The 59,935-nt window shown below is 34.0% G+C and overlaps 6 protein-coding genes across 6 annotated transcripts; 3 read left to right on the forward strand and 3 right to left on the reverse strand.

The window, feature by feature from the left end:
* Positions 1-353: 353 nt before the first annotated feature.
* Positions 354-10,116, forward strand: LOC133192888 (uncharacterized). The gene is made up of 6 exons (XM_061328894.1): positions 354-401; positions 6,008-6,046; positions 7,118-7,690; positions 7,921-8,323; positions 8,579-8,608; positions 10,074-10,116. The coding sequence occupies exons 1-6, from the start codon at positions 362-364 to the stop codon at positions 10,114-10,116; spliced, it is 1,128 nt and encodes a 375-aa protein (XP_061184878.1). The 5' UTR covers positions 354-361.
* A 4,168-nt stretch (positions 10,117-14,284) lies between these two features.
* Positions 14,285-18,871, reverse strand: LOC133192608 (G protein pathway suppressor 2-like). The gene is made up of 10 exons (XM_061328603.1): positions 18,749-18,871; positions 18,476-18,582; positions 18,180-18,304; positions 17,885-17,984; positions 17,473-17,596; positions 16,932-17,156; positions 16,554-16,657; positions 16,272-16,367; positions 15,996-16,076; positions 14,285-15,400 (listed from the first exon to the last, which is right to left on the reverse strand). Exons 1-10 carry the CDS (start codon positions 18,843-18,845, stop codon positions 15,332-15,334), a joined length of 1,128 nt encoding a protein of 375 aa, XP_061184587.1. The 5' UTR covers positions 18,846-18,871; the 3' UTR covers positions 14,285-15,331.
* A 562-nt stretch (positions 18,872-19,433) lies between these two features.
* Positions 19,434-30,240, forward strand: LOC133192889 (centrosomal AT-AC splicing factor-like). The gene is made up of 10 exons (XM_061328895.1): positions 19,434-19,438; positions 19,611-19,896; positions 21,978-22,141; positions 22,489-22,593; positions 23,307-23,373; positions 25,424-25,498; positions 26,950-27,078; positions 27,279-27,399; positions 27,810-27,942; positions 29,432-30,240. Exons 1-10 carry the CDS (start codon positions 19,434-19,436, stop codon positions 30,042-30,044), a joined length of 1,698 nt encoding a protein of 565 aa, XP_061184879.1. The 3' UTR covers positions 30,045-30,240.
* Positions 30,205-33,114, reverse strand: LOC133191973 (IgGFc-binding protein-like). Its single transcript, XM_061327772.1, has 3 exons — positions 32,557-33,114; positions 31,942-31,980; positions 30,205-31,710 (listed from the first exon to the last, which is right to left on the reverse strand). Exons 1-3 carry the CDS (start codon positions 32,786-32,788, stop codon positions 30,509-30,511), a joined length of 1,473 nt encoding a protein of 490 aa, XP_061183756.1. The 5' UTR covers positions 32,789-33,114; the 3' UTR covers positions 30,205-30,508.
* A 2,455-nt stretch (positions 33,115-35,569) lies between these two features.
* On the reverse strand, positions 35,570-36,972 carry LOC133192890 (uncharacterized). The gene is made up of 3 exons (XM_061328896.1): positions 36,956-36,972; positions 36,668-36,768; positions 35,570-36,401 (listed from the first exon to the last, which is right to left on the reverse strand). Exons 1-3 carry the CDS (start codon positions 36,970-36,972, stop codon positions 35,611-35,613), a joined length of 909 nt encoding a protein of 302 aa, XP_061184880.1. The 3' UTR covers positions 35,570-35,610.
* A 1,780-nt stretch (positions 36,973-38,752) lies between these two features.
* Positions 38,753-39,956, forward strand: LOC133192610 (complement C1q and tumor necrosis factor-related protein 9A-like). Its single transcript, XM_061328606.1, has 2 exons — positions 38,753-39,127; positions 39,527-39,956. The coding sequence occupies exons 1-2, from the start codon at positions 38,851-38,853 to the stop codon at positions 39,943-39,945; spliced, it is 696 nt and encodes a 231-aa protein (XP_061184590.1). The 5' UTR covers positions 38,753-38,850; the 3' UTR covers positions 39,946-39,956.
* Positions 39,957-59,935: the final 19,979 nt, after the last annotated feature.

Raw genomic sequence — 59,935 nt, forward strand, 5'->3', positions numbered from 1 at the left:
TACAATAAACAAAAGAATTCATGAAAAATTCTTTCTTCTTTTTTTTTCTTCTCTAAGAATAAATGACCAAAAACATTTTTTATATAAGCCAATTGTGTATTCAGTAATAAACGGAAATCGTAGAGATCAGATGACAGTTATATTGGACGTTTATACATGGTTATTTTGATGGTGACATCTGACATGGTATCGTAGCACTGTCATTGCCACCGCGTGCGAAGGGACGTGTAGTCGTTCCCAACGAAAAAGTAAGTCCAGCAGCGGTTGACAATCCGGAAATTTCAAAATTTCTGTTATAGGTTTTATTTTCGCCGTAAACGCACTGCATGCTGGAACATTAAATGAACATATTTCGACGAAAATGAGGAATATCACAAAAGGACTTTTATTATTATTTTTTGGTGAGTTTTTATTTTTCATTTTAAATAATTTTTTTTCATTTGCGTTACCTTTATTTGCTGAAATCATGATTTATTTTCAGATAGGTAAATCGAAAATCTTTGATTTCTTACATTAGATACAGCTTAGAAGGAAATCTTATTATTTTGTGTAAATTCAAAACATTTATTAATAATGTCATTTTGATTGTCAACACACATTTCTTTAAATAAGATATTCAATTTATCATTCTGTTTTAGCAAAAAAATTATTCGTTTTCATTGTTAACTGTCAGTGAAGTTACATAATTACAAATGAAACAAGTCTAAAAAAAAAAAATAATAATAGTAATAACGAAAACTAAAAAGCTTATTCTTAAATGAAAAAAAAATCACTATAGGATATTTATTTTATTCAGAAACATTATGTATACACCAAGAACATTTTCTACTTATAATTTTGAGAACTTTCATTGTAAGCAATATCAGATTAGTAGGTCTGACATGAAAGGAATCATTTCTAAGAAATATTCTAGAATTTGTTCATTTTATCTAAACTTAGAAATGACATAGATAATTCAAGGAAATTAAATTTCAAGAATACTAAAACTAAAGATATTGTTTTTCAAACATGTCGCTGTAAATGTGAAAGGAAAAATTTTCAAAAATGATTTTTAAATTTTTAAACTATATATGTATCTTGGATGAAAATCCATAACCTACATGTGTGGACTTCTGGAACTAGTTCATTAACTGAACAAGAGGATTTAATATTCGAGGTTTTAGGTAAAATAAGCTATAATTGCACTTATGATGTGAATATGTACATATATAATACATATTTGTAATTCTGTTTTCTAGTAAAAATAGCAAGTTCGTATGTCGATGTTTTTGTTTGTACCTTTTAATTGTATTTGTTTTTGCCGAAAGTTATGTAACCTCTTTTATCTTATGATACACATTAACACTAATTAATTATTCTTACATGGTATATTTTCTGCATTATCTATTAATGGTGTGCAGAGCGGGCGGACATCTAATTTATTGTCTCTCATTTATGGGGTTTTGACCATAAAAGTAAGGTGTTAATTGTCAGGAAATGGTAAATAGATAAGTCAACGTGTCATCAAATAATTTCCCGTAGAAGGGAATTCGTTTTCAAATCGTTTACATTTTTTAAACGTTGTTTATAAATCAAGTATGTGATATATCTTTCTTAATCGAATTTTTACGACTTTTGTCCAAATGTCAAGATAGGTTCTATTTTTAGACTCTGATTAATGGAAAACTTGTGCAGGTAAAACGTACGTGTGTCGTTTATTAATTTTTAATACGAGTTGAAAGGGATTACAGGTCAATAATAATGATCTACTTCCGTTTTAAAATATAATGGTACGGAATACTACGGACCTTTTCATTTCAAATGACGATTTACTTATATTAAAATAAGCTTTAAATTTTGTGATTCACTTCAGCATTTTCTTTAAATTAGACTCAAAGATAACAAACATTAATAGGTTTGGGTTTTTTTAGAGTAAAAATTTCATCATACCAATTTTGAGAAAAACAATCAAAATTTTAAAATATTTATAGATGATAAAAAGATAATACTCTTTATATTAAATCTAGGAATGTTGGGGTCAAAAAATACTCTCTATTGCCTCAATAACAAATACATGTGACTTATACAATTAATTCTTAATACTTAATTCTTAACCCACTGCATATACTTTACCACCCACCCCCCTCCCCCTTTATCACACCCACCCCAAATAGAGATTCTCGTCTGATGACAATTTTAAACTCTGATTTTCGGATGATTTTAAAGTGTGTATCCTGAAAGGCTGTTTTAACTTAGTATTTGTTTCATGATTATCCGTTTCCTTGCGGAACTTGAGAAAATTGCTCATTGTTGAGTTTCATTGAATACTCTGCTTTGTCATTTTCACGTCTGCTCCCTTACAAGGTGTGACGGTACATGTATGTTTCGTACATATCGCCAGCTACAATACTGGCGACAATATGCTCCTACCCTCACTGAACATATATTGTCGTCCATGGACGCATATTGTCGCCGGATGAAAAAAAACATACATGTAAATATTGTCGCTGGCGACATTATGTGCCTACCCTCACTGCACATATTGTTGCCGCACAGTTGGGTTTCTTAGGATTTTTGTTGTAGTTTTGGGTATGTTATTGGTGTGTAAATCATGCCCGCAGATATGACTTTTAGAATATTTCATGAAGCGCAGTTGTGACGTTTTATATTTTCGTCCTGTACATTATGTCGCCGGCGACAACGTACATACCCTCACTGCACATATTTTCATCCGTCGGTACATATTGTCGCAGGCTGAACATTTAAACATGTACATATTGTCGCTGGCGTCAGTAAACTTTTCACATTTTCGACTTCTTCCCAAGAACTGCTCGGTCAATTTCAACCAAACTTGCCATAAAGTATCCTTCGAGAAAGGGAACTCAAATTTGTTCAAATGAAGGGCCATGCCCTCTCTCATTCTCAAGGGGAGATAATTAAGAAAATTTACTGACATCTTTTATAAGTCTTTTTCTCAAGAATCACTTTGCCGGAAAAGTTGAAACTTAAGTAAAAGCTTCATTATAAAGTGTAGATTCAATTTTGTTCAAATCATGACCCCCGGGGTAGGTTAGGACTACAATAGTTGAAGTTTTACATAAGAATATTTAGGAAAAAATCTTTCAAAATCTTCTTCTCAAGAACCATTGGGCCAGAAGAGTTGATACTTAAGTGAAACCTTCATTACATAGTGTACATTTAAATTTGTTCAAATCATGACCCCTATCGGTAGGGTGGGGCCACAATGGACGATCAAAGTTTTACATTGGAATACATGTACATACGAGAAATCTTTTAAAAAAAATTTCTCGAGAACAGCAAGCCCATGATTAGTCATATTTATATGGAAGTATCCTCAGGTAGTGTAGATTCAAGTTAGTTCAAACCATTACCTCCTGGGCTAGGTTGGGGCTACAATGGGAGATCAAAGTTTTACATAAAAAAATATAGGAAATTCTTTAAAAATCTCAAGAACATTAAAGCAATGATTAGTCATATTTATATGGAAACATTGTCCGGTATTGTCACGCGACATGTACTGATGGACGACAATATGAGTATTTAGGGTAGGTACAGTACGTATTGTCGCCGGCGACAATATGAACAGGACAACAATATGTCATAATCGTCATAATCGTGCTGCATGAAATAGCCTACGAGACACATCAGTGTGATTTACACACCAATTACATTCACAAAACTACAAAAATATCTTTAAGCAACAATATCTGTGGGGCGACAATACTGTATAGTGAGGATAGGCACATAATGTTGCCAGCAACAATATGTGTAACTTTTCAGCCGGCGACAATATGACGATATGTGCAGTGACGGTAGGTACATATTGTCGACAATTTTACGACAATCAAACGACAATAATTATGTAAACCGTCACAAGACCCCAGTAAGTATTCCTCACAACAATGTATTGGCGACAAAATTTGCAAATGTTCATAGTATATATTGTTGCCGACGACAATATATGCCGATGTGTGACTGTACATTTGTCGTCCATTCTGCAGGAGGAAAAAAGGCTCGTCTCGGTACATATTGTCGTCGGTGACAATATGTACCGATGGACGGAAGTATGTGCAGTGAGAGTAGGTACATATCGTCGCTGACGACAATATGTACCGTCACACACCTGCTCTTATGACGTCGTCACCAAACAACTATTGTGATTAGCAGGTACCATGATAAGTAATTTAAAGGGAAAATGGTTTGAACTATGATGATAGAAGCTGTTGTAAAGATACTTTATCTGTCGTTATTGAAAATTTCTAGTATGAAGCCAAACTTAGCAAAGGTAAAATATTAAGGAAGAAAAAAACATATGGATAACATGAGGTAATAAATCTTGTGATTTTCGACCCGTTTTCATCTTAAAATAAATCAAAAACTTTTTGTGACAAGGTCTAGACGTTGAAATAGAGAATTCCATTAAAAACAAAGCTGGTAAAACGTTAATTCTATTATTTCATTATCCCTTGACATAAATTGCTGAATGAACAAGATACAAACACACGATTAGCAATTAAGAAGGAGGACAAAACATGTCGAACATAGCATCCCTGAGTTATAAGATAGCTGTCTGACCCCATTCCATATGAACACTACATTCACGAGACAAAAAAAAACAAGTGGCTTTTCTTTTACCTCTGCCCAGGTTTGGCTAATATGTAACAAAAGGCAATACTCAGTAAGCTGAATTATTACACTTTGCGTTGAGATCAACGCAAATTTAATAAGATTATCCATATTGATTTTTGGTCGTCTGTTCAACAATCCAATCTGTCTGTCGGCAAAATGAATTTTGATAAACCTCTTTGTACATTGAGGAAATCAAAACGGAACTTGGTAAAAAAAAATTGAATGTTAGAACCAGGGAATGGAAATAAGAATAAGTGAAAACTATTATTCTGGCATATTTGCCTTTATTTGCAATTCAGTATCAGTAAGGGGATTAGTATATCATTTAATAATTGTGTCAATTTAAATCAAATAAACAAAACAAAAAAAAAACCCCAAATTTTACTTTTTTAATGATAGGATACGTAAGTGCAAATGGGTGATAAAAAGGCAATATTCAACATCAAAAGTGGCATGGTTACGACAGTTTCATATTGTTTTCCTTATGAACGTCAAAAGTGACATGGTACCCCCCGTTTTATTGTTTTCCTTATGAACATCAAAAGTGACATGGTACCCAAACTTTCTTATTGTTTCCCTAATGAACAACTAAAGTGACATGGTACCCACATTTTCTTATTGTTTTCCTAATGAACAACTAAAGTGACATGGTACCCAAACTTTCTTATTGTTTCCCTAATGAACAACTAAAGTGACATGGTACCCACATTTTCTTATTGTTTTCCTAATGAACAACTAAAGTGACATGGTACCCACAGTTTCTTATTGTTTTCCTAATGAACAACTAAAGTGACATGGTACCCACACTTTCTTATTGTTTCCCTAATGAACAACTAAAGTGACATGGTACCCACACTTTCTTATTGTTTCCCTAATGAACAACCAAAGTGACATGGTACCCACACTTTCTTATTGTTTTCCTAATGAACAAATAAAGTGACATGGTACCCACACTTTCTTATTGTTTCCCTAATGAACAACTAAAGTGACATGGTACCCACACTTTCTTATTGTTTCCCTAATGAACAACTAAAGTGACATGGTACCCACACTTTCTTATTGTTTCCCTTATGAACATCTAAAGTGACATGGTACCCACATTTTCTTATTGTTTCCCTAATGAACAACTAAAGTGACATGGTACCCACAGTTTCTTATTGTTTCCCTTATGAACATCTAAAGTGACATGGTACCCACATTTTCTTATTGTTTCCCTAATGAACAACTAAAGTGACATGGTACCCACAGTTTCTTATTGTTTTCCTTATGAACATCTAAAGTGACATGGTACCCACAGTTTCTTATTGTTTCCCTAATGAACAACTAAAGTGGCATGGTACCCACAGTTTCTTATTGCTTTTCCTCTGATTTTTTGTAGATGTCCTGTTTGTTGTCCTTGAGGCACAGACGGCTCATGGTAAGTCAGACATATCTTGGGAATCGGTAACAATTTATTTTTGTGTTTTGTGTAGACAGCTTTTAATACGTTCTCACCCGAGTCTTATGTAGCTTATGTATATAGCAATATACTTGGATCCGATCCCATTGTACCTCAACACTCAGCAACATATGACGTCATTTTAAAATTCTTTTATAAACTATAAATTATTATTTTTAATGGAAGTTTTTTAGTGGCCAAATCGTTTTAGTGGACAAATTAGTTAAATATTTTTTTTAAAAAGAAGTAATTAGAGGTATAAAATCACCGTGGTGATCCTTGACGTCAGAGAACGCTGAGATTTGAGCTATCATGATTTTTAAATTCCATATCTGCATTTCGGTGGAGGATAAATATTCAGTTATTCCAAAGTATTAAATTACGTATTTTGATCCTATTATTTTTATTTACTGAGTGTAAATAATGCTCTTGTGCTTACTTTGCGGAATACGATTGCAGTTTGGCAGAACAATCTGACGTCACGTGATTTCTGGCATGCACTAACAATATTCCCTAATATGTAATGTAGAACGTAAAATAACTGCATGTATTAGTAGTGTTACCCCAACCCCTCGAAATTTATACAGAAATGCAGGTAATTAGGTGACTCTGTGATTCAGTTGACAATTGAATGACAGAGTTATCTAAAAATTTTAGATTCAACATCTGTGAAATAATTTCAATTTTTAGTCGAATCTGGCATGTTTTGAACCAGTATTAAGTAAGGAATACTAAAACTAATTGCGATGCCTAACTGAGTTGTAAGACTATGCTAAAGGGTTTGATTCGATATTTATCTCTTGAGATCGGACCAAGTGTTTCTAATCAAAAATGGATAAAGAAAATCTAACAAAATAACCTACTAAAACAAAATGCTGACCTTAAAAACAAGTAGAATACTCAAGGTTACAATTAATGTAGCACGAGGTATATCAACACTTTCTGCATTCAAAATCACGTGACGTGTATCAGAACTCAACAGCCAATCAGTGTCTGCCTTTCTGCAAACGTACTCGGCAGGAATTAAACTTTTACCTTTGCGGTTCAAAGGTCCCTATATGGCAGCACAATTTGGCGGAGGGTTCAACCAGCCTGTATACAACCAACCATACAATCAACAAGGTTACAACCAGCCATATAATCAACCATATAATCAACAATATAATCAACCATATAACCAACCATATAACCAACAGTACAACAACCCAGGGGGATACACTGCACCACCAGTACCTACAACTGTTGCTACCACTAGTACTACACCAGGTACAACGGTAGAGACGGAATTCGAACCCGAGGAAACCACTATTCCGGCAATCACGACCACCACAACGACGACGACAGCCAAACCAACACCAGCACCACCAAAACCGCGAAACAAAAGACCGCCACAGAATCGAGGTCGATTTTCGCAGAGACAAGAGCACCAACCAGAGCCAAGGCGGAACAACTGGATGGGGCCGTCAAGGAGATATCCGAATATGGGGCCACCACCAAGGCGACCTAATCAGAATTTTCGAAATCAGAAGCAACCACCTCGAAATTACATTCCCCCAAGTTTTCAGAGACCGCTTAAAGGGCAACAGAATTTCAATAAACCCCCTTCAAAACAACCTATTAGAGGTCAGCTTAAACTTATAATAAGGGATTGATAATAAATAACCATAACAAATAAAACGAATACACAGTACAATGCTTTTAAATTTTTAGACGATGTACAGACAGGGTATTATACACAGTCACATTTTTAAAAAGTTTTTCAGTGGAAAAGCAGGATTTAGCATGTTGAAAACAAAAGTTTATAAGCTTAGCTCACATAAAAATGTGTTAATCCCGTCTTCTGCATCCCATAGGTCAACAGTTCAGGAATAACGCTCCGCCAATGAAAAACCAGCCTGTGACATTTAACCAGCCTCCATATGGTGGTCCAGCATACAACTTCCAACAACAGACAAGAGTAAATACAAACCAGTATCCACCACCACAAGCCAGACCGCCGATGCAGGCTCCCATGCAACAGCAACCGAACAGACAGCCACTACCACCACAACAGGCAATGCAACAAAGGCAACCGTTCCAACAGCAACCGAGAATCACAAAAACTGCTAGCATTAACCAGAAACCCCCTGTATCACTTAACATACCACCCATAGGAACACCTGCACCCAAGACAGTGGGAGAATCATGTCCTACATATCGCTACACTGTAGATAATAACTTTGTCGAGTTCCACACAATACCCGGAAGCTGTAAAATGTGAGTAAAAACACATGTCGAGTGAAAGGAAATTGACACTGTTTTGAATTCATCCTTGTATATACCATAGCTGGGTTTCTTCATATTGAATTTTGATTTTGGGGTACTTTTGAGATGCAATATTGTAGTTTTACTGGTCTCTATTGATAAAATTGATAAAATTGGTTGTAAAAAGGTGTGGGGGCAGCATATTTTGTTTACAATGCCGAATACAATAAATCTGTCCTTAGTGCTAACTTGTTTCTTCTTTTTCAGACAAGTGATGTATCCACCAGGCGGTAATGGGTTCGTATTAAGATTTCTTCTTCTTAAATGCCTTTCATATTATAAACACAACTCAGAGGGGAGGTTATAAGTTCATGTTGTTTATAAACTAAGTATGTAGACCCATAGTTATTCATGATGTGTCGATTTCTCTGTGTTCGTTAAAACGAGGGGAAACTGTACTGCATATATACTAATTGCTAATTTTTATCCTTTATTATTTTAAACTTTTTAAAAAGATAAAAAGTAAAAATAACATTGTAAAATTGAATTCTGGGAGAAAATTGATTGTTCGGGACTAATTTAAAATCGACTGAATGTCACATTCTATATACGACTTCGGCTTCGATTACAGCTTCCTTTTTTTTTCGGAGAGTTCATTTTCGTTTTGCTTTAAAATCAAATATATATTTTTTCACTATAACCTTCTACAAATATTCAAAAAATTTCCCCTCCTCTTTAATATGAATGTTCCATTGAAGAATTTCAAAGCATGTATCAGATCATGACCTAAAAAAATCAAAGTACTAGAAATACTTGAAACATGCTTGAATTTAAGATTTGTATACAGACACCGAAGGTATGGATATGCACTAGTTAACAAAAATGTAAAAATAAAAAAAAATTCCAATAATAAGATGACTAGAGCTCACGATCCGTGTCCACGATTTGTCCAAAATAACCGTAGTAACATGATGAATAGCCGACATTTTTATGGCGTTGGTTACTTTCTCGCAGTAAATGAAACATATGCCGTCTCCATAAACGACGTTTGAACTGTTGTGCAAAGAGTACATTTTCGGAGATAAAAAACACATATAAGATGGCACGACAGTAGAGACGAAAATGTGAAGTGTTATGGTGGAATATTCTTCATTCCACAATAAGTATGAATAAATTAGCTACACATCTAAAGAATTGCCTGTTTTGCTTCTCTTGGTAGATCATGTAACAGACGAAAACAATAATTTAAAAGAGATTTCAAGCATTTAATGAGCTTATTTAGCTTGAAAAAAAATAACTTAAAGAACATGAAATAATCGATTTTAAAAGAGAAAAGTTCGTTTTTTTCTAGTGTTTATTTATTTATTGTTTTCTTTAAAAAGAATTTTTGAGTGTTTGAATTATGAAACTATAATGAGAACGGGGCTGAGACTAATGGGGGGAGGGGGGGTTAATGTTAATTATCTTTTCTTTCTGTATCGTTCTCTTATTTTAAAAAAATCAATATGAATATTCTATTTGTAATCTGGAAGGTAATAGATATCTCAAAACCTATTATCTTTGCTTTTTTCTTTCTGATTATATATTTCTCTCCTTAAAAATTCTTAAACAGCAAATTTTCATATACGAATCTTTATCAAAAATGAAGAGTTCGCTTATACTCGAATTACAGTCTGCCAAATCTGAAAACTCTTTTCTCCGAAAACGGGGAAGAAAGAAGCAAACGAACAAAGTACAATTTGATTACCTTATCTTTTTTCAGACCCCCAAAGGTACAGTTTCTTGCAAAAGTTCCACTGAAGTAAAATCAGAAGGATATGAAAAATCAAATCATGGAGGCAACTTGTTGAATGGTCATAGGATTTCATTATCTATATATACAGGATTATATATACATTTTCAAGGAAACCTATTTCCGCTGCATGATGGTGGTAACATTTCAAAGAATATTGAGTAACATACACCACGGTAAAGTCGGCATCCGAAAGAGACTTTTCATTCTGTATGTGCAAATGACGTGAATGACAGTGTGTGTCGTGAGTGTAGGTCCAATCATTTTCATCTTCACCCAGTTCCTGTTTATTCGTATTATTTCCCCTTCCGGGAAGAATCTATTATTGAATGCGTTTTCTGAGAGTATGGATATTCTTAATAACTCAACTAATACAAGTTGAAGTAATTTTTACGTTACAAATTAAAAAAAAAAGTCTTGACTTCATCATGCTTTTTTATTGCCATAAATGATATAAAACATTTATCAAATATTCGTACTCTATGCCAAATAAATTATGTATGTTTTTGTTATATATTGTGTCATTCTTTTTTCCCGCGATCATCACATTTTATCGTCGCAAGCCACGGGTGTTGTGTCCATTCAATTTCCGCAAACAGATTGGACACAAAACCCGTGGCTTGCGACAATGACTAGTAATTGAAAATTAATTGTCATTTAATTAGTTTTTGAAAATCGTTTTGTTTTATTAGTCAGTATGTTTTACTAATGATACAAATTATGCCATGTGATGTATACACGTATTATAAAGTCTTCTTACGCGATATATAGGCCCAAGTGGGGTGTTTGTCTTTAATAATTATAAACACGTCACTCATGGTAAATAAACACTACATCCTTTATGGATAGTAGCGTCATCTACTGATTTTAGAAAAAAAAAATTCTTATAGAAAAATAAAGTTGAATTCAGATATATCATGACAATATTATATCATTTGTTGATTTTGTACCATTAGTGGTACATGACCCTAACCCCCCCCCCCTCTTCCCCTTCATAAATTATACACGTGAATTGACGTAAAGAACAACATATGCTAATTCTCAATTCCCGCCTACATTTTACACCCAAATAGCAATTTGGCCAATAAATCTTGTTTGAATGCAAAGAAGAGTTTATATAAGTAATTGATTAATAATTTTAAAACCAGTGCCAAAACGTTAATTGCTCCTACTTACAACTCTTTTCAAAAAGGGGTTGAATATTTTATTAATTGATATCGGGCTTTAAAACATCGCCAGATTTTCAAATACTCGTGGAAATGGATAAATGACACTAAACTCTTTCTGTATGTTTAATTTATGTAAAATTCAACATACATGTATAAGATTGAAAAAGGTTCATTTTTTAATTTTTTAATTCATATGAAATTAATAATAAAATAACCAGTTTTGCAGTTGTCTGTCTGAATACATTCCCCCCTCCCCCCTGAAACAAAAAAAGCTTTGGTATGAATTTGCGAAATAACAATACATAATACCTGTGAAAAGGAATTGGGGGGGGGGGGTAAAAATATTTCCCGTTTTCCGTTCATTTCTATAGCGTTTTACCAAAATTATGGAGTTATCTCTCTTTGTTTTCCCAAATAAGTTATGTTTATTTATAAATATGAAAAATCATTCAAATATGTTAAAGTTTGAAAATTGACTTGGAGGTAGGCGACAGAACAATACTATCGTTCGCAGTTCTTCCATGAACTTGAGTACAGGGCTTTTGATAAATAGATCTAGGGTATAGGTTCGTGCATGTCTTGTATATGTCAGTTATGATACACCCAAGGCCCAGTAATGTAGTCTGCATTGTCCCGTTGGTGTCTGAAGTCTCTGACGTCCAAAGGTAAGATCCTCGTATCTTAGCTTTCAAACCTCTTTCCACTTTCCGCACAAATTATATATATGAAGTATGTAAGAAGGTAAGAAGACCAGTGCCTCAAATAAAAAATATCAAAATCCAAGGTAAAAATCTGTTACATGTACACGTAGTTGTTTCATTTTGTTTTAATATGGAACATAAATTTCGGTGTATTATCAATATACATGTATTTGAAAAAAAAGGTGCACAAATGTATTTCATCTTCTTAGTTCAAGATATGCCTAATCTGATAATTCCAAACAGAGGATAGACTTATGTCAAATTAGTATAACTTTTGAAATACTTCTGAAAATAAAGGAAAATTTCCATTATGTTTTTTCATTTGAATAATATACAAACTTGAAGTTTTTAAACATGTTTGTCAAGGTACTAGTATTGAAAATCTAAATGTTGACTTCAGTCTGTTCCCAGTTTATGTTCTTGGGGCCTGTATTTTGGCAGGTTGGCAGGCGAGAAATAAATTAATAGAAATTTTCGTTTAAAGAAAATGATCAGGAGCCGTAACGATTTTCATGTATATTGCAATTCCTCGACTTTTCTCATGTAAGATGCATTTAACCATTTTTTTTTTACTCTTTCAATCATTTAGATTACTTAATATTACTTTCCCAATCATTTAAATTACTTAGTATTTTAGAAATATATTTCTTATTGTAAACGTCGTAGGGTTATTTTCTATCGGCAAATTTCACCTCGGACGATGTTTGTCGAAGTTCAAAAATAAATAAATCTTGCGCAAAAAGGGATCAATATGTAATGTGTATGTATTGAACATTTTTCTTAAATACATGCATACAATGTATATGAATGTTAATTAATGTGGAAAAATTACGGGTGCTGTACCTGCATAGCGAAATAAGTAGATGTAGTTCGTCGGAAACACGAATACAAAAACAAATTTAATGTTTTTAGAGATGAACAAATATAATGTTTTTAGAGATAAATTTAACAAGACACAGTATATATCTTAATCTTGAAACCAGAATGAAGATTCAAGCCTGCTGAGCCGTTAGTCATGATTATTCTTTCTATAAAAGAATATGATAACAAAACCAGGCACGTAGTATCGGGGGGGGGGGGGGGGGCTTTTTTCCAAACGTAACCTTTTACCGTTGAAAATGTTCATTGAGAGGGCGGTCCGCCCCCCCCCCCCCTTTGTTGCAGCATACAGTCAAAGCGTTCCACGGTAATGTATTAAAAATAATTTATAAGGGAAAGGTTAGAATGATCTAACCCACCCCCTCCCACACACACATTCAAGTTCTGGACAATTTAATTACCGCTCCCCCTTTTTTCTTGTTTGTCAAAGATTTCTCAGGGAAGTTGTCAAATACTTTTTTCTGGCTGCCCCCCTCCCCACTTTCCAAAACGATACTTCGTGCCTGGATACAAAAAAGTTATCATCGGTAGATATAATCCAGAAAACGCCTCATCTTAATAATTTTCATAGCATGCTGTATCATGGAATCAATGAGGGATAAAAAAAAATAATGTAATGGGATGCGAAGGGTAGCGTTATGGCTCTATCTGTTATTTGGGGAAACATTTTCGTCGTCCCTGACGTCGACAAGTCACAGCCATTGTCATGTTTCTGGAAAGGGGTGCAGGGGAGGGTCTGGGAGGGGTACCCCTTATTTGAGCTAGATTTTTTTTTATATAAATGAAAACCACTTTGGTTGGTTCTGGTGACTTCTTTTGTTTTAAATGTTCTCACATAGTCCATGAATAAAGTTTAGCAACGTTAAATAGATGAATATTAAATGATTTTATTTTGTTTCAAAATTAATATTCTTGGGTTGTTATTTTTTTTTTTTCTAGAGGACGTTCGATCCTAGTCATTGCACCCTCGTCCTGAAGGTTTTTGAATTCATATGATGTATCAAAAGAATCGGAAACAATCAAGTAGTGTACCATGTTACAGCCAAAGCAATGTACTCTGAGAATGTTCAACTTCTGGTGTATCCAACAAAAGCTGCATTTTTGGGAGGGAAAGAGTGCACATCTCATTGAAACGGGTATAAAAGAAATAGGTTCAATCATAAAATTATCAGTTTTGTGGCCTTAGGTTAAAATTGAACTGGTATGCTTTAAACGTCAGGTAAACTGGTGAAGCCCCCACCCCACACATTTAACTAAATTATTGAACTTAATTTTGGCCTGTAGCAATGCAGTGATTAGTGTAACGCCCATCCTAAAACAAAAAAAATGAGTGATTAATGTCAATCCATAGACCAGATTATGTTGTGAATCTGGACAAACCCGCATACATTGTTAACGTAATTCAATGCAAATTCAATTGATAACAAACAAAAAGAGTTTTGCTATTTTAATACAATTACAATACAATATACTGGACTGTAACATAATCAGCACATACAATATTAATGCATGACAACAGATGTACTTTTCACAATGGAAAAAAATATTTTGACGTGACCTTGAAATCATTATCTATCAACAATGCAAGAGAGTAATATTTAATATAAATATTTTTAGGGATAGCACAGGATAAAGTTACATCTTTCCACCAACTTTTGAACAACTCATAATTGAAAGAAATATGTAATTATTAAAATAAGTAAATTAAAAAAAAGAACATTAAATATCAACCTATCATATTATTTGCTTGACCTGTATTACCGGTACATTATTTTGTATTTTAAACAGTATCGGCCCTATTCTTTAGGTTTGACTTGTCATCTCAATAGGTAAGTTAGAGGAAGGGGATTTCTTATTGGTATTAGCAAATGCTAAAGATTAATTATTCATTTGTTAGTTTTTGTAGCACGATTGTCTGTGCTGTTAAAGGACTAATACATCCTAGGCAAATCTGTACATTTTAGGGAGTATCACGTTTCTTCTGATAAAACAAAGCCTTTAATGAAATAATGCATAGACTTAACTTATATTTCAGTGAGCATTTTGCAAACAAACTACCTTTTCTTAATCTTTAAATTTAAACCATCTTTCTCAAACTTTAAAATTTTCAGCAAAAAAAATCCATTTCCTAAATTTCTGGTATTAAAGTCATTTTATGTAGAAAGTAATGTGAGCAAAAGCAAGTGAGACAATTGTTGCCAAACAGTCCAAATTTTGAATGAGCTTGACTAACCTCCAATTATATCATTAGGAAAATGATCAGCCATGAAAACAATCAAAATGTCTCCCTTCAAAATATAACAAAAGCCTCACTATAACTGAGGCACTCTTAACTGATAAAAAAAGGACTATCATACAATAGCAAAAAAAAAAAAAATTGCCATGTGTTTATATCCAAGCAATAGCTTAACTGTCATCAATATACAACAAGTCTCCAAGAACCTGCAATGAAGCTGACCATGCTGTGAAAGTGTTTTCCTCAGAAATATCTTCCTGGATGTTGACCACTCATGTGATGCTGGGGTCTGGACTGGTTGGTGTAATTTGGCTAGGACAGATAAATTAAACAATTAAAAATTACTTGGTCAGTTATCATCAAATTTGATATAAAATGCAGTAAATATAAAATACGAACACAACTTTGCATTGCTCTTCATTTCAAGTCTTCTATATGACTCAAGATATACTTTGACAGTATGATGGTCTATGTGGACAATGTATATGTACATCTCAAGTAAAAATTTACATGATTTTCAAATTTTTGCAAATTATGTTACTAATAACTCAGGAACCTTGAGAATCTGTAACTGTCAAGAATATCATGAAAAGACAATATATGCTGCTTATATAGGAGTGCTCTATGACTGATAGACAGATTTTATCTTTCAAGGGTTATAGTAAACTTTCCAGGCACCAAGTTCACGTGACTGTGGTTACATGTACCCACTGTGTTTCTTCAATCTTCATACAAAATATGATTCAATATATACTATGAGTCACCACAATTCAGCAATATAGCAAAGATGAACACACAAATTACACAACGGTGTACATGTACATGTACCAGATACTGACTCCAGAGAATCTTCACCACATCAGTGTAAAATTCAAAGTCATTAAAGTCAACAGCTGCTGATACTAACCTGATTTATATTAGGGGGCTGGTACTGGGTGGTGGAGTTAGGGGTCTGGCCCCTGGCAGCATAGCCTGTCACAATACTGCCCTGAAAAGCAAATTACATGTATATCAATTTTATTTGGGTAATCTTAAGCTAATGCCATGATATGTACTGGTATACATAGCTTTATTTATAGGAGTTTTATTGTTGCCAGCAAGATTTTCTAGGGATAAAAAATCCTAGAAAAATAACCCCTTATATATTATGCAAATAAATGGGAGCCTTTACATAAAATCTTACCTTGGACTGCTGTTGCTGTTGTTGCATTTGCAGGGACTGGTGCATAATAGGTTGCTGTCCTGGCATTGGAGCAACACCTCTGATGGCTGATCCCTGCTAAAAATATTAAAAGATAATTCACTCACTTTATCTAAGAAAGAGAGACTGAACTGAATAATCATATCTTTATAAACAATAATTATGGGGGGGGGGGGGGGGAATGCATTACACAACATATACAATCAACATAAATATGAAAAACTTTTTTTCCAGTTGTGAGAACCATCCATGTAGAACACATACTTGTTGTAATTTATATTTTTCTTCATTAAAACCTGACTGCTGATTGGCATGTTCAAGTTGTTTCTGCAGGGGGATATTTGAGCCATGTTGAGTAGCTATATAACCTGAAATGGAGAAAAAAAAATGCTAAGAATGATTCATTGATACAAATTCATTTTCCTTCATACCTATTTCAAATACTTGTAATGCTACTGACAGGATATTAAATGGAATTTTTGTCTGGTCACAAATGTTCTACAAAAATACACAATTAATTGGAAGTTCATGGTCAGAAATATACGTGAGAATCAAAAGGTTGAGGAAGTAGCAGATATCACTCATGCATGAATAAAAATTGGTTTACAGTAATCAACTCCAGATCTGTTAGAGTGTTCGCACCTGGTTGCTGCATCCGGTAACCTGGGTAACCAGATTCTTGAAGCTGCTTGGATTGCTGATGTGCGTATGGATTTGAGTATGATGAGAATGCAGACTGTCCCCCAGGATTGTACTTGACCGGAGACTTACTAGGGACGTACCCTGCCTGCTGATAGGCATGACTAGAGGCTGACTGATTGGGGTAGACAGGTCCGGCCTGGGTCTGAGGGAAGTTAGATTGCTGTTCTGTAAAAAAGCAAACAAAAACCTTGCTGGAATAGCATGGTGGAGCCAATAAAGCCATACAGAGCAGGGATTTTAATTGTGTTGAAATTCTATAGAAAGAACAAAATCTTATAATGCTTTGGTTCCATTTTCGATTTTGTTCAAAGTATAAAATCAAACAAGTACTTGAACGTGCAGAAAAAAATCCTTTGATTTGCTCCCAAGGTTGTTTAATACATATCTTTTTCTTGATTTAATTCTTGTGTTTTGGAGTGTTTTATTTCTTCCTTTTTTTGGGGGGTGGGGGGTGGGGGGGGGGGGAGAGAAATCAACGTACTGTAATCCGGTTGTGTGGAGTGGGGATAAGGGTGTGTTTTCTCTACAGCCATCATTTTATTGCTGTACTGGTACGACTGAGAGGGAGGAGGAGAGGGGCTCCGTCCTCTTTTCATGCTCACTTGCTGTAAAAGGTAAAAAAATATTTTGATCATTTGATTGAATGGTGTTTAAATTCAAACCTGAAACAAATGCCAGATCCTGGTAAATTCTACTTTCAATTTTTTAAAATATTTTATTGAAAATTAGACCTCATTGTCTGCTATATTCAATCTTAAAAATAGAGATATTAAATTGCACTATTATTTACAACCCAAAGAAAATGGTGTTATGAGAACAATTTGCTAAAACTGCTTTTCTTTGTATGCAAAACTTCATCCTCTGAAGCAATTTGTTATTCTGTACAAGTGTACCTGAACCATGGTTGGCTGGGGTGGTCTATATAACATAGGACGGCCAGACATGGCATGAGGCAGCCCCAGTACTGTACTGTGCTGCATAATCTGCAACTCACTGCAAAAAACAAATTAAGTATACTGTATCTAATCAATTTGTTTATCAAAAGAATTGAAAAGGATTTTTTTATCGTATACAAAAAACTGGCAAGAGTGTCCTTAGGCATTTACTCTCCCTATCCCCAGGCCCTTATAATATTTGAGTATCTATTCTTAAATGAAAATGTTGGCAGTAACCCCATACATTCATTACCTTTGTTCTTTCAGTTGAGCTTTTTTACGACTCTCATCTTCTTGATGCAGAACTTTCTTCAGCTGTGAGAATAATTCATGCTTCTCTGTTTTGAGTTCTTCCATCTTCTTGTCAAGTTGGGCAATCTTAAGTTAAAAAAAAAATACATACTTTCTTACTAATGATCGTTTGATGAAAAATTTCTTTCAATATATAGTCTAGATGAACTTCAATTGCAGTTGCCTTTAATAAACATCATCATTTCATTTAAATATGCAAATGGATCAAAAAACATGCAAATTAGCTACTTATAATACCTGTTCTTTTGTTTGTTCCAGAGTTAAACTGTCCTCTTGTTCTTTCTTCTTCCTAATCTCTTCTTCTTTCTTCAATCTTTCCATCATTATTGCATCTTGTTCTTGTGCTGCATGTCAAACCAATTATTGAAAGATTTTTGAAATGATACTTATAGATAAAAAAAACTTAAATTGGAATCATTCTTGTTCTTCTGTTACAGAATATAGAATATATACTTGATGTAATGTTTATGTTTTTCATTATAAACATCTGTTTCACTTTTAATACATTACCTTGTTTTTTCCTTTCTCTTTCCTTCATTATATGTCTTTTCAAGGCCTGGTACATTGTCTTTGTCATTTTTGGTCGGTCAATGAGTGCCCCAGGCATGATTAAACGTTTAGTTTATAAGTTCTAAAAAAGAAAACAGAATCTTGGTTTCAGCAAGACTGATGTGTAAATTTATGAAATTCCTACTTTCAACATTTGAGTAAGAAGAACCAGGGGTTGAAATATATGGTAGCCCGACATCCAGGGCTAGTGTTTTAAGACTCGGGCTAGCTAACTCAAATGTAATGATAGTCTGTTGGACTAGCAGTCCGGAAAAAAATTGTCACTTTACTTTCGTTTTCTATGTAGACTGGTTTCTAGTTTGTTTCTATCACAAAGCATTTTGAAAGCATGCCAAGCGAATATATATTTGCATGATAAAGCATTTTAATCACATTAGTCAATGTTGAGTAAACAAACAGTGTTGTTGGGCTAGTTAGTTTGAGGTTTGGGCTAGTAATTTTTTCTTGATGAGTAGCCCCTAAGCTAATGAGTTTTCCAGGAAAATTTTAACCCCTGAAGAACTCAATCATTCCTAATGCCTGAGTGTCAGATTTTTTTCTTTATTTCCTGTGCATGTCCTGAAAAAATGTGACTGACTATATTATTGAATTCACTTCAAAAATAACCCCAAAGAGATAAGTTACAATGTGGTGATTACTCAAACATCAATATTATAGAACTTAAAAATAAATCAAAATGACGAGGAAATTCGAACTTACACTTTCTTGATTTAATTTTGATCAAAATAGCGATTAAATATTTTCATTATCCAGTTCTTATAGATAAATTATTTAATTATTTAATAAAAGAATTTGTTATTAGTCATCAATGTTCAGTGTCAGTGCAAATTTCTATCAATATTTACCTTCCCGATCTAGAAAAATTACTTTGGAACTCTTCTGTAAAGGAAATTAAATTATTAATTCAACATGGCGGAAAAAAGAAAAGCATAATTACAATAGAAACGTTATCCCTTGTGTTTGTAATGTTTAAACAGTTCCAGTATTGTTCTCTGTGTCGTTTCAGCCATAAAAAGAAGAGGAAACATATTTATTCCATCAGGCATCAAAATGTAGTTAATAATATATTGGAAAAGTATTTGAAAAAGGTAAAAAATTTACTGCTTGTGTCATGGAGGACAGTTAATCTCTCTTTGATATCTTTTTTAGTTCACCTAAGTTTCTCTGGTTACGGTTTCTCCATCGTCTGCTTTGTGTTTATTGTTTTTTGTCATTACCTTTTTTGGTTTTCAACTTCTTGAGAAACTCTAAATCAATTTCACCATGTTGACCACAGACACTTGTTTCCTGTACAGGGCACCCCCTACTTATATTTCCCACAAGATACCTAACTCAATTTCAGGCAACTCACTTCAAGCCAGTATTCTTAGCAATTCATTAATCATTAACCAACTTCAATAAGACATAGTTCGCTTCTAGAGACTTTTTTTTTTCAAATATATCGTTCCAGACGTCCTTGGTCAAGCCTCTTTATTGTAAACCACTCGTTTACTCCTCGAAAATTACCTAACAACATTTTAAGACTTTTCGACAGGATACATCAACTTCCAGTTATGGTTATAGTGTAGGATAAAACCAGAGACTTCCAAACTTTTCATTCTGAAGTCTCTGGTTTTATAATCAAGAGCTTTGACCAAGGACATTTTGGAACGATATATTTGAAAAGGAAAAAGTCCCTAGAAGTGAACTATGTCTTATTGAAGTAGGTTAATGATTGATAAATTGATAAAATGCTGACTTGAAGTGGGGGTGCCTGAAATTGAGTTAAGTACCTAGTGGTAAAAATAAGTAAGGGGTGCCTTGTATACAAAACAAGTGCCTGTGATGTTGACCAATGGGGCGAGAGCAGTTGAGTATATAACTGGATACCTTTTCACCTGTAACTTAGATCCATCTCTCAATCGCACGAGGCAAATGATAGTTGCATTTCCATAACATAGTCTTATATCAAAGAGCGTCTTATCTACTGTCTACATTTCCATTAAAGCAAGAATGAAGATGAATTTATTTACTTTTTGGTGATCATTTCTTTGGTGAAGAACATGAGCCAAAGAGCAGTACCACAGTTGTGAAAAAAACAGTGTATTTTGGGTAAAATTGTGGGGACCTGAGGTTAGGTCATTCCAAGTTTTTTCTCTGTTTAGCGTTCACCCATCTTTCAAAAACCTAGCTAGTACCTACCTATTTGTAAAAAACACACAAACCAAAAAATAAAACAAAGAATTTATAATCATAAAAATGAGGTCAATCAAAGGATTTGATTTCATTAATCTGTTTTTCTCATAGAAAGATATATTCCATCTTTGCTAGCCAAGGGTTTCTGATACGCTACTCTCCTCATAAACCCTTGGCATACGGTGCTGACAAAAGATGGGATTGTTTTTGTCATGTGATCATGATTCTTACCAGGTACGAACAGATTGCGTCATCGACAGAAATAAAAAGCGTATTTAAAAAAATTTTGTTTTTAAAGAATAATTAACAAGAAGGTATCGAGTTATGTTAATTTGTTATTTAAACATGTAAAAATGCAAATCTACATCTTCAGTATAGATTCTTAATCACATATTTTGCACGTAGCTTTAGATATTGGATGACACCATATAGCTATTCATAGAATGGCATGTTATCTTACGGATCATTGTTTACTTGCATTTTACATTACCGATATTAAAGAGTCAAGATATATCCCGAACGCAAATATTGTCATTTACAAAAAACAATTGCTGATTGGTTGAATGATGTCGATCAACTCCAATCACAACTTGAGAAAAAAATCCCAACTTTTTTTAACACCGTATGCCAAGGGCTTATGAGGAGAGTAGCGTATCAGAAACCCTTGGCTAGCAAAGAATGATATATTCTGAAGCAAAATCAGGATATTAAATGCTTAAAGTGTACCTAACATGACATATTGTAGACAAATATTTAGAGAAATTGACAGAATTCAAAGATTTTGACCAGAATAATCAGTTTTGGGACAGCCCCTTATCCCGCAGTCACCACCGGGTAGTGGGTCTATAGGATAATATCATTTTTAACAATTAACAGAAGGTTCTTTTTACAATCTGAGCACTAATGAACAATGTATAATGTCCCAGTTTACATACAGATGTTTGTAGGGGTGTGTTATAATATTAAACTTTAAATTTCATTTTTCTTATTTTAGATGACTGAAGCCAGGTCCTCTTTAGAATCTCCACAAATTCAAAGTTCACATTTTGAAAGAGGAGCCAAATTTTGGTGTCATTTTTGTGCAGAGGAATATCTAAAACACATGGAGCTTGACACGTGTACTGTTAAATATGGTGGTCTCCTAGAGCACATTGCAAGGTGTTTACAAATTATACATAACAGAAAATATTTCTAAAATAGATGTAGATTTGACCAGATAAGCAGCTGGTTATACAGGGTACATATTTGGAATTCTGCAAGTATTAAAATATTTAGTTATTACTCAGCATGAGCAAAAGTGTGTTTTATCCAATACTGAGACACAGTGTAATGTCACTCTTGGACTAATACCTTGATTTTTGGCATTTTAGTTATTCAACATCTAAATATTTACACCTTTTAAATGCTACTTGTTGAGCTTCCAAAATTTGATTTGGTATCTAAGCACATATGATAGGATTATTAAACAGTTTTATGAATTTTAGATAAATAATTTGTTATTACAGTTTTGACCATAAGAGGAAAATGTACAATTTCTTCTATGAGAACAAAGTGGATGAGAGCAAAAGACATCCAGATCTATTCCACATGCCAGAGGAGGATCTGAAGAAGTAATTGATAACACACATTTTCATTGGCTAAGATTTAATTGAGAAGCTTTTTAAAAAAATATGTTTCTCTGTGTATTTTGGACGTTGCAAAATAATCTCATAATGGGAAAATTTCATTGTGTTGTCAGAATGAATATAAGAGCAAAACATGCCATATCAATCACTAGTTTCATGTACATGTATTTTTGTTAAAATCATGAGGGAGTCTAGAAAGCTCTTTTTATTATACAGTAAAACATGCTATAGTGAACACACTTATAATGAATTTACTCTTATAGTGAAGTGATTTTTGTTCCCCTTGGTTTTAAATACCGTATAAGCAGAAATTTAAGAAATTTAAGCAGAGGATTTAATTTTGGCATTATAAGCGAGCTAGGGTACTGAGATCGCTAGAATTGAATATCGCTAAAAATTAATTGCGTTTTATTTGTAATAGCTTCTTTAGTGAGCATGTTAAAATTGTTAAAATTACTTCTTGCTTAAAATAAAATACCAATTTTTAAGAACAAATCACTAAATTTGCGTCTCGCTAAAATTTCCACTTATACAGTAGTATTATGAACTTAACAGATATAACAAATTACATTTATAAGGGGAAAATTGGTCCATCCCTGGCACTTTGCCTCTAGTCTTAAATTACTCTAGTCTCATTGGTCAGTGAAAATTAAAAAAAAAGTATTTTCTCAGATAAAAAAAAAAAAAACAATCTGCAGGTTTCAAGAGAAAGTTGCCATTTATGCAAAGAAATATGATGCTGGAAGAAAGGAGAAAATAGAAAAGGTATTTGATTTTAAGAATGCATTTTTTGGTTATAATTATTAGCTCACCTGAGCCGAAGGCTCAAGTGAGCTTTTCTGATCACATTTGGTCTGTAGTCCGTCTGTCCGTCCGTCCGTCTGTAAACTTTTCACATTTTTGACTTCTTCTCAAGAACCACTGGGCCAATTTCGACCAAACTTGCCACAAAGTATCCTTGGGTGAAGGGGATTCAAGTTTGAACAAATAAAGGGCCACGCCCTCTTTCAAGGGGAGATAATAAAGAATTAGTGAAAAATTAATAGAATCATTTAAAAATCTTCTTCTCAAGAACCACAAAGCCAGGGAAGATGAAACTCATGTGGAAGGATCCTCAGGTAGTGTAGATTCAAATTTGTTCAAATCATGACCCCCGGGGGTAGGGCGGGGCCACAATGGAGGATCAAAGTTTTACATAGAAATATATAGGAAAAACCTTTAAAAATCTTCTTCTCAAGAACAGCAAAGCCATGATGAGTCATATTTATATGGAAGCATCCTCAGGTAGTGTAGATTCAAGTTTGTTCAAATCCTGACCCCCGGGGGTAGGGCAGGGCCACAATGGAGGATCAAAGTTTTACATAGAAATATAAAGGAAAAACCTTTAAAAATCTTCTTCTCAAGAACAGCAAAGCCATGATGAGTCATATTTATATGGAAGCATCCTCAGGTAGTGTAGATTCAAGTTTGTTCAAATCCTGACCCCCGGGGGTAGGGCAGGGCCACAATGGAGGATCAAAGTTTTACATAGAAATATATAGGAAAAATCTTTAAAAATCTTTTTCTCAATAACAGCAAAGCCCAAATTGGTCATATTTATATGAAAGCATCCTCAGGTAGTGTAGATTCAAGTTTGTTCAAATCATGACCCCTGGGGGTAGGGCGGGGCCACAATGGAGGATCAAAGTTTTACATAGAAATATATAAGAAAAATCTTTAAAAATCTTCTTCTCAAGAACAGCAAAGCCATGATGAGTCATATTTATTTGGAAGCATCCTCAGGTAGTGTAGATTCAAGTTTGTTCAAATCATGTCCCCCGGGGGTGGGGCGGGGCCACAATGGAGGATCAAAGTTTTACATAGAAATATATAGGAAAAATCTTTAAAAATCTTTTTCTCAATAACAGCAAAGCCCAAATTGGTCATATTTATATGAAAGCATCCTCAGATAGTGTAGATTCAAATTTATTCAAATCCTGACCCCCAGGGGTAGGGCAGGGCCACAATGGAGGATAAAAGTTTTACATAGAAATATATAAGAAAAATCTTTAAAAATCTTCTTCTCAGGAACAGCAAAGTCCTGATTGATCATATTTAAATGGAAGTATCCTCAGGTAGTGTAGATTCAAGTTTGTTCAAATCATGACCCCCTGGGGTAGGGTGGGGCCACAAAGGAGGATCAAAGTCTGAAATAGAAATGTATAGGAATATATCTTCTGATGAAGAACTGCAAAGCCATGATTAGTCATTTTGATATGGAAGCATCCTCAGGTAGTGTAGATTCAAGTTTGTTAAAATGATGACCACAGGGGATAGGGATGGGGCATAATGGGGGATCGAAAATTTTACATAGGAACATATAGGAAAATATCTTCTTCTCAAGAACTGAAAATCATGTTTAGTCATTTTGATATGGAAGCATCCTCAGGTAGTGTAGATTCAAGTTTGTTCAAATGATAACCCCTGGGATAGGGAGGAGCCACAATGGGGGATCAAATTTTTACAAAGGAATATATGGGAAATTTTTTTTTAAAATCTTCTCAAGTACAACAAAGCCATTTGTTATATTGACATGGAAGCATCATCAGGTAGTTTAAAATTCAAGCCCCCCCCCCCCCCCCCCCCCCTTGTAATCTTTTCAATACTGAACTGATTTGTGCTTTTGCCTTGCCAATGTGCTCAGGTGAGCGATGTGGCCCATGGGCCTCTTGTTAAATTTTTACCTTCACTGCAATGTTTATTTGATGCAAAAACTTTTGTTTTTAAATCAAGAAGGTAGATTCATTTATATTAAATTTCCCATTTTTTTTTCCAGACAGCAATCCGAATAAAAATCACAGAGGCTGTTAGGAAACAAATGGTGCAGTCGCAGCAGTTGTCCATGGTGCAGGTGTGTGGGGCCTGAATCGTATCCATAAAATCAGGGTTAATTCTATGTCAGGGTCATGGGTGTCTTTTGTTGAGGTATTCCCATCTATGGCCAACATTGTCATGTAAACCTACATATGGAGTCTGAATCAATTTTGATGACTGGAATCAGTCAACTAAGCTTTAAGTAAAAAAAGTATAGTATTGTTGTGTTTCATCTCATTTATTCACTTGAATAAGAACCATATAGCCTGTTCATTTAACAAGAGTTGAATTGCCCTCTCTTATGAATTAGAATAATAATCAGTGGTTTATAAATGTATCACCTGAAGTAAAATTTTTAATCAGTTTGTAGGAAAGTTGTGAGACAGAGGAAAAAATTCTTTTCTAAATGTATACCGGGTACTTCAATGTATTTTAATAGGGAAAAAAAATCCTTGTAGCTTTTGATAGCAACTTTGAACCAGATCCAATAAAAAATCCCCCCCCCCCTTGTCCAATTTTCTTAGCAGTGAGGGTGTTTCTTATGCCAAGTATGGTACCTTATTTCTTGTTTCTGATACTTTGATCTACATTTTGTCACACTCATTTTCTGACAGGAATTTAAAATGTGTGTTGTCATCAGGAGAAATTTAATACCTGAGCATCATTGGTCAATGTTTCACTCACTCACTCATAACAAAATCATGTATTAATCATTATAATTAGAGCTATGCATCAGAAACTGTCAATAAAAGTAACCATATGAGCCAGTTTAATCTCAGAATAGATATTAAAAAAATACCGTAGACTTAGAAATCGGAAAAAAAACTACAGGAGTTGGCAAACCTACATTGTGTAATGTTATCAGTTACATTACTGGTAATATTTTCAATAAATGAAATACTATGATTTCTCCCTATTTAAAGTCCCCAATAAGTAAAGTAATACATGTACCATGTAATTAAACAAAAAATTAAAAACCTTGAATGAAATGTTTCACATGTAAAAGTGGATGTACATGTAAATCAAAGGTGGACATAGTGTGTGTGTGTGTGTGGGGGGGGGGGGGGGGGGGGAGCTTCATATATCTAGACAACCCCTAGGATATTTGGTATAAAATTAATTTGTGATATACATGTACAACATGGCTTTGGAACAAAGTCAACAAACAACCAACTTCTTCCTTAAATTTTCAATGTATACATTATTTATATGAAATAGAAAACAAATTTCCTGTGTGAAATCCTATCTCTAGTCTACTGCCTATTAATATTTTATCAAATATTGTTTTTCTAGCCATTTTTAGTTTGCTTTAAAACTTCCATGCTGGAGACATCAGAAATAGAATGCAATGAAAAGTAAACAGTATTTCACAGTGTATGAGAAATTAATATTTTTAGAAATTCCTTGTGCATAGCTCTAGTCTTAATGATTGCTAATTATGAACCATTTGCACATTTAATTATAATCTGTTCCTGAACAAAACTACAGCCCCAGATTATTGAAAATACAACTCCTGAAAGAAGAAATGTTTTGAATTACGTAAGTCCTGGGACAGTTCTAGAGAAGAAAGCAACATTGCTAGCCAAAGGTGATGGACTGACATTTATTGGTAGTCATGTGAGTAGCTTTATACTTATGATAATCAGTTTAGAATATCTAGAAAATTAAGCATGACATAATTCATGAGAATTTAAAGAGGACACTTTTTCTGTGTTTGAGTGCACCATGCACACAGAATAATGTAAAAATAAATAGCAGTTTTTATGAAATAAAATGCCTTGTGTATTTATATTTTGTAATTTGTACTGTATATGCAGGTGTACAACAGTAAAGAGGGCAACATTCACTCAGGAGCCCCTCCTCCCTGGCTGTTGTCCTCAAATGAGGAGTCTACCAATAATGAGATAGGTCCTACTGAGGAAACTTTTAAGGCTCACTGTAAGTAACTGAATTTGTAGTATTCATCTGTCCTTTTTCTAGATGTATCATAGATTCTTTTGTGAATCTTCTTTGTGTTTTTATGTTTAATTTTACGATTCATTTCAATGATTGCTAGTTTTTCAGAATCAATGAGTTTTTTCATGTCACTTTTGTTAATATTAACTAATATATTGAAAATATATTTTGGTTACTTCCTAAGCAGAAGACATTTTGAAATGAAATTTCTTATAGTAAAGTAACTTACACTGTTTTTCAGTTCTCTAAACAATTAATTGTCTATACTTACAAACTGCATAAAACATTTTAGAGAAATTATGAAATAAACTTGTATTACCTCAGTCATATATTACATGTGCTGTAGCACAATTTCATAGCCAAATATAGTTTTGTTTTTTTTTTTTTTTTAGTGGAGAGGGAAAAGAAAAAGAAACTTCCTGCGAACAGAGTGGGTGCCAATTTTGATCACCAGCAGAACACAGATCAGTCATGGCTTCCATCCTTTGGGAGGGTGTGGAGTAAAGGGGGCAGGCAGCAGTCAAAGTATGTCATTGTCCAAAGGCTGGCTAGTTTGAAATATTTGATGATGCAGAAGCCTTGTTTAAAGATTTTTAGCTCTACTGGTCAGAGACCAGTAGAACTTATGTGATAGTAAGGTATCTGTCATCCATCTCTCCATCTGTAAACAATTTTTCTAAATTTTAATTTTCCTACAGTTTTGGTCTGATTTCAATATAACTTGGCACACAAGTAGACTACACTAAGGTTCATAATTCTGTATTTTGGTTTTTTGATTTCAATGAACGGTATTGCCATGGTTATTAAAAATAGAAATTTCAGTGAAATGCTTTCAAAATGCTACTCCTCCTGCAGTTTTGGTCTGATTTCAATATAACTTGGCACACAAGTAGACTACACTTAGATACATACTGTAATTCTGTTTTATCATTTTTTTGATTTTGATGAATGGTGTTGCCATAGTTACTGATACTAAAAATAGAAATTTCTGTGAAATACATTCAGAATGCTACTCCTACTACAATTTTGGTATGATTTCAATGAATGGAGTTGCCGTGGTTAGTATAAATAGAAAATACTCTAAAATTCTTTCAAAAGGCTACTCTCCTACAGTTTTAGTCGGATTGCAATGAATCTTGTCACAAAAAGAGACTAAACCAAGGATCATTATTCTGTTTATTGCTGCTGCAAAGTTTCAAGTCCAAGTGCTACTTTTCTCTTCCTTTGTTATAAGTACAAACCAGTAGAGCTTCAGTCTTGTCAGAGACTTCTGGTTTTGTATTAGCAATGTAGTAATCCTTCACTGAGATCATTTATTTGGAAACTAGTTAGTTTTAAGGGTATATAAATAAATAATCAATGCATAATTATTTTAATATATTTACGGTGACACCGTTGTGGCAAGCGCAGTTGTGTACCATAAAAAAAAGCTTACATAGCTTACACTTTAAATTTTGATCCGCCTCTTCAAACTTCAAAACTGCACAAGACAGTCTAGACTGTGACATCACATGACGTATGTAAGTTGTATTTCCGTAACTGAGTCAAAATAGGCCTTTTGCAGTTTTGTAACAAAAGGTATTGTAGAGTACCGGTAGATGCAATTATTATTTGTTTCGTTTAAGCTTTCTGCAAGAACTAAATCTTAATACTTGATATTTGTGGTACTGTTTATTCACCATTATCGCTTGGAATCATTGTAGCGAAGGAATTCTGGGAAGGTTTCATAGAAAAATTTGCTTGATGAATATACAGATTTTATTTCGAATTTTCTCTGTTCTTACATGTTAGTCTATTGAGCTCACTGTGCTTGCTATAAGAAAAATTCATGTGTGCAAATTTCAAATTTAGAAATTTCATTTAACAGTGCATAGCACTTTGCACTATGCCAAAAGGAATACATTTCTAGAAAATAAAGTTAATTCATGTACATGCATGGAGTTCGAGATAACGAGGTTTGACTCTATATGGGAACTGTATTTTGGTACTTTAACTATGGAAAAATTATTTGCAGAAAGTATTTCCAAAGACAACATTCTACAAAGAAGATTTCACCTAGTTCAACATATCAGGCAACTAGTTCAAGAGAAACTGGTTCCTCCAGTTTGACAAATAATACTGCAAATGACCTGCATTTAGCAACAGACAGTATAGTTAATTTCAATGGTGAATATCCTTTTCATTCTAACATTGACACCAACTCCTCAAACATTTCACAAGTGGCCCTGAATGTGGAAAATCCAGTTAGTGACTTTTCAGGATTTCAGCTGGACCAGAGTGGAGTTATGGGGTCAGATGCAAGTTTTTCATATGTTCCTGGAAATGTAAAACCATATGTGAAAAAACATAGGATTGAAAATTCAACATCACTCAGTGAAGTTGTTGGGTATGCAGAGCACCATGTATTTGAATCATTTCAACATCAGAATCAGACTGGTGTTGAAAATGCATTTGTGAACCATTCGTCTATATCAAGAAATGTGAAACCCTACGTTAGAAAACGACATGTGGAAGAAGCAGGGTCATCTCATTCACAACTTGTAGATTTCATTCCTATGATACCAACACCAATTTTGGATGCTCAATCACATCCGGCAAATTCCAAACTAAAGAAAAGAGCAGGATGAATTTTGTGTTTGGTTACGTATTGTTTGTAAACTTGTTTTCTGACTTATTATAAAAACATATTTAGTAAACACTTTTTCTTTAATAGAAAATTTTAATTAAAACATGAACACATTGTACAAATTGCTCAAGAAATGTATAATGATTTTTGTATAAAGGTTATGTACAAAAGTTTCAACAACAACAAAAAACTGGATTATAAAAATGCAAATTTTTCAAAGCACTAAGATTACATGTGTATTTTGCAAATTTCAATGAATAATAAACATTTTTCTGCTGGAAAAGAAGTTGTAATAGACCTTTCAAAATGGATATGGAGATTGTCAAGATGCATGTATAGAGTATTTTGAAGGAGGGGGGAAGGGGGGGGGGGGTAATGTTTACTAGGTATGGATTATTGGTTAACTGAAATGACTTCATGTACACACAATTGAATAGAAATTAGATTGCCTCTATAATGGAAGTGTTACTTTAATCTTAGTCCAGCTGGATATCCGTATGATATTTTCTCACTAGTTCCATATCCATAAAGTATTAATCCAAATGTTATATCTGAGTCAGTGTGATAGATATGGTGAAATCCTGTGGAAATTTCTATAGTTATGGTAATATATTCTTCTTGTGTATCTGAGTTTGTGACCGATTTCATGTTATTTTGATACTTTTGTATAGGTTGGCTATCTATGAGTATTCCATTTATCTGAGTGGCTAGTATCGTCATGACGACGTAATGGCGGAACGATGACGTAGATGGTGTTAAAAATCTATAATCATTTGAAAATTGTTCGTTTGATGGTATTAAAGTCATAAAGGTTGATTCATATGATGAAAAAACTACAGGCATCATTATTTCATTTGCTTTAGCCATGCATGGTAATTGGTTACCATAAGCATAATAGAACAAATCAGTTCCTCCACCTCGCTTAACATCAATTCCCGGAATAGTCACCGCGTTTTCATTATGATCCTGAAATTGAAATTGATAAGTATCCTGCTTCGATTCTGCAAAGTTTGGTATGATATATTTGAAATCGAAATTTTTAACTGGAATCATATATTCCATAACACTGTTTGCCTCAAATATTGAGGAATCACTGTAACTTCCCGAAATCACAGCTATTGGGTTACTGCTTTCAATTAAACCAAAGAGATAACCCGTTGCACTGAACTGAAATGTTTGAAATTCTGTAGATTGGTCAATATAAAGAACTTCATTTTCAGTATAATTAACACCTTTCCATGTTATATAGCTGGGGGATGAAAGAATCGTTAACTGTATTGTGGTATTTTTATATTGCGACGCAATGGCGATGTTGGCAAAATCACTATTGGACAATAAATATTTGGTCCCCAGATATCGACTCGGAAAGACCAGGAACCCTTCTGCCGCAGAGCAGCCGCACTGTATGACACAATGAACACTGATGCCATGTGAGGAACGGATCGTCACAGCCTTGCTGAAAATCCCATCCGAATCCATAGCAACTGAAACCGGAAGTGAAACTTCTTTTCCCGCGTTGGCGGAGACCTGAAATGTGTTGTTGACTCCAGGATGCACTGAGTCAAAGACCACAAAGGCGTCCTCTTTTGCTGTGATTAATACCTGCACTTTTGTAACAGGCCCCTTGCTTTTTGGAAAGGCGATAAGGAATTCTTTACCATAATGACCTGTCAAAAATAATCGCGTTGAGAAGAAGCAAGTAAGATAAGTCGTTGGAGAGGTTTAATTTTTATCTCTGATTTTGCATATTAAATACATAGGTGCTTGATTTTGGTGCATAAGGAATTCGGTCTATGTACAATATTTTGTCAAAGGTTGACAGGAATTTTTCTGGAATTTGTTCTGGGTTATCAGAACATATAGAAAATCCACTATTTGAAAGGAAAAAATAATCTTACCGTCATCGCCAGAAGGCAAAGGACCCACGGAAGAACAACCTGAAAGATTATAATATTAAACGATTACATTTGTTATTTTCTTTCCCTACTAATCATATCAAAATTAATATGCACCATATATACACTACATGTATTTATTTTACTTGTATAAAGAAGAATGAAGGCTGGGTATTTGTTGTCGTTTGGGGAGGGTTAATCGCTCAGATTTTATAGAAAATACACGAATACACATACAAAGTGTCAGAACGTGGAATGCAAGGCACTTTTTTTCCTACCATAGTCACAAAAAATACAGGTGAATGTTGCAGGGAGACACATTTCTCTTATGGGCGGAAAATTCTCATTTGGATAATTGAAATATTTGAATTTACATATATGATATGGCTGTAAGAGTGCAAATGTGTTAATGGAAAAACCATTACAGGTACAAGAGTTCATTGATATACATGTATGTTGAGAATGTCACTTTGTTGTTTTATCGTTTTTGCCTAAATGAACCTAAATATTGCCCGAGGCTAGTATCATGTTTTTACACAAGCATACATCTTAATTGTCGAAATAAATAAAATGTGTCAATGAAAGGAAAATTATTTCAATATTTTACCTCGTACTTACATTTAGAAAGTTTTTGTTTAACAGAGTATAGCTCTCCTTTAAGATTGTCCACTTTAATGGCTTGGTCTTTGACAAGTTGTTGTAAAACACTAAGTTCCTTTTTAAGAATATCTGTTTCATCGGGTCCAGTACAGGTGTCTGAGATGGAACCGAGTCTTTGACCACTGTAAGAATTTGTCCAGTACATTATCAGAAAAACAACACAAAACACAAACTTTTCAGTTCTCGCCATTCCGCTAACTTGTCAACGAATACAGGTGCAGCGAAAATGATTGAAAACTTTGTTACTGAGTCATTTCAACAAACCTGAATGAAATGTATTAATATAAGTCTATGTAAATGTGTACGCTTGTCATTTTTGTGAACGTGTTGCTTGACCTCTCGCGGATTTTGTTTATCTAAAGGATATTGGTCGGCTCATTTAGAGGGTTTTGTTTTCTTAAGGTATAACATCACATGGTTGAATGGCGGGACACTGGATGTCAGAAGTACACCTTGAACGATTTTTATCAAACATTTATCGAGTCATATGAGTACACCAGAATGGCATCCGATCTGATAAGATGGTGATGGTGTCTTGTCCGTTCTTTTTCCATTTGGTCGTGTAGGACAATACGTAGGTGTTACTTTAACCGTAAGGAGATATCTTGTTTTTATTCTGCTGGACACGAAACCTCAACGAGAACTTGTCTATCAAATGGCTCCTGTTATAGTGTACTCCTTTTAGCTAGAGTGGATGTGTCTTTATCGTTTTAGAATTATTAAATAATCTGAAAAAATAATTAAATCAAAATATCAAGCAGAAAACTTGTTTTCTTTTTTTATTTATTTATTTTTTTTATTTGCAGTAAACATAAGAATGCAATAGCATAGTAGATTTTTTTCGTTTTTTCCCCGTAATTTCCAAAGGTATAGGAGAATTGTGTCACTAAACCTTCATTTGTATTTTCACATATCAGTATTTGGTGTTGAAATAGTTATATTGGTCTGATTAATTCCTTCAAATCATTACCAATGAAGGCCGATGGATACAACCGACTTATGAAGATTAGGGCTTTTTCTTGTTGTCAGTAGCAGTCAAGTCTAAATTAATCTTGTTCAATCTTTAAGAAAGGCCCATTAGTTAGTGGGAGGGGGTTAAAACCTTAGTGGAAATGCAAATGTATAGCTCATACATATACATGTACGCATCTGAGTGCAACCTAAATCCGAATGTTAGTGGAATTAAGGACTCCAATATGGTTGCCGGAAAGGTTAGAAAAAAACGTTTACACAAAAAGAACAATTAATTTAAGCTGTTTGTTTTTGCATTTCTGTATGATTTTTGCAAATTATTTTTTAACCCTTTCCGCCTTCCATACTTCAGTAGAATTCTGAAGATGTCCTCTTGTAACTCAATTTTGTGCAATGGATGCTTACTCCTACATAGAAAAAATGTAGCTACGTGCCTCTTGTGTTCGAAAAATAGAAAATTTGGCTCGGGCTCGTAAGGCCTAGTTGCAATGTACTAAAAATCACTTGGGTTTTAATATTCTATCCCCCAATGCCACTGAATGACAATACACCAAACATGTAGTAAATACAGTAAAACTAATTTCAATCATCGAAATGACTCATTTGTTGCAGAAAAAATTGCTATATCAATCCACTATGCGGGGAGTTAAATTTGTCATCAGAGTATATTTCCATATTTAAAACTATATGATTAATCAACCGTTGATTGATTTGGGTCCATGTACAATTTATTTGTCTAACTTTGTCATCAAGAATATAATTGCTATGCGTAATAATATTTTTGTACAATGTATATTACAATGAAATTTAACCTTGGTCTTAACTTTTGAATGAAAAAAAAGATGGGGCTTTCGTATTTTACATGTACATGTACATTTCACTTGACAAGTCCTTTCCAAATATACTCCGATATTTTTACCCTGAGGCCTTGACCTTGAAGTTTGATCTACTTTTCAACAATTTATCTTTGTCAAAAGAGATAATTAAGGCTTTCATATTTCACATGTATATTACCTATCACAAGACCTTTCCAAATGTCCTCTGAATGTTGACCCGTGAACTTAATTGACCTTGAAGTTTGACATGCTTTTTAAAAATTGGAAGATTGTTTTTAACTTTTGAATGAAAGTAGATAGAGCAATCATGCATACATTACATGGACATTACTTTTGACAAGACGTATCCAAACTTGACCCCGTGATCTTGAAATTTGATCTTAATTTTCAAAAATTTTAACATAAGCAAGAACTTTTGAAAGAGAGAAAACAGGTGATAAACAAATACTCAAATTTGTATGCTTATATACACGGCATACATGTATGTTGTGAAAATTTTATTATGGCAATGATATCTCTGAAATATTTCGAGTTTCTGCATGAGAAAAAGTAATCATCTCTGTGAAGTTGACCCACGCAGTCAAGGTTAACTAGATAAGGTCATAGGGTATATGGGGTATTAGAACATTGCTATCATGCAGTATTAAAGATATCCACACTTGACAAAGACATCAGGAAAGTCAGATTTAAGCGAGTCTGTGAATAAAATATGCACATAAAATTTTTTTTTATTTTAAGTAGACAAATATCGTTACAATAAATAAATAGGCACATATATATTTTTTTTAATTTTAAGTAGTCAAATAGTCAAATATCGTTACAATAAATTGAAAGACCAAAAAACAACAACAACAACAACTGTTAATTATTTTAATTTACTTGTAAATGCTTTGCAATTATTATTTTTTTTAATGAATAATACATAATTTATTGGTACATCGTGCATCGAACAGTTTTTTTTTTGTTTTTGTTTTTGTTTTTTTTTTTTTGGCATTTCAATATTCTTTCAAATCCCGAGCAAAACTGTGTTTCTTTCTATAAAGTCAGTACTTATTGATAAGTACTAGCAGCATACAAATATTTCCAGTAACTCCATCTAGGGACCGATACTGTTATGACCCAACATTGGCTGTACTTCTAAGGAAGGAACGCAGGGTGTCATGAACTGGGCGCGGGGGGTGGATGGCATTGCCATTAACATTCTTTATTGGTATGATCGCTTACAAATTTGCAGAATCTTGTTCGTAGTGGACTCCATTTCTCTTGTGATTCTCATTCTCTCCTTCCGACGGTCACAACTTCGATTATCTTCACGTGCTTTTTGACCAACCATTGCTTTTGCTTTTCTTTCAGAAAGAGGTTTTTGTTTGCAGATTGACAATTCTTGTCTTCTACCATAGGATGCGTGTTGTTTCATAAGACTATGATCACCACCACTTTTGCTCTTTGTCATCTGCTCAGCAGACTTCAACAGGTTCAAGCCTTGGAAAGATTTATTTTGTCTAGATGGAATCGGTATTTCCATAGATCTGTGGTCAAGATACGTTTGTTTTCCGATGATGTTCATCCCTGTTTCGTTTGGTTTTGGTTGAGTTTTTTGTTCAGCTTTTAAAGGAAATTTGGCCAGAAGCGGTAAAGAGGTTGTGAGCTCGTGAGAGCGCATGCTGTGGTTGACGTGAATGTTCCTCCTGGTATTTGATAAGGATGGAAGCTTGCAAGACGAGTTCGTCGGACTGGTAACTTTGGGACTAAGGTACACCTCTTTCCCTATTATTTGTAATTCAGGAAAACTAACAGCTTTTGCCTGGTGGTTTCCTTGCATGCATTGAGGCATATTTACAACAGCATATTTCTCTTCGCTGGTTAGTTTCCTCACTTTCAAAGGTTGTGGTTTTGGAACCCTGTCCGTTTTTGTTTCAAAATCACGGAACTTTTCTTGCTCTTTAGCCTTTATATTTCTTTCCTGTGTTTTCACTGGTATTGAATTTACATTGCCTACAAATGAAGGTCAAATTACCATTTTTAAAAATTAATCATCGCACTAAAAATCTACATTGATGCTAAGAATTGAAAATACTATACTTTCGTGAAAATCATTAACGTAAGTATTTCTGAGGGCGCATTAGTACCGCACATCTTTAAATTCAAGGAACACTGATTGTTAAATTTTTGGCATGTTGTGTATTGCAATTCTATTCAACATGCAGTGTTCAAATCATAAAATAATGTAATTGCGTAAAACTAGTGATTATGTTTCTTACCATCTCCTGTAGAAAAGTATTTATCTTGGATGGAAGCATCAATTTCCAGTAAACCATATTCTAGTATTATTTCTAACCTTGACCCAAAGGATCCGTAGAACCTGAAAATAAACCATATGAATAAAAAAAAAATCGAAAACCTTTGAGTACTCTTTAAAAGGAGGATGAGCTGAACATCTCACGATCAACAATAAATACTGGTTTGATTTCTAAGTCCTTAGACTTTATCGATTGACGGTATATAACTTAGACAAACTACAGTGCGGTTTCCTCTGTTTTTGTACTCACTTTTGTGTCTTAGTCATGAAGAGATGAGATAAACTCCTTAGCTTCGATTTTTTAATGCGAAGAGCTTTAGCCTGCAGTACAAACTACTATGACGTCACAACTATTATGACGCATGGAATAATCAAGATCTTGCAATCTTGTGATTTTGAAGACTTTTTTTAAATAACGTCATAAGTCTAAAGGAGTTCCATTCTTTACGACGTCAAGTAAATTCTAAAGACGATAATGCTTTGAGAATTTTTGTTGTTGTTTTTATTAAGAATTGCATTTGTTAAATTTGTTGGGTTTTTTTTTTTTGTTTTTTTTTAATAAAAAGACCAGAGGAAGAGAAAAAGTGCTCGTATGAACACTCAACGCTGCTGTTTTTGCTTTTGACGATATATGCAGACTTAACGCTGGACAAGATTTTCTGACCTGTTCCTTTCTAATCAATTCAAATCATACGAGAAAATTAATTTTTATGTTTCTTATTTCTAGGGGATGTCTTCTTTCTTATACTGAGAGATTCTGACACCATATAAAAAAGATTTTAACAATTAATGTTTTCCAAAGCCAATTTAATCATTTTAACACTTATAATGGCAGTTATTAAAGTTTACAAATTTGCATAATTCTGAAAATGTAATTATTAAAAATACTTTCTTTATCTGCTGACATTAAAGTCCAAGTTTGATTTCCATTTTTGGTCAACATTTTTCCATTCGTATTACAATGTATATAAAAGTAATGAATTCGCTATTTCAATCATTAATGCATGACTTTATACAAACAAACAAAACAAAAACAAACAAAACAAAAACAAAAACAAATTTAACTCTTTTTTATTTGTTAGAGACGTAATTTGTTACAGTGTATATTCGATCGATCACTTTATATTAATAATATGTTTTAAGATTACATGAAATGAGATTTATTTCACTGTAAGCGTAAACTCATTTTTAAGTTTTTCACTATAATCGAATTTTTACTGTATACATGTATATGAGTATGTAATAATGCAAATGATTCATTGAAGTTAAAGCAGCACATTTTACTTACAAGTTCTTGTATATTGTAAGTTAATAATATTAATTAATAGAAAGACACAGCGTTTTACCGATACTCTGTAGAAGGTTGATTCTGAACTATTGGAAGAAACAGATCTCTATTCTTGTTTATGTATGCGAATTTCAGTGGAAGAAAGTTTATAAAGGTAAATTATTAACACTATCAATACCTTTTTAATCGATATGTTCTAATTCAGTGTATCATTTTATCTTTAATGAGGGTCATTTTATCTTTTTATTAACATCATGTTTGTTAAATTCTTCTGTTTCTAGTTACCTTAGTATTTTTTTAGTCAAAAGATTTTTTTTTATTCTGATACTTTACTTGCAATTTAAATTTCATGTGCATCTTCAGAAAAAAGTCATTCAAATATGAAGTGGTCTACTGGCATCGTGTTGATTCTTTCTGTGATTTCATTTTCTGGTGCACTCCTCCAAGGTCACTCCAATGCAACTGCATCCTCTAACGAACATACTGACCTTGATGTATACAAACAACTGCTTCATCTTGAAACAAATTTGGTTTCAGTTTTTACAGAATTGACAACATTAAAAGAACAAAATTTGCAACAACAGAAGACATCTGAACAACAACAGGAATTAATACAGACGCTCAACCAGACGATTCAGAATTTAAAAAGTGAAAATGGTGTCTTGAAAGACAAACTGGATAGATTGAATTCCACAATCTGTCAACAAAGTTATTCTGATGGTGAAATCGCAAAAAAACTAGAACCACAGATACAGACTCTTTCACTTGCAATTTTGGAATTGAACAAGTCCAGTTCGGAAGACTTTCAAACATTAAGAAATATCTTCAGAAGCAGGGAACAAGAAGTGACAAAAAATATGACTTCTGTCGTCAGTAACCTTAAACTAAATGATAGATACTTATCGCTTTCCCTGTTGGATGTTCAAAACAATATCTCAGCGCTAGGATCATTGCTCCAACAACAACAGAAGACACAAGCAGAACAGCATAAACTAACGCAAGCGAGAATACAAAATCTCACTTTTTCATTTAACAACAGCACAGCAATAACGCAGGCAGGAATACAAAATCTCACTTTTTCATTTAACAGCAGTACGACAGAACTACGTTCTTCTCTTTCCGATCTCCAAACACGTATGTATGCAAAGTGTTACTTTAGTATAACTTTGATTTGCTTCTGTATGAAGCATAAGACCTTCAGTAAGTTTTCAGAATCATTGGAATACCGGTATTCTGCATATTTAATGTTATTCAAAAAGAAATATAATGGTGTCATACAAGTTTTATGAAATATTGTAGCTAATTTAAAATTTTGAAATCACCTTTATCCTCAACTCAGAGGGTCTCAAACATGTTTGTAGACGATCTTGAGAAATAATTATATATATATATATATATATATATATATATATATATATATATATATATATATATATATATATATATATATATATATATATATATATATATATATAATGTTTCACTTTAATTGGTTATCAATTGTATTATTTATATAATTTTTATTTCTTCAAGGTATTGAGACAACCGTTGCTTTTACAGCGGGAGTTGGAGATGGTGATAATAGAGTATTTTCTTCTGGACAAACTGTTATATTCAGACAGATTATCTACCAAGTGGGAGGTGGATATAACCCTCTAACAGGAATATTTACCGCCCCAAAGGCTGGGCTGTATGTTCTATTTTGTACCAGTGTGGCATTTCACGACGAAATTTTCTGGACAAAAATAATGATTAATGGTTCAGTTAAGGCAGGCGTCATGGCTTATCATCCATCTTCAAATATGTATGTCTACCAGTCAGCCTCCAACCTTGTTGTCCAGCAGTTACAGGTGGGGGACCGAGTCTGGATACAAGTATATCAAGGTAGTCATCTGTACTCAGAATTTCCAGATACAACATTCTCTGTCATTATGATCAATGGATCATTCTAATATCGTAACTAGTGCACGACTTCAAATAACTAGAAGTGAATAGTTTTCGAATAAAATCTGTATTTGTGAATTATATCTTAAATATTTTCACATAAATATCGTATGAAAAAAAACATGTCTTTTTTTTTTGGTTTATGAACTAATAGATGCGTTGTCAAATATTATGTTTCAATGACTGATTCTCTTCAAAGCGATAAAGATTGTATGCTTTATCCTGTAACAGTGAAATATGCTTATAATATTGTTGATATTCGATATATTGTGTTAATATTCTCATACTATTGAAATAATGCTTTTTACATAAATGTATTTGTAAGCTAAATACAAATTGCTGGTATTAAATGAGTCACTTTAGGGAGAGATAGTGAAAATCATCTCAAAATAGCAGGAACACGCCCATGAAGTTCTGTAACAGTTGACTTTGGCGCCGGGGCCAGCAACGCTGAGATTTTCTCAAATTTATATGAGATATCTCATAAACTTTAAGTTTTTCTAACCAACTAGCCACCAATTGATTTTATTCTCAAACTCGGATCTGTCTTTGAGTTTTTCTCAAATCTAAAATTTTTCTCAAACGTGCTGCCACCAACGTATTTTCAGACTCAGCTGAAAAAAAAAACAACTGAGATTAGTGAATAAATACCTAAAGTAAAATCTCACATGATTATACTACAGATTATTACAAAAACGCAAAAGCCCATTAGTATCAACTTGAAGTAAATAAAAATTACACCCCACTATCTCTATTAGAAATTTTTTCTTGTAATTCAGAGACAATAATTTCTGGTCATAAAAGCATTTGGCTTCAAGTTAAAACGGGAAAAATGTACCAGATGTAAAAGAAGATGGGTGAACAAGGCGGGCGAAGTGCCTATAGTGCGACAAATATGAGGTGAAAAATAAATTCTCAATTTTATCAAAATTTTCTATGATATTTCATCTAACATTAAGGTATAGTTTATGTAAAATCTCTACAATTTACAAAATTCTCACAAAGACTGAAATTATTTGCCTGTGAAATAGCATACACACACTAAAGAGGACAAAAAGGACCATTTTCTCATACTTTAACAAATTTTTTCGATATGAGTGGGTCTTCGCTCCATTTTTTTGAAAGTTAATCCTAAAAGTTTGCATAAAAATATACACTTTTTGGTTTACAAAAACATGGAGCAAAGAGCCACTTTACTTTAAAATTACACTTTTATGACAAAGCATTCACATCTTTTCGAGAAATACTTGAAGTCCATTAAGTCAAGGGTCATATCACAAACATGATTTAAATGTCACTGATCATCAGGACCTGTGTAGCGTAGTGATTAGCGTGTTAGTCTCAAAGCAATATGATACTCCGGATTTTCATTGCTAGGGTTCGAATCCCACGAATACCATTTCATTTTTTAATAAAAGAATTTTTTTCAGAGATCTTTTCTTCTCAGAAAAGTTTTGTTGATCATAATTTTATAAATTTCAATAATGAGAACTTTATTTTAAATACTTAATTCACAAACTGAATATGATTTTTTTAATATCTGATGCTATAGGCATTCTGCACGCCTTGTTCACCCATCTTCTTTTATTAAACGTGGTATCGTTTAGTAATCCAAAACAGAGAAATTCTGCAGATTTTATATATTCAGAGAATAAAAATTAATGTAAATATACAAGAGGCCCATGGGCCACATCGCTCACCTGAATAAATATGGCCCTGCTGTTCTTCATCAGCAGATTTCTTCTCCTACATCACACGTAAAGCTTTGATCGCCTGTTCTAGCCACACCCTACCCAAAGGGGTCATGTTTTGAACGAAATTGAATCTACACTATCTGAGGATACTTCCATATTCATATGACTAATCATGGCTTTGCTGTTCTTGAAAACAGAATTTTAATGATGTCTGCCACCCTACCCTAGGGAGGGGGGCATGATTTGAACAAACTTAAATCTACACTACCTGGGGATGCTTCCATGTCAGTATGAATGATCATGACTTTGTTTGTTTATGAGAAGAAGATTTTCAAAGATTTTTTCCTATATATGTTCATATGTAAAACTTTGATTACCCACTGTGGCCCCATCCTACCCCCGGGGGTCATGATTTGAACAAATCTGATTCTACACTACCTGAGGATGCCTCCATATCAATATGTCTAATCGCGGCTTTGTTGTTCTTGAGATTTTTAAAGATTTTTCCTACGTCATGTAGTTATTCCTATGTAAAACTCTGATCCCCCATTGTACCCCCCCCCCGTTCATGATTTGAAAAAAAATTGATTCTACACTACATGAGGATGCCTACATATCAATATGTCTAAAGGTGGCTTTGTTGTTCTTGAGATGAAGATTTTTAAAGATTTTTCCTATATAAATATTCCTATATAAAACTTTCACACCCCCCCCCCCCCCATCGTGGCCCCAAATTACGCCCTGGGGTCTTAATTTGAACAAACTTGAATCTACACTACCTTAGGATGCTTCCATATCAATATAATTAATTGTTGCTTTTTTGCTCTTGAGAAGAAGATTTTTTAAAAGATTTCTCCTATATATATTTATGTAAAACGTTCATCCCCTATTATGGCGCCACCCTACCACAGGGGTCATGATTTGAACAAATTTGATTCTACACTATCTGATGAGGATGCCTCCACATCAATATGACTAATCATGGCTTTGTTGTTCTTGAGAAGAAGATTTTTAAAAGTATTTTCTTATATATTCCGATGTAAAACATTGACCTCCAATTGTGGCCTAATTGTGGCTTTGTTGTTCTTGAAAGAAGATATTCTAACAAGAGACTCATGAACCACATCGCTCACCTGAGCACTCTGGCTAGGAGTTCAGTATTTTATGAGTGGTATCAATCTATCCCTAAGGGGAGGGGGGCATGATTTGAACAAACTTTAATCTACACTAACTGAGGATGCTAACATATTTCTTTGACAAATCGTGGTTTTAGAAATTTTAAAAAGATTTTTTCCTATTAGTTTATCTTCTATTGTGGTCCTACCCTACCCCCAGGATTCATCATTTGAACAAACTTTAATCTACACTACCTGAGGATGCTTCCATATAAATATGATCAATCATAGTTTTGCTTTCTTGAGACGAAGATTTTTCCTATGTGAATCTCTGATCATCCATTGTGGCCTTACGCTACCCCCGGGGGTCATGATTTGAACAAATTTAAATCTACACTACCTGAGGTTGCTTCCATATAAATACTACAGTATGAAAAATCTTGGCTTTGCTGTTCTTGAGAAGATTTTTTCTATGCATTCCTATGTAAATCTTTGATCGCCCATTGTAGCCTCGCTCTACCCCAGGGGTCGTGTTTTGAACAAATTTGAATCTACACTACCTGAGGATCTGTCTGCATAAGTTTCATCTTTCCTGGCACAGTGGCTACGGAGAAGAAGACATTTCCTATGTATTACTCACAGGTACTTGTGGACAGCCGCACCCCCTCCCCCGAATATACACCTTGGGTCCAAAAATATTTTTTTTGTATTTTTTTCATAAATTATTCTTCTAGTACACGTTTACAATGTAATCCATATGAAAAATCTAAAAAATAACATAGAATTAACGTTTTATTAAAAAATCCTATCCGAGGTATTATAAAATAGAGAAGGTAAGTCACTTCCATTTGTTAACACTGGACCCCTCTTGGATATCAGGCCTGAAATATCATTTACTTATACTATATGTCACCAAAATGTGTCATGATATCTTGTTTCGGCAGATATTTTTGCTTTTAATCGTGCTATTTAATTGCCTAGGTATTCCACAATAACCTGGGTATTCATCGTCAAGCGTGAAAAGTGCTACAAGATTTAGAAATGTCAGAGTAGAAATTACGGAAGTGATCCAAAAACGACACCTAGCGTGTAACTCTCAAGTTCCGAGTGTTATAGAATAAAGGGAAAAGCCAGAAGGGGGGCTGTCCACAAGTACGTGTGGTATTACTATGTAAAACTTTGATCGTCCATTTCGGCCCCGCCCTACCCCGGGGGGTACATACTTGAATGTACACTACTTGAGGATGTGTTCATATAGGTTTCATCTTTCCTGGCCCAGTGGTTCTTGAGAAGATTTTTAAAAGATGCCATTAATTTTTAAGGGCATGGCCCTTCATTTGAACAAATCTGAATTCCCTTTACACAAGGATACTTTGCAGCAAGTTTGGTTGAAATTGGCCTTGTGGTTCTTGAGAAGAAGTCGAAAAAGTTTACAGACGATCGGACAGACAGATAGACAGACGGACGCCGGACAAAATGTGATCAGGTAAGCTAAATTTTTTCCTATATTTTTCTATGTAAAACTCTTATCCCCCATTGTGGCCCCACCCTACCCCCGGGGGTCATGATTTGAACAAATTTGAATCTACACTACCCAAGGATACTTCCATATCAATATGACTAATTGTAGCTTTGTTGTTTTTGAGAAAAAGATTTTTTAAAGTTTTTTCCTATATATGCCTATGTAAAACTTTGATCCCCCATTGTGGCCTCGACCTACCCCTAGGAGTCATGATTTTTACAAATTTGAATCTACACTATGTAATAAAAGTTCATATAAGTTTCAACTTTTCTTGCCCAATGGTTCTTGAGAAGAAGATTTTTAAAACATGACACCAAATTTTCTCAAATTCTTAATTATCTCCCCTTGAAAGAGGGTGTAGCCCTTCATTTGAACAAACTTGAATTCCCTTCACGCAAAAATGCTTTGTGGCAAGTTTGGTTGGAATTGGCCCAGTGTTTCTTGAGAAGTCGAAAATGTGAAAAGTTCACAGACAGACAGTCGGACGCCATACAAAATGTGATCAGAAAAGCTCACTTGAGCTTTCAGCTCAGGTGAGCTAATGAATAACTGTCTGGGCTTTTTTATTTACATGTATGTACATTGTAATCATAGGCATCGAGTATTCTGGGACATTGCGCCCCCTTTTCCAAAGCTTATCTTTAACTGTTAATTTTGTATAATATTGATCACTGAAAGGCCAGTTTCTATTACAATATAATCAAAAACTCCCATATTGATATTTTTTTTTTAAATTCTTGTACTAAGTTAAACCCTTCCCCCACCCCTAAGAGGTAAGAGAGAGATGAAAGATTTCAGAGTAAAGGAGCTAGGGTTTGTGATAAATCCTTAAAGACATCTTAGACTGCCTTTAGACGCAGTGAGAACTCAACAAGTTTAATTGCATGACAAAGAAATAGTTTATTTTAATATGAATCATAAATTTTAACTGAGAACACAGCATTATGTAATAACAATGGGAAAAGCATTTTTTTTTTACAATTATTGCATTACTTGTCATGCTTATGAGGAAAAACAAGAGAAAAAAATGAATCTCTTGAAAACCTATCTTTACTACTTATGTACTAAGTTGCACATGGTGCATAACATTAAAATGTACAAAGTATATACAGCATTATCAATAAATTCTTTTGTAATAAAAAAAATTGTGGAGAGAGCATCCAAAACAAAACTGTTACATAGAAAGATAAAAATATTAGTACATTATTAAGGCCTGCTGTGCAAATCAAAGAGAAAAAAAAAGAGAGAATATAGTAAGAACTCAGATTTGGTTTATTGGAATGTTTATGTTGAAACATATCAAAAGGTAATAACGTAACTAAGAGATCACTGATTTTTTTTTTCAAGAATCAGTGCAGAGAATTTTTATTAAAAAATGTATTGGCTGCCATATCAAAAAATGATTTAAAATTTAAGAGGGGAATGAAACTTGAGCTGATGACTCTATTTTAAAAACAATCGCAGGCCTGTTGATCTTGAGGTCAATGTTAAAAGGTCAAGATAAAAAAAATCAGTTCTTTGATGTAAAACATAATTACTTGGTTACACTACTCTATAAAAATTTCGAACTTATGGGCAGTCTTACAATGTATAAACCCTCTCCTACATTAATGTAAATATACAATAAGGCTCATAATTTATATGTGTTTCTAAATACAATTAATACATGTACATGTATCTTGGATTCAATTAACCCTATGCACAGCTTCAAAATTTACAGCTTTAAATAAATGAGGAATACAATATACAACTTATCTATATGAATAAAATTGCCAATTAATATTTTACCAATAGTGGATAAAATGAAAGAAAAAGAAATGAAAAAGTAATTATGTTATACTTAAATATTTCAACAACATTATCATTATCAATATCAAATTCTTATACACAGTAAGAAATAATTCAGATATGTGAAGTTGCTAACATATTGTTTGTCCGATGTTATTTAAAGTACTATTTAAATATTGCTTATACTATTAAGTTAATAAAAAAGTTAATGGGTGTCTTTATACAAAGACATAAGCAGAGGGAGGGAGGGAGGTTTTTACCACATGTATATATTTCTCAAACATAAAATTAAAACATGCCTGAAACGATGACTTGCTAATATATTGTATGAAAAGTGAAAAAAAGTTAAAGAGAAAGGAGAGTTTTGAGACATAAAATTTATACTTCACTACCTTTGAAAATTTAAAAGAGAAGAAAATATTCCAGAATATCTAAATTTGTTAAAAAAACCCAACAACTTGTATTCATATGTGCAATATAATGGGTATAATTTTTTGGGGGGTAGCAGTTTTTGTAGTTTTTAAAAAATACAATATCAAAATAAATGTGAACTTGACATGAAGAAATGAAAATGAAACTGCAGAAACTTAAATCTATCGATACTGCCTTTTATAAAGTTATAATCAAAAAGAAAATAAAAGAATTTCCAAATATATTACAATAAACTAAAACTTAAAGGTGACTTCTTTTTTCATTTCAAAATTAGTCAAATTTTTCTAATTTCATAGGTATGAATGTGTATAATGCTGTATGAATCAATAAATATCAAAGTAAAAATGAGTTAGGGGAAAAATCAAAATGAAGCAAAATTGAGTTAGGGGTGAGACATAGTCTTGGAGACATCCCCTGCCATTTTTCTCCTAAATGTGAAAAGAGGAGACTGATTATTCTTTTCAAAAGAGAAAAATAGAAAAGAGAACTAGCTTTATTACAAATATTAGATTTTTTAACAATTTAATCAAGTTTTCAAATTCACATTAACAGAAGAAAGAGAATATTCTTCTTAACTGAAAAAAGGGGGACAGAGAAAGGTATAGTTTTGATAACAAAAACAATGCTGCATAATAGTTAATTTATCCATTTTTAAAATTCTTACTTCATGTAAAAATTACCCAAAAAATATTAAATAGCAAAATAGTATTGCTCTATGAAATAAAATGAAATTGCAAATTCAAACTTATAGCCTTTTATATGGATATAATAAATAAATATATGTTATAATAAAATATACATTTACTTCACACTTGATCTTTTTATGAAAGAAGTAAAAAAAAATGTCATACTACTAATCAATTTGAAGGAGAGGAAGGGAACTAAAACAAAACTACCTAGGAAGAAAAATATAACTCTGTCTGAATTTAAAAGAAAAAGAGAGAGTAATAAATCAAAATATTAACTTTTCAACAACAACAACAAAATGGAAGACAAAGAGAATACAATGAAGGAATAACAGTAAGGAAAATTACTAAAAACTAACTCGGAAAGGTCATTTCTGTGCTTTTCAATTTTTGCACGATTTTGGCATTTTTAACAAAAACTGAAAACTTAAATAGCATTGTTTATTTACTGTTCAAATAGCAATGTAAATTTACTGTTTAAAATGAATTTAAAAAAAAATATGAAATAGCAACAATTTTGAACAAAAGAAATTGTCAATGCCTTATATCTAACATACTAAAAGAATATATACTTTATATGATGTATTTTCATATTTAAATTTTGAATGAGGATACTTTCCTTATAATTCAGAAAGAAGTAAATTTTTTGAATGATCATTAAAAGATCAATATTAAAGTAAAACTGAGTTAATATGATTGAGATTATATCCCAAAAGATATTTCCTGTTATCTGTTCCTCTGAATGTAGAAAAGGTGGGGGACTGATCAGTCCTATCTTCTTAATTCAGCATTGTTAAAAAATCTTTCTACTGAAATTGTCATTCAAATAAACAATAAAATTGTTTTAAGTTAGATTTGAAAAAATGGAAAACATTAAATTTTGTGATGAATAACTTAAAGCTAACTTAGCTTAGTGGATGAAAAATATTTTTCTCTAATTACATGTATATATTTTAAGCCAAGAAAAAAGGTAATTAACCGCAATGAATAGTCCAATGTAATTGTTTGAAAAACATGACACTTAGAATTCAAAATACATTGTATTTAAAAATAAATTATTAGAGAGCTTACAATTTATGTTGCAACTAATACTTGAGGGAAAATAGAATATTGTTGTCCTATTTGGTTAAGTTTAAAAAAAAAAACATTTTACTCTGAATAAATAAGAAAAAGAAAAATATTCTTTTTTAATGCCTCTTATTTAAACATATAATGAATAAAAATACCTCCCTTGCTTTTAATCTTAAATGTTCAGACAAGCACTGATTAAATATTACATCCCTTGTTTTGTTTTTTTAAAACTTAAATAACTAATCATTAAAAAAATCTTTATAAGAAAATAAAAAAACAGAGAAAATCACTTATAAACAGACAGACAATAGTTAAGTAAGTCAGCCTTTTCTTCCATAGAATATCTTGTGATTTAATGCCTTTATAATATGAATTTCACAGTCTTCTTAATCCCTAAGTGAACTTCATGATGTTGATGTCATGAGTAATCCTTTGTTTCCCAAATAAAGTCAAATGTTAAGCCATCATTTGATTACTCCTAGTCTGTACTGTCATAAAAATTTCCAACATGAAAGTGATTATGAAACTATTTTGTTATGTTTTCACTTCACATCCCATGCAGTTGTTGATGATCAATAATTGCAAGCATGTAGTCCAAAAAGGTTTCTAGTCTGTCCCTGATCTCTGTATGCATGTCAGAAATTATTCAGTTACATATGATGTGGTGGTGCATGTGGTACATGAAATATGGAGATAACAAACAGTAATCAAGCGCAAAATACCATTAAAACAATACAAATCGAGAGCAGAGCATATATCCATAAAGGTGAAGATAAAGACGAAGTTTGTTGTTAATGTACTTAGCACTGTCCATTAAATTCTGTGAGTTTAGCTGTTTAGTGTGTCCATGTGAGTTAAGCTGTTCAGTGTGTCCATCATTTTGTTATAACAATATACTCATCACTATCCATCGAATTCTGTGAGGTTAGCTGTTCAGAGTGTCCATCACTTTGTTATAACAATGTACTCAGCACTGTCCATTGAATTCCATGAGTTTAGCTGTTTAGTATGTCCATCACTTGTTAATAGTAATGTCATCCATTGAATTCTGTGAGTTAAGCTGTTTAGAGTGTCTATCACTTGTTAATAACAATGGACTCAGCACTGTCCATTGAATTCTGTGAGTTAAGCTGTTCAGAGTGTCCATCACTTTGTTATAACAATGTACTCAGCACTGTCCATTGAATTCTGTGAGGTTAGCAATTTAGTGTCCATCACTTTGTTAATAACAATCTACTCAGCAGTCACCGCCGTCCATTGAATTCTGTGAGTTAAGCTGTTCAGAGTGTCCATCACTTTGTAATAACAATGTACTCAGCACTGTCCACTGAATTCTGTGAGGTTAGCTATTTAGTGTTCATCACTTTGTTAATAACAATGTACTCAGCACTGTCCATTGAATTCTGTGAGGTTAGCAATTTAGTGTCCATCACTTTGTTAATAACAATCTACTCAGCAGTAACCACCGTCCATTGAATTCTGTGAGTTAAGCTGTTCAGAGTGTCCATCACTTTGTAATAACAATGTACTCAGCACTGTCCATTGAATTCTGTGAGGTTAGCTATTTAGTGTTCATCACTTTGTTAATAACAATCTACTCAGCAGTAACCACCGTCCATTGAATTCTGTGAGTTAAGCTGTTCAGAGTGTCCATCACTTTGTAATAACAATGTACTCAGCAATGTCCATTGAATTCTGTGAGGTTAGCTATTTACTGTCCATCACTTTATTAATAACAATGTACTCAGCAGTCAGCACTGTCCATTGAATTCTGTGAGTTTAACTGTTCAAATTGTCCATCACTTTGTTATAACAATGTACTCAACACTGTCCATTGAATTCTGAGTTTAGCTGTTTAGTGTGCCCATCACTTTGTTAATAACAATATACTCAGCACTGTCAATTGAAATCTGTGAGTTTAACTGTTCAGAGTGTCAATCCATTTATAAAAATGTACTCAGTACTGTCAATTGAGTTCTGTGAGTTCAGCTGTTTGATGTTCTCAGCACTGTCCAATGAATTCTGTAAGTTTAGGTATTTAGTATGCCCATCACTTTGTTAATAACAATGTACTTAGCAATGCAAATTGAATTCTTTTAGTTTAGCTATTTATAGTGTGTCCAATTTGAAAAAAAGGTGACAAATGGATCCTCCTTGTCCTGAGATTTCGGATCAGAGGAACCATCCTCTACACTCTCAATAGATGGTGACATAATTAGTTTCCTCTTGGCTAATTTTCTGTAAATGAAAAAAGTATAACAAAAAATATTAAGACAATGCAAATCAATGACATTAACTGAAATTTGAAGAAATTTTTAAAAGTATTTATCTCTTATATTCTTTTGTACATATATTCATTTTTGCCACAAAGGGCTGAAAGTCTGCTTTGCAGTGTAGAATTGAAGGCTAAATATCTAGTCATATTCATCAACAGTATCATAGATAAGTAAGATGGTCACCTGAGTTCTATGAATTTCTCAGACATGATGACTAAATAAGCCCCAAACAGAACTAGAATTCTAACACTGTGTGACAAAAATTTATTTGTAGAGTTTTCTGCCCTGAGGGTCATGATAAACAATATTTTGGTGGAGAGTTTCAAGCTCTTCCTAACCATGCACTTTCTTCCAGATTTGTAGAAAAGATGAAAAGTTTCTAAAATTATGTGCATTTTCACTATATGACAATTTTAACCCTACCAAGGAGACAGAATCCATCTTGAGGTTCATTAAAATACTTTGATAAAAGGTTTCTTCCTAACCCTGATACATCAGATTCTCATGAACCGAGTGAGTAACCAAAAAAGAGTTTCTTAGACCTTGTACATCTTCACTACATAACATTCTGTTCTGGGGGTAAAACCTCAGCCCTTTGTGTCAAGATTGTCCCCAAATTGATAGAGGAACTTAATGTTTTTCTTTACCTTACATTCAGTTTTTTAAAGATGTGTAGTGGTAATTTTTGTTTGTTTGAAATTTTATTCAGAAATTTTAGCAGTTTTTGCCCCTTTCCTGAGATCCCAGAGGTATGATTAAGAAGAAAACAATCTATATTCATCTTATCCCTATGCTTTAAATCAAAGTTGCATAAAATTGGACAGAAAGTATTTAAGAAGTTAAAAATACAGTAAAACATACTAATATGGATGGGCAAAATTTGCTTATTATAAATGTTATATCTGTTTAGTTCACAATATATTTAAAATCATAGGGATTTAAAATCACTTCACTATAACCATGAATTCATTATAAGTAAACCTGTTATAAGTTTGTTCTACTGTATTGAATTGTTACAATGTAATGGACAACAGACAATGCATTAAACATCATGATGGACAAAAATGAATGGCAAAATGTCAACTGATAGACTGAAGTGACCTTAAAAGTCTTATCATGTGAAAGGTGTACAGCTGGCCCCTTACCATCGCTTCCAGGTCAGGCTGCAGTCCATCCTTACTCTCTGCACTCTTGTTGATGCATATTTGTCTATATACAATAACAATATTAATGTCAGTCTGCCTGTAAAGAAACAGTCTGGAGGGGTCATCAAAAATATTAACAAAACTTTAACAAATGAAAGAGCTAACATAATTTCACAGAATAGAAGGAGTTTGTAGAGCTGGTGTCTTACCTTCATTTTCAGGTCAGCACTCATTGATCTCTTTGAACTCTTCCTGAATCATGGCAACTTGCTCTTGGAATCAGGATCAATGCCAGCAAAATCACCTGTCTATGAACCAAAAAAAGACACTAGGAATTCAAGAAATGAGAAATACTCATAAAATCTAATGTACATAATGAAATACCTAGAGCTAGTGTCTTACAATTAATTTACGGTTAGGTAGCAGTTAATCCTTATTCCCCCAAGTCTTGTTGTAGCATGATGGTCTTATCCATGGGATTGAGGTCTGCCTCATCGTCTGCCTGTTAAAAAAGAACAGTGAGGCCTAGATGCCTAAATGCTCACCTTAGTCACCTTGGCCTTGTTATCAGAAGGAAAATTCTTAATTCATATTTTTTTGCCCACCCTAGCTCCAAGGGTTTATAACATTACCTAATTTGAATCAACAAATTCTGGGGTTGCTTCACCATTATTGCAAATAAAATGGTCTTGCTGTTCTGCAACAGAAGTGAATCCTCTTGGGACTATGATTTGAACAAACTTGAATCTAAAATATATCAGGATTAAGCTTCAATATAAGTTTCATCTTTTCTGAGGAGCTGAGCAGAAGATTTGTTAACATTTTTTTCCCTGTGTCTTCCTATGTAAACTATTCAGCCCTTATTGTACCCCCACCCTACCCCTGAGGATCATGATTTGAACAAACTTGAAACTACACTCTGCCAGGGAGATTTCAGATAAACTTCATTTTTTTCCCTAGCTCAGTTCTAATGCAGAGGATTTATTTAAAAAATGTTCCCATATGCTCCCATGTAAACATTTGATCCCTCATTTTACCCAATTCCTACTACTGGGAGCCATAATTTAAATTAACTTGAATCTACACATCAGGAAGCTTCAATATAAGTTTTTTTCCCCTGGAATAATGGTTCATGAAAAGATGATATTTAACTGATTCAACCCAATATTGACTATTTCTTAATTATCCCCCCTTAAATTACAATGTAGCCCTTCTCTCCTTTCTCAAGTACCTTCCCTTGACTCAGGGTGTAGCTCTTTATTTGAACAAACTTGAATCCCCTTTTTACACAAGGATGTGGTTGAAATTGGACCAGTAGTTTTGGAGAAGAAGATAAAATTTTGTTAAGTTTACAACAACACTCATGATGACACACAACAGACAAACTTCAATCTAAAAGTTCACTTGAGCTCAGGTGATCTAAAAAAGAAATCAACACAGTACATGTGCTCAGACTTGAATCTGACAAACAATGGATTTCTACCTTGCAACTTGATTGAGGTTTACCAAACCATTCCTCTAAAAACACAAGAGGCCCATGGGCCACAATGCTTACCTGAGTAACTGTGACCCCTTTTGTTCATCAGCAGATTCTTTTTTTTCCTATATATTTCCATGTTTAACTTGATCACCCATTGTAGCCCCACTCCATCCCCAGGAGGAGGGGGGGGGGGGGGTCATGATTTGAGCAAACTTGAATCTACACTATCTAAGGATGCTTCTTTCTAAATATGACTAAACATGACTTTACTGTTCCTGGGGGAAAAAATTTAAGTTTTTTGCTTGTATATTCCTATGTGGAACTTTGATTGCCCATTGTGGCACTTCCCTACCCCCTGTGGTCATGATTTGAACAAGTTTGAATATACATTACCTGTGGATGTTAATGTTAATGTGACTAAACATAGTTCTTCTGTTCTTGAGAAAATTTTTACAGATTTATTTGTAATCTATGTAAAACTTAAATTGCCACCCCCCCCCCCCCATGTCATAACCTGAAAACCTGAAAATACACTACCTGTGAATGCTTACATATAAAAATATGACTGATCATGGCTATGCTGTTCTTCATCATAAAATTTCTTAAATGCTGTTCTTGAGAGGAAGACTTTTAAAATTTTTCCTATAAATACTCATGTTAAACTTTGAATGCCTATTGAAGCCCCTCCTAGTCATGATTTGAACAAACTTCAATCTACACTACCAAAAGATGCTTCCATATAAATATGATTAGTCATGCCTTTTCTATTCTTGAGAAGAAGAGTTTTTCCTACACATTCCCAAGTAAAACTTTTATCACCCATAGTGGCCCCTCCAAACCCTTGGGTTTCATGAATTGAACAAATTTAATCTGTACTATGTCAGGAAGTTTTCACATAAATTTTATCTTTTCTGGCTTAGTGGTTCTTAAGAAAAAGATTTTTTTAATGACCCAATCCAATTTTAATTTGTTCTTAATTACCTCCCCATGGAAGAGAGTGTGCCCTTCATTTGAACACTTGAATCCCCTTTTCCCAAGGACACTTTTTGCCAACTTTGGTTGAAATTGGCCTAGTGTTTCTGGATGAAGTTTATGAAGACTGTGACGCAGAAAATAACAACAATGAAAACAATAACAGACAACGAATAATTTTTAATCAGAAAAGCTCACCTGAGACTTTGGTCCAGGTGAACTTATAAAAATTCAAGTGGTTAAAGTAGAAAAGTGAAATAGAAAACAGAGATCTAAAAGTACAACAAAAAAAGAGATATCAGAGAGGAAACAAGACTTCAAATAAAGTAAGAAAGACTAAAAAAAACTCATTAAGTACTAAAAAAAAATTTAAAAATTGCAAAAAAAAGCTTTTTACTTACTCCTTGGCTAATGATGGCTGCTGGACATAGCTGGGCAATACACTCCTCTTCTTCTGTTAATCTACCCTGGTTCTCCCCTTTCATCTCTCATCCTTGAAAATATACGATGAAGACAAGATTCGAAATAATTCAATGCAATGTAAAAATCACAGATATTCAAGTAAACATAATCATTAAATCATTCTTAGTTGGAAAATCAGTTAGCAAAAAACAAAAACAAACAAACAAACAAAAACAATAAGATTAATAAGGTTAGGGTAGGAATCAGAAGAGGGGACAAGATGAGATGGATAGTTAGTTATGTTAGAGTAGGGAGGAGATAGGAGAAAGAAAAGTCAGAAAGGCTTAAATAAAAAGTACTTCTTATAAGGCCCTCGCTGTTTAAGTGGGTCCTGATGATGTTAAAATAAAATGAAGTAGAGCTTGAATCTTACCATGAATTCTACTCATGGCGGCAGTTGATTGAGAGAGGGGATTACTTCAGGATCCTGGTCAGCCAACACATTCTTCTGCTAACAAAGAAAAAACAGAGACATCAAAAAAGGAACACTTGCATTTCATATCAAGTGACAAGTTTAATTAAAACAAGAGGCCCATGGGCCACATCGCTCACCTGAGAAACTTTGGCCATGCTGTTCATTACCAGATATCCCCCCTTGTAATACCTCTTGTGGCCCCACCATACAACGGGGGTCATGATTTGAACAATTTAGAATCTACACTACCCCAGGATGCTTCCACATAAGTTTCAGCTTTTCTGGTCCAATGGTTCTTGAGAAGATTTTGAAAGATTTTTCCTGCACATTTCAATGTAAAACTTGGATTCCCTATTATGACTCCACCCTACCCCAGGGGTCATGATTTGAACAATTTAGAATCTACACTACTTGAGGATGCTTCTACATAAGTTTCAGCTTTTCTGGCCCAGTTGTGCTTGAAAAGAAGATTTTAAAAGATTTTTTCTTACATATTTCAATGTAAAACTTGGATTCCCTATTGTCGCTTCGGCCTACCCCTGGGGGTCAAGATTTTAACAATTTAGAATCTACACTATCCCAGGATGCTTCTACATAAGTTTCATTTTTCTTTGGCCCAGTGGTTCTTGAGAAGAAGATTTTATAATGACCCCACCCTATTTTCCTCTTTTCTTGATTATCTCCACTTCTAAGGGGACTTGGCGCTTTATTTTCACAATTTGAACTTCGCTTTACCAAAGAATACTTTGTACCAAGTTTGGTTAGAATTAGCCCAGTGGTTCTTGAGAAGAAGCTGAAAATGTGAAAAGTTTACGGACAGATGGATAAACGACGGACAACAGGTGAACAGAAAAGCTAACTTCAGCTTTCAGCTCAGATGAGCTAAAAAGCAGCTTGTTGCTTACCTATTCCAGCAAGGTTGGCTGTCACATATAGCTGGGAAATGGACTATTCTTCAAGTGGTGGTGGGCCTTGGTCCTCCTTTCTCCTTCCTATTCTGAGCCCCTGAAAATATACAACTGACACAAGATTAGTAGAAATTCAAAACAATGCAACAAATCACAGAAATTCAAGTCAAAATAATCAGTACAACAAAATTTGTTGAAAAATCAGTTAGCAAACAATGACAGTTAACTCAGGAACAGGAATGTGGGGGAAAGGGCAGGGTGGTGGTTAGTTATGTTAGAGTAGGGAGGGGGATAGGAGAAAGGAAAGAGAAAAGGACAAAATTCAAAAATACCTCCATATAAGCTTCCATGGCTGTTGATGTGGCTCCTGGTGATGTTTCTTCTGAACTGTCTCAGCATCTCTGCATCCTGTCAATTAAAGGTTAAGAGGTCAAAGCCTGATACAGCCAACATCAATTGCAAAGCAAAATATCAGCAAAGGATGCAAGAAGTAAAGTCGGAATCTAACCGCGCATGCTATTCATGTCTGCAGTTGTATGGGAGAGGGACCACTCCTCACTTCAGGATCCTGGTCAGCCAACACATTCTTCTGCTAACAAAGAAAAAACAGAGACATCGAAGAAGGAACACTAGTTTTGCATTTCATATCAAGTGACAAGTTGAATTAAAAAAAAAAGCAGCTTGTTGCTTACCTATTCCAGCAAGGTTGGCTGTTGTATATAGCTGGGAAATGGACTATTCTTCAAGTGGTGGTGGGCCTTGGTCCTCCTTCCTTCTTCCTATTCTGAGCCCCTGAAAATATACAACTGACACAAGATTAGTAGAAATTCAAAACAATGCAACAAATCACAGAAATTCAAGTCAAAATAATCAGTACAACAAAATTTGTTGAAAAATCAGTTAGCAAACAATGACAGTTAACTCAGGAACAGGAATGTGGGGGAAAGGGCAGGGTGGTTGTAAGTTATGTTAGAGTAGGGAGGGGGATAGGACAAAGGAAAGAGAAAAGGAAAAAAAATCAAAAATACTCCCATATAACCTTCCATGGCTGTTGATGTGGCTCCTGGTGATGTTTCTTCTAAACTGCCTCAGCTTCTCTGCATCCTGTCAATTAAAGGTCAAGAGGTCAAAGCCTGATACAGCCAACATCAATTGCAAAGCAAAATATCAGCAAAGGATGCAAGAAGTAAAGTCGGAATCTAACCGTGCATGCTATTCAGGTCTGCAGTTGTATGGGAGAGGGACCACTCCTCACTTCAGGATCCTGGTCAGCCAACACATTCTTCTGCTAACAAAGAAAAAACAGAGACATCAAAGAAGGAACACTTGCATTTCATATCAAGTGACAAGTTGAATTTAAAAAAAAGCAGCTTGTTGCTTACCTATTCCAGCAAGGTTGGCTGTTGTATATAGCTGGGAAATGGACTATTCTTCAAGTGGTGGTGGGCCTTGGTCCTCCTTCCTTCTTCCTATTCTGAGCCCCTGAAAATATACAACTGACACAAGATTAGTAGAAATTCAAAACAATGCAACAAATCACAGAAATTCAAGTCAAAATAATCAGTACAACAAAATTTGTTGAAAAATCAGTTAGCAAACAATGACAGTTAACTCAGGAACAGGAATGTGGGGGAAAGAGCAGGGTGGTGGTTAGTTATGTTAGAGTAGGGAGGGGGATAGGACAAAGGAAAGAGAAAAGGAAAAAAATTCAAAAATACTTCCATATAAGCTTCCATGGCTGTTGAAGTGGCTCCTGGTGATGTTTCTTCTGAACTGCCTCAGCTTCTCTGCATCCTGTCAATTAAAGGTCAAGAGGTCAAAGCCTGATACAGCCAACATCAATTGCAAAGCAAAATATCAGCAAAGGATGCAAGAAGTAAAGTCGGAATCTAACCGTGCATGCTATTCAGGTCTGCAGTTGTATGGGAGAGGGACCACTCCTCACTTCAGGATCCTGGTCAGCCAACACATTCTTCTGCTAACAAAGAAAAAACAGAGACATCAAAGAAGGAACACTAGTTTTGCATTTCATATCAAGTGACAAGTTGAATTAAAAAAAAAGCAGCTTGTTGCTTACCTATTCCAGCAAGGTTGGCTGTCACATATAGCTGGGAAATGGACTATTCTTCAAGTGGTGGTGGGCCTTGGTCCTCCTTCCTTCTTCCTATTCTGAGCCCCTGAAAATATACAACTGACACAAGATTAGTAGAAATTCAAAACAATGCAACAAATCACAGAAATTCAAGTCAAAATAATCAGTACAACAAAATTTGTTGAAAAATCAGTTAGCAAACAATGACAGTTAACTCAGGAACAGGAATGTGGGGGAAAGGGCAGGGTGGTGGTTAGTTATGTTAGAGTAGGGAGGGGGATAGGAGAAAGGAAAGAGAAAAGGACAAAATTCAAAAATACTTGCATATAAGCTTCCATGGCTGTTGATGTGGCTCCTGGTGATGTTTCTTCTGAACTGTCTCAGCATCTCTGCATCTTGTCAATTAAAGGTCAAGAGGTCAAAGCCTGATACAGCCAACATCAATTGCAAAGCAAAATATCAGCAAAGGATGCAAGAAATAAAGTCGGAATCTAACCGTGCATGCTATTCAGGTCTGCAGTTGTATGGGAGAGGGACCACTCCTCACTTCAGGATCCTGGTCAGCCAACACATTCTTCTGCTAACAAAGAAAAAACAGAGACATCAAAGAAGGAACACTAGTTTTGCATTTCATATCAAGTGACAAGTTGAATTAAAAAAAAGCAGCTTGTTGCTTACCTATTCCAGCAAGGTTGGCTGTTGTATATAGCTGGGAAATGGACTATTCTTCAAGTGGTGGTGGGCCTTGGTCCTCCTTCCTTCTTCCTATTCTGAGCCCCTGAAAATATACAACTGACACAAGATTAGTAGAAATTCAAAACAATGCAACAAATCACAGAAATTCAAGTCAAAATAATCAGTACAACAAAATTTGTTGAAAAATCAGTTAGCAAACAATGACAGTCAACTCAGGAACAGGAATGTGGGGGAAAGGGCAGGGTGGTGGTTAGTTATGTTAGAGTAGGGAGGGGGATAGGAGAAAGGAAAGAGAAAAGGAAAAAAATTCAAAAATACTTCCATATAAGCTTCCATGGCTGTTGATGTGGCTCCTGGTGATGTTTCTTCTGAACTGCCTCAGCTTCTCTGCATCCTGTCAATTAAAGGTCAAGAGGTCAAAGCCTGATACAGCCAACATCAATTGCAAAGCAAAATATCAGCAAAGGATGCAAGAAGTAAAGTCGGAATCTAACCGTGCATGCTATTCAGGTCTGCAGTTGTATGGGAGAGGGACCACTCCTCACTTCAGGATCCTGGTCAGCCAACACATTCTTCTGCTAACAAAGAAAAAACAGAGACATCAAAGAAGGAACACTTGCATTTCATATCAAGTGACAAGTTGAATTAAAAAAAAAGCAGCTTGTTGCTTACCTATTCCAGCAAGGTTGGCTGTTGTATATAGCTAGGAAATGGACTATTCTTCAAGTGGTGGTGGGCCTTGGTCCTCCTTCCTTCTTCCTATTCTGAGCCCCTGAAAATATACAACTGACACAAGATTAGTAGAAATTCAAAACAATGCAACAAATCACAGAAATTCAAGTCAAAATAATCAGTACAACAAAATTTGTTGAAAAATCAGTTAGCAAACAATGACAGTTAACTCAGGAACAGGAATGTGGGGGAAAGGGCAGGGTGGTTGTTAGCTATGTTAGAGTAGGGAGGGGGATAGGACAAAGGAAAGAGAATAGGAAAAAATTCAAAAATACTTCCATATAAGCTTCCATGGCTGTTGATGTGGCTCCTGGTGATGTTTCTTCTGAACTGCCTCAGCATCTCTGCATCCTGTCAATTAAAGGTCAAGAGGTCAAAGCCTGATACAGCCAACATCAATTGCAAAGCAAAATATCAGCAAAGGATGCAAGAAGTAAAGTCGGAATCTAACCGTGCATGCTATTCAGGTCTGCAGTTGTATGGGAGAGGGACCACTCCTCACTTCAGGATCC

This window comes from Saccostrea echinata, unplaced genomic scaffold, assembly GCF_033153115.1.
Source record: "Saccostrea echinata isolate AGI-Se365-2 ecotype Australia unplaced genomic scaffold, CSIRO_AGI_Sech_v1 ptg000025l, whole genome shotgun sequence".
NCBI classification, from domain to species: domain Eukaryota; kingdom Metazoa; phylum Mollusca; class Bivalvia; order Ostreida; family Ostreidae; genus Saccostrea; species Saccostrea echinata.

What these genes read in the sequence shown, in the direction of transcription:
- LOC133192888 (XM_061328894.1), top strand. Translation starts at nt 362, where the DNA reads ATGAGGAATATCACAAAAGGACTTTTATTATTATTTTTTG. An exon ending in TTCAAAACAACCTATTAGAG is followed by an intron (nt 7,691 to 7,920) that starts GTCAGCTTAAAC and finishes TGCATCCCATAG; the next exon opens with GTCAACAGTTCAGGAATAAC. An exon ending in TATCCACCAGGCGGTAATGG is followed by an intron (nt 8,609 to 10,073) that starts GTTCGTATTAAG and finishes ATCTTTTTTCAG; the next exon opens with ACCCCCAAAGGTACAGTTTC.
- LOC133192608 (XM_061328603.1), bottom strand. Translation starts at nt 18,845, where the DNA reads ATGCCTGGGGCACTCATTGACCGACCAAAAATGACAAAGACAATGTAC. An exon ending in AAGAGAAAGGAAAAAACAAG is followed by an intron (nt 18,583 to 18,748) that starts GTAATGTATTAA and finishes TTTGACATGCAG; the next exon opens with CACAAGAACAAGATGCAATA. An exon ending in TTACCGGATGCAGCAACCAG is followed by an intron (nt 16,658 to 16,931) that starts GTGCGAACACTC and finishes TCTCCATTTCAG; the next exon opens with GTTATATAGCTACTCAACAT.
- LOC133192889 (XM_061328895.1), top strand. An exon ending in GAAAGGAGAAAATAGAAAAG is followed by an intron (nt 23,374 to 25,423) that starts GTATTTGATTTT and finishes TTTTTTTTCCAG; the next exon opens with ACAGCAATCCGAATAAAAAT. An exon ending in GGAAACTTTTAAGGCTCACT is followed by an intron (nt 27,400 to 27,809) that starts GTAAGTAACTGA and finishes TTTTTTTTTTAG; the next exon opens with TGGAGAGGGAAAAGAAAAAG.
- LOC133191973 (XM_061327772.1), bottom strand. Translation starts at nt 32,788, where the DNA reads ATGGCGAGAACTGAAAAGTTTGTGTTTTGTGTTGTTTTTCTGATAATG. An exon ending in TAAACAAAAACTTTCTAAAT is followed by an intron (nt 31,981 to 32,556) that starts GTAAGTACGAGG and finishes ATAATCTTTCAG; the next exon opens with GTTGTTCTTCCGTGGGTCCT. An exon ending in TTTGCCTTCTGGCGATGACG is followed by an intron (nt 31,711 to 31,941) that starts GTAAGATTATTT and finishes TATTTTTGACAG; the next exon opens with GTCATTATGGTAAAGAATTC.
- LOC133192890 (XM_061328896.1), bottom strand. An exon ending in ATACTTTTCTACAGGAGATG is followed by an intron (nt 36,402 to 36,667) that starts GTAAGAAACATA and finishes CTTCATTTGTAG; the next exon opens with GCAATGTAAATTCAATACCA.
- LOC133192610 (XM_061328606.1), top strand. Translation starts at nt 38,851, where the DNA reads ATGACTTCTGTCGTCAGTAACCTTAAACTAAATGATAGATACTTATCG. An exon ending in TCTTTCCGATCTCCAAACAC is followed by an intron (nt 39,128 to 39,526) that starts GTATGTATGCAA and finishes TATTTCTTCAAG; the next exon opens with GTATTGAGACAACCGTTGCT.